We start from the raw sequence: 70,794 nt of genomic DNA on the forward strand, positions 1-70,794 counted from the left end.
GCATCTGGCAGTATACACTATGACCATCCAATTACACAGATGATGTTGTACTGTACAATATCACGATCCAGTAAACAATTTACTTGTGTCAATTCTTCTGTCTCATAGCTATCAGATCAGTTTCAAGGTAGATGTGTGTCATCCTTGCTAACTGTATCTTTTCTTGATCTTGAGTAGATTATCAAATATAATTACTCTTGTAATTATACTGCATGCAGATAATCTAACTCTACCAAGGGGCCCAGTGATGCTATAGCTCGTATAGAGATACGAGGGACAAATAGTATTCTTGGCAGACTATCACTTCCTCAGCTAAGCTATACATATGGAAATGCTACCGTTATGACTGCTTTTTACGGACAGCGTTAGATAACACTCACACATACATATTTCTTAGTGGAAACGATAAATACCTCATACTGTAGAACTTGACACTGAATGAAAACATTAATGACACGAACACAATTCTATTTAATGTTTCATTCGGGGTCTGTCAAATACCATGTTCCTAGAACACGTATCTATATAATTAAAATGACATCTTGTGTCAGGTGGTTTGTAAAACTTAACCATCTTTTAATCCACATACTAACCTTGTAGCGGTAATTAGTGTCCCTGCTAATTACCTTGGTCAGTGACCTTTTAAGAGTATATATCATCTATATTATGGAGTTTCACAATTTCAGTCATGAACTCGAAATGATCCATAAATGCAATAATACTCAAGGCAACAAAATGATATACATTCAATTCATGAATAAAGCTTTATGATAATTTATCGTATTATTGACTTCTAGATTATTACAAACTAACAATTTCAACCTTGGCCGAAAATACAGCTTTTTCTGCAAAGACCAAAAGAGCATGTTTCGGCCAGGAACAGAGGCCGAAACTGCACATTTATATAAAAAATAACCAGACTCAGACCCAGACCCAACCCGACCCGTGCTAATTTTGGACCAAGAGTCTAGCACGGATTTGGTACAACTCCCCCAAACAGGACCCACCGGACCCGACCCCCACTAACCTGTAGATCCGCTGGACCCTCAGACCTTGAGAACCTTGGCCCGGACGGGTTAGACCCAACGGGACCCGACCCATCCCGACCCGACCCGTTTGGTATACACTAACTTCACGTAGATAAGCTAGCTTACTAGCTTATAATATTTCTTTTATTTTTTATTTTTTTTATTTTTTATTTATCAGCAGTAGTGCTTAAATAAGTTTGGAAATTTAATATATATTAAACGGAGGAGATGGGCTACGGTGAGTTGCGAAGTAAAGTGACTATTTTACTTCACGCTCATATTTTGCGATTTGAAAGTTCAAAACGTCGATCCGAACCGTTCATGTTGTTTTCCATATTGAAATGTGCTTGGAGACCAAATTTTACATTTTTTGAAATTTTTTTTACTATTTATTAAGCAATTTTGAAAGTCGCTGATCTGATGGTCCAGAAAATTTTACTGTTTTTTACTGTTCACAGCAAAACATCAATTTTCAAAAATGCTTAATAAATAGTAAACAAATTCCACAAAAATGTGAAATTTGGTCTCCAAGCACATTTCAATATGGATTAAACATCTAACGGTTCGGATCGGTCGTTTGGACTTTCAAAATAAAAATACGGCGTGAAGTAGAAACGCGTTTTACCTCGCAACTCACCGTAGCTCATCTCTTAAACGGAGTATGAAAAGTGTATAGGTAGGCTTAAATGAGCAACATTTTTTTTTATTTTTCCTTCATTTTTCTCTGACTCAACTTAAATATCATGATGTTTTTAAGAATTTATTAAGGTTATTTTTCAGACGTAGTTGAAAATATATTTATTCAAGGAAGCGTTACTTTTTAAAATAAATAAAAAATCATTTCTCGAAAATATTATTTTATAGAAAAATTGGGCAGTAATATATTTTTTTTTTCAAAATTTTAAAAACATTTATATTAGTAATTTAACATGAGGACGCTATTTTTTATTATTATATTATACCTTGTACACATCCAATATATATCTTTTAAGAGGAGGGTTAAAATTGCACCATCTCTTTTGTGCTTCTAATGTTCACTCTCCTCTCATATCTTTAATTTCAAAGTTTAAATAGTCGATTTGAATCTTCCAATGTTTCTTCATATTAAAATGTGCTTGGAGACCAAATGTTACATTTTTTGGAAAAATTTTTTACTATTTTTTCAGAATTTTTGAAAATGCAACCATTTATTTGTGGATATGAACTATGATTTACGAAGCATGTTTTATTTTATTTATTCCTGATGAAGCGTGTTGTTATCTACTGAGTAGGTGGATGTGCACCGTACCAAAAGATTCGGTTTGCCATATACCTCAGCGAAAATCCTAGAAAGAGCCAAATTTTTACTGGTACGTTACGTACGGTCATTGTATGTCATACAAATGCATGGTTGGTCTACATCAGATTAGGAAAACAAAGATGATAAAATGCTCTGCATTAATTTCATTCTTTCTGCGCTTTCATGTTGTATTCTTGTGGCGATATATTATATATATGCTAATGTAAAACGAGGTTGTCTATCAAATATATTTATGACTTGATGTATGAAAAGTTGAAAACTAAGATAAGTTTTAGTTGTTCTCAAGAAATTAAGATGAAAGAAAATGAAAGTGCTAAAATTCTTAAACAATTTATATATCTAGCTGCAACAATAACAATAATAATAATAATAATAAACCATCTTGGGCCTATGAAAACATTTTAATCACGTCTATTTCTCCTATTAATAAACTTTCTATCAATCAAGGAAGCAAGCCTATGCATGCATAGGTCAGATCGCAGTAATGTCAGCGGAGAGTTATTTACAAGTTTCTGAGAAACCATCAAGCCATCGCCTCATCATATATCAATAATTGAATAATGTTTATCAACTTTTTTGTCTTGTGTGGAGTTAGGTGTAAGTAAATATCTTTGAGAAATCCGTTTGTCAGATTTACGGACAGAGACAAACTTTCACACTATGAAAGTTAAACATAAATAAGAGTTAAGAGTATTAAATTTTTATACTGAGAATGTGAATGAATTGACAGTTTCATAACATTTTATGCTAAATTATATATAGAAATTTACCAACAAACACAAAATTATAAAAATAATTGACTCCATTTATAATATATGCCTATGCCTCTGACGTGACTGGATGACTCTAATAGCAATGATTGAATAAATATTTTCCGTAACCAGCCAAAATTAAGTTTGCTAACAATCCATCGACTCAATTTTTTTTTTTTTGCAAAGAAAAATGTCACTTATTTGAAATTCAGTATCTACACTAAAAACAAATTGATGACCCTCGTTGAGAAAACAAGACAATACCTCACTCCAATATATAATTTTTATTTTAAAAGAGCACTTCTGCTTATATAAAATGACTTGCCTGCTATATATATAGATTCATAGATGAGTTCGCTCATGAAAGACCTATACGGCTAGGGGTGTCAATGGGTACGGTACGGGTTGGGTGGGAACATTTTCATACTCATATCCATACCCTACCCATACCCATTAAAAATTAACTTTACCCTTACCCGTTAATATTATAGGATAACGAAACGGTAGCGGGTAATAACGGATATTACTAATATAATAATTAGTTTTATTATATTTTACAAATTAAACATCAAAAACTCATTAATTTCGCATATATGTAATTACATTTTTAATAAAAAAATAAAAATAAATACGCAATCAATTCCAACTAAATTGTTTTTTATAAAATTGAATTAAATATATATATTTAGGTGGGTTGAAAATTGAATTGAATATATATATATATATATTTAGATTTTATAATTACCCTATAGGGTAATGGGTACGAAATAGTTATTACCCATACTCTTACCCATTTGATTAACGAAAAAAATTCTTACCCATACCCATACCCGATAAGCTAACGAAAAAAAAAATCTTACCCATACCTGCCTTATCGAATACGAAACGGGTCGGGTAAACGGCTAAAGAGGTGCTATTGACACCCCTATATACGGCTATACTATATGAGAAACAAATTTAATTCATTAATTTACGGAAATAAATCTGCTGCATGCGATTCCAAAGGAGAGCAGGACCCTGCCTTTTCAAATCCAATCATTAATTTTTTAGAATGCACGAATCTCAAAAGTAGTTGATTTTTATGCATGAATCTCAAAGATGAACAGTTATATTTGGAAAAACAGCATCCCTGCGATTCTTTGGAATCGCAGCATATTTATTTCCGTAAATGAAGACTGACACCAAGTTTTGAATATCACACTTTGATTGATACTACTCATAAAATTCTTAGCATTAGACGATAATTTTGTCTGCGTAGCCGCAATTGTAATGTCACTTTATATAATGATGAATTATATTAATATATGCTCGAAATAAATTACAGAATTACTTGATGATTCAGAAAGTAAAAAAGAAAAACGGTCTTCTGTGTCATCACTAGCTCATCAAGTCTTCCCTGCCAAAAGCTCCCTTCTCTCTTTCTTCTCAGCCTTTGTTCCCATCCGTACCGCCAACCATTAGACTGTCTCTCTCTCTCTCCCCTCCCCCCCTCTCTCTATCATCATATATCAACAATTATATAAGCCCCATATTCACCACCCCTTTAACCCCCACTCACCAAAAAACGTGCCAAAATTCAAAACACAAATTTTAATCAGTTCATTTCAGTGAAAATTCTGGTTTCCACAATGCCATCAGTATCAGTTGAAACCCGGCGTAGACCAGCTGAGGAGTCAAGGATAGAAATTGAGCCCCAACAACAGAGGGAGCGGTGCCCCCGTTGCGACTCGACCGACACCAAGTTTTGTTACTACAACAACTACAACACATCCCAGCCACGCCACTTCTGCAAGTCATGCCGCCGGTACTGGACCCTCGGTGGGTCTCTCCGCAATGTACCGATTGGTGGGTCCACCCGTAAGCGCCTCCGTCCATCCCCAATCCCGTCACAATTTTCAAAATCGACCCGGGCCGGTACTTCCATATTTCCGCCACATGCGTTCGGGTCAAACGGGTTGTTGAGCTCGCCGTTAGCTGCTCTAAGTGTGCCATTCTTTCAGGGCCGAGTTGGGTTCGAACTTGGGCTCGGGCTTGGATCTGGTACATGCCCGGGTTCAGATTGCTTGGATGACATGGGGCTGGGTTTTGGGCTGGGAAATGGGCCTGTCATGTGGCCCGTATCTATGATGAATGAGGCAGGGGGTATGATGGGAAATGGGGACACTTGGAAGATGGAGACTGGTCGGGTTGAGGTGCCGTTGGGTCTACCGCAGCCGATGGGGATATGGCAAGAGTTGGCTGTGTCGACGCCTGTCGGAACTTCAAGTGGGCCCGGAGCGCAGTCAATGTAGTATGATGAATTACTACAAATTGATACCAGTTTGTGATGAAGATGTGTCAGTTGAGTCATCTTTTTTCTATTGTGTATGATTGGTCTTTTTCTTGCTTAGATTAGCTATTGAGTAATGCTTCATGTTTGTATGCTATGACTTGAGAAATATTAGTGCTATATAAAGTTATTCTTCTAATTCATTTGTTTTTTCTTATTCTATATTGCTATCTTCACTTTTTCATATCTTTGAAAACTAAAAAAAGGTTATATTGTTAAAAACAAAACAAAAATGGTCTATACATGAAGACCTGCCATATTCTATCACACTAATAAGAGAGAGAAAACTAAAGACTTACGGTATAATCAGAAGTAACACAAGGAATCCAGATTTAGCCAAGTAGCCATGAAATGACGAAATTACATATAATGACGAAATTAATTCATTAGAAGATTTTTTTTTAATCTCGAATAATACAAAGAAATAAAGTCGGCGGTCAAAATATTTGAAAAGGAAAAGTTGACAAATACAGAACAAATGTTTGCGTGACATAGAATCATTAAAGACAACTCCATCGTAAATCTTTCCTCCTGAATGGTTGTACACAGACAAAAAATTCAAAGGAAGCCTTACTGAAAAAAGAGAGAAGGAAATCAAGCAGTCCAGATGCAATGTATCTGATGATCTGATCCCTATAAAACACAAACTTTCATGGTCACCTTGGTCAGCTAAAGCAATTATATATATCGACAATAATATTATATAACTAGTCATGTGTTGACTTGTTGCCTGGATGGAGGCAGCGAATGTTGAATTGCAAAGATTATGAAAGAAGAACCAGTCATCATAAATTCAATTTACATCTAGTTGGGCTTAGTTCAAGTAAATCTATCTCATCCAGTTGTTCATATTTAATCTTAATAAACCAATTCTCCTTTATGAACTTATTCATAAATGTTTGAGATTAAATGAAAGAACTGTATTTTTTGGCAAAACAGGTATACATCCAATGTTGTTACAAGAAAACATGACACCGTAGAAGTTGTCAAAAGGCAAAGGCATCCATCAGAAAAGGTTGTTCATTCTCCCAAAATGTTCTCCAGCTCCTTTTCAAAATTATCCTCAGTCACCGCGATTTGATCGGTCCAGTTGGTATCTGTTTTCTCATAAAAATCATTTTTTTGTGCACTATCTCCTCCATCACATCCTCTGTCGATTTATTCTTCTCTATAATGTGCTTCATATCACTAATATCCGTCGTCTTACTAGCCTCTTTTTTCAAAAAAATGAAAAACAAAAGAGAACTAATAAATAACTTGAGCTCATTAACTAAATAAAAAAGGAACCAAAGTGCAACCCAACATGATCTGATCAGAAAAACTTGATTGAAACCCAAATTGTTTTATCTAAAACTGCATAAAACATAATCTTGGAAAAAAAAAGTACTTAAAAAAAAAATTAATTTCATCTACATATGCCCCAGCAACTGACCCAAAATCAGTACAAACTACTCTAAAACCAAACAAGCTGAAGCAGTTAATTAAGCTATTTCCAAGTTTTAAAACCCACCCCCATCCCATGCATAAGTATATTTAAGCTTCTGATCATGTTATAAGACTAATGTTAAAAGTAACTCTAAATGGCAAAAAAATGATATGCGCACACCTTGGATGGCTAATTATTTTGCTAGCTCATATTCTGACAAATTTTTCTTAAAATTTTCAACTTCAATATCCGCACCCTGTGAAAATAAAATATATGTTTCAATAAAATATAAACTAGAAAGCACAACAAATTAAGAAAACTTAAACAATGAGAGAAGTTCTGTGCATTTTAAATTTAGATACAGGAGCTTCTTGATTAAATGAAAAAAACTTCTCGTGCATATTCTTTTACATATGCTTTAGCAGGACAGAAAAATCTTACCAGATCTATGTGCATATATTTTTCAATATTACCATCCGCAAATAATCTGTTAGGACAACAACAAAAGTAGAAGATTAAATTGATCAGAAATTGAGTTTTTGTTACTCATGTAAAATTGTAACATCATATGAAAAGAAAAATAACAAAAAAAAATATACAGGTTGTTACAGTATGTCAAGTACTGGCACACATCATAACGAGTACGCCTATCGGGATAAGCATAGCCAATTCTTAGTAATTAAGTACCAAATATTTTCAACAATTTTTTTTGTGTATTTCTTCTCCTTTTGATGTTCCAACCACACCAGGTTACAGAAATCAACCCATTATAGGAAAGACATAAAGATAAAAAGAACTGAAGTGTAAAAAAGTATAAATTGATAAACTAATAAAGAAAATTGAATCAGATACTCATAATTCTTATCTATACCAAAATGTGAATAAAAGAAGTATAAATGATAACAAAAAAGAAAGTTATACTTGTGATATACAGCTTCTAGTTGCCAATTTGGCTGCCCGGTTATGTCATGCCCACTGGACCACTCAGTTGCACCAAGCACATCCACAAATCCAAATAGAAACATGTTTTTCACTAGCATCCTCTTTACAAGAGACGGTACCACTTCTAATTTATATGCTTTTGCCTCCCCAAGCTAATTCCTTAATTTAGTCAACTCACCTGTTTCATAACATCAAAATTGTAGCTGCAATTCTGGCGAAAAATGGTAGATGCAGTGCTGTTCCTCACAAATGGTCAATTGAACCCAACTTAAGCCCTATAAAGCCGGAGGAATGCTTCAGTTTTGCAACCAAGCATTAAGTCAATCAATCTAGCCTCAGCTTGTTTTTAACTGTGCATCACACTCAATAATCAAGCATAACTGTGAACCTTATTACTTTAGAAAATCAAAGACCAGGAAGAAGAATACAGGTAACGAATCCAAAAATAGTACTAGTTGGTGCAATCAAAACCTACAACATACCAAGAGAGAGATAAATTTTGAACCCGGGTTGATATGGTTGGATCTCATGGAGACAGTAGAGGATGTAGAGAGCGCCTAATCTCCTAGGTAAAGACGCTGCAGAAATCATATGACCTGAAAACAAACATCTTGGATTAGTTTAATTTGCAGTGTATTATAACATTTGGTCTTGATGATTTTGGAGAATCAGGAAAAAAAAATTGAGGACTCTTTTTTTTTTGGGCTAAATTGGGGTCAAATTTAATCTTTATTCAGTGACACTTTGAACTGAAGAGGACCTTGTTTGCACTAGTAATGATATTGTATGAAAAATTAGTATCATATTGAACCTATCATTTGAGGGTTCAGAAGAGTCGTCTGGACTTGATTTTGGGAATGTTATTTTGGGCAAGTAATAGATATTTTGAACAATTCCTTAGGTATATTGGAATAAGCTGGCACTTAATTAGTTGCATAATTGGGGAAACAAGAGCAACGTATCGGCCCAGTAGAGGTTGAATTTGAACAGTTGAGACAGCATTGGTTAATTCCTTTCATGCCAATAATGAAATTAAGTCAATATCATACTGATGCAATGTGTGTAGAGGGATTGCATGAAAAATGCAGAGTTCCTAGTAGGTTTGGCTTCAAAATGTAAGCGAATTTTCTCTCCTTCCATATTCTTTTCATATCAGCCAAAGTTAGGAAGTTTCCCTAAAACTCACAAAAAGAAAAATAAACAATAAATTAAAAAATGAATGAACTAAATTGAGGACATAAAAATAGAAAGTAAATTTGACTTAAAGGTGAAAAACTACCCGTACCTCGACAAACTCGCCTAACAATTCATCTATATCCAACTTGAATGGTGTGAGATCCATACAATCTCAAACAAGCAGTACTAGGACGATCCTTATCGGATACTGCACAAGCATTAATGTGATTGAAGAAACTTTTTTTTTTTTAACTATTAAGCAAAGTTGAAGTACTTCAATTAATTCATCGGGCACAAGTCAGTCAAAAGGAGGATAGTTGTAAACCGTGGAGAGGGCACCTATCTGCTTAAACCTCTCATGCTACCAAGCTCGTGAATTGTTATCACCTAAAGCACCATAGATGGCAAATTCCCAAAATTGAGAAACTAATGGGTTTTTAGGAACAAACGTAAAACAAAAGAAGAGTGAAAAAAGTGCCATCAAATTATCATGATCCAACATCCAACGTCTAATGATGAACATACAGTGCCAATGGCAGATCCAGCAAGAGAGAATGATGTCAGTTGACCCATTCATTTTTAAATTTATGTGTTTATACATTATTTTCTATGAGGAGGGTTCCAATGCCTCATTTTTTCATACCTCAATGAGTTGTATCTAGTACATTTATTTTTTTATACATCAAATTTATGTGTTTATTCATTTTTAAAAGTCACTTCTAGGTAATCCAGAAAATATTGTGATCTATCTAGTACATTTAATTAATAAAAAGTTGTATCTATTTTTGAAAGAAAACAAAAATTTTAATTTATTTAATGATTATTTTTCAAAAAGAATTCTCAAAATAGATACAACTTTTTATTAATTAAATGTACTAGATGAATCACAATATTTTCTGGATTACCTAGAAGTGACTTTTGAACCGGATCAATAACTCATAATTTAAGCATTTTTATTTATTTTTCCAATAGCACATAAAGAAATATATTAATTTTTCTTACAGCCGCAAAAAATCCGGCCTGAAAAATATTGATCCGGGTTATTTGTTGCAGTCTTTCTAATAAATTAAATTATATTGTATTTCATCTATTTTCAAAGAAATATATTCAACATTTCTAATATTTTAATACAAAAAATTAAAAATTTCTGTTTTCAAAAAAAAAGAAAGCAAAATGCACAAATCCGGTTAACCAATAACCGGACTCAAATCAAATTTCCGGTTAAGGGTTAACCTGACTATTTCAACGGATCCGGAAAATGGTTAACCGGAAATTTGCTTTGAGTCCGGTTACTGGTTAACCGGTTTGGGTAGTTTTGCAATTTCAATAGCTAGTTGGTTATTTTTTTAATTTTATTTATTTTTTGGATATATATAAAAAAATCGGGAACTAGGGTGTTCCTAAGTTCACCAAATTTCTTTGTTAACTCAACTCTAGAATTTATCGGATTAATTTTAAACAACGAATCAAAACCGTTAAAATCCTTCTATCTTACGAGTGATGCGTATACATGTGAAAATTTTATAATTTCAAATTAATTTTGTATGTAATTAAGTGATCAAAAAGTGTCGTTTAAAATAGGTTTTAAAATTAAGCCTAGGAAATTTGGAGAGCTTAAGAACACCCTAGTTCTACTCTTATAAATGAGTTTGACATATGATTCAATTTTTAAACTTCTTAGTCATGTCACATAATTTATATTCTGAATAGTCTGAACATACTTCTCTTTTTAGATTTTTTTTTTTTATTAGACTTGTCATATTTTTGTATGCTTCTCTTATTTAAAGGAAAACTATTTAATGTGTTTAAATTGCAGTAAAAAAAACTTAAATCAAACAATAAGAAGGGAATTAGCGGGAGCATCACCCTCAACAGTCAGCTACAAAGTTATCGTCATGCTCTTGTTTCATTTCTCTTCTTTTTATTAAATGAAAGACGTTCTGAATTATGCACTAAAAAAAAATGAGAGGACGTGTTTTAGTTAGTTACAACAGTTACTGATAGCATAAACTGTTATGCTGCAAACTTCATTTTTTATTTTACTTTCATAAGGCGCCCAGCCTCTGACTTCAAAGGTGAAACAACCCTGTCTTATTGTGATGCCATTCCTCTTGTTCTTCTCTATTTATATCCCTAACCTCTTGTATAAATTCTAACCTATGTAGGGTTTGTTTCAATTTGCAATTAAAAAATAATAAAAAATAATAATAATACACACCTTACATTAATTAACATCAAAAGAGTTATAGCGTTGTAATTATCTTTCAAAAAGCTTGATCCATACTCCGTAGTCACGCGAATAAAAAATTACCTTTTTTTTTTTTTTGTAAAAGTTAGCATATACATAGAAGAAGAAAAAAAAACGCCTCACAAAAGACGCCACAGAAAATCGCTTCACCGAGATAGGCGAATGAGAGAAAAGACCAACGAAATCAAACCGTCCAGGTGCACTGCATCTCACTCATCTGAATCCTGGAGTTGGCGGCAGTCCGATAGGCATGGGACTAAATTTGGTCCAATGCCTTAACCGTCCGATTCAATAGAGATCAGTGCGAATTTATCGGCGGAATAATATTATTTGAATATACAAATCTTGATGAAGATTGGCCGGCTTATACCGGTTCGGACGGAATTCGGTCCAATTCCTATTGGGCCCCCACGGTCCCCCTATCTCCATCTGACCACTTTTAAATACGAAGTCGCCTACGGGCTTTAAACCAAAAAAAAAAAAAGCTTTTAAATACGAAGAGAGAAACAAAATTGATACTAAAGAGCCCAAGTATCAATTTAAGCAGCTCTCTCCATGGAACAATTAGTTCAAGTGGATCAAGCCTTCATTCAGCCCCAGGAGCACCGGCCCAAAACAGTTGTTTCGGAGGCCGACGGCATCCCTCTCATCGACCTTTCGCCGCTCTCCTCAGACACTGTCAGCACTGCTGTGCCGGAGACACTCGTCGCACAGGTGGAGGCCGCCTGTAGAGATTGGGGCTTCTTTCAGGTATTAGTCAAAACACTGATAGAATATGAAAGGACATGTACCTTTGCTGGGAATCAATCTCATCAAATTGTTCAACATTAATCAATGAAGAGCTTAATTTGTGACGCAATTGTGGATATTATTATTATTATACTCCTTTATAAACTTGAACCAGTAGATTAGGAACGACATATGAGAGAATTGGTTGATCGACCCCAGCTTGATGACCAATTAAGCTCCCAAAACTAACTGTTCCTGCATCAGGTGATCAATCATGGGGTGTCGCCGGAGTTATTGAGGAAGGCAGAGGCAGCACAGAGGGATTTTTTTGCTCTCCCTGAGGAAGAGAAGAGAAAAGTGAGACAGGATGAGCAGAATGCGCTGGGGTATTACGAGTCCGAGCTTACCAAGAATGTGAGGGATTGGAAGGAGGTGTTTGATATTATCGCACATGAGAGGGATGGAATTGATGTGGTCGGACTTGTGCTCAGAAACAAGTGGCCTCAGGTGCCACTAGGTTTCAGGTAAGGAACTTAGAATCTCAAATTTCTGGCAATTGAACTGGCCCCAAACTAAAATTGATTTAAGTTAGATTGTTTTTACTGTTTTTTACATTTGTTGCTGTTTGATCAATTGTATATATTATGTTAGAAAAAATCCATAATATAATATACAAGGTATATCAGGATAAAACGGGCATACTGGTTAAATTTGGCAATGACTCTGTTTGAAACATCACCTTTGTTTCTCTATTTTTTTATTTTATTTAATGGCCACACTACCTTCTTTCCTTTTGGCAAGATTGTCATTTACACTTTTTTTTATCTTTCCAAGGAGTAGTTGGCTATCATAAGCTACATTACATTATTACATTTGATAGGATTAGCTTTTGATGGAGTAGTTGAGTAGTAACTTCATTGACAGGTCAGCATAAAAACTTTTGGTCCGGAAAGCCACATGTCTACAAGTGTATGTCATCTTTATCAACCTTGTATTTTGTTTTGCAAGAAGTTTGGAAATAGAGAAGTAATTACTTAATATTAATATTAGGGAAACAAAAAATCACAAGGGATGTTGAAGAATTGACACATTTTATATATTGATATTATATAAAGGGAAAACCATTCGAACATGAAGCATTTGCATTTGCCTTCCTCTTCTTCTTTGTTTTTAATAATAATTATAGTTTCAATTTATACTTCAAAGTTATTCATTAGAACAAGTAACTTTTATCCATGCTTTTATATGTAAATGCAACATCATCACTTTGATCTGGGAGTAAACTAGATAACTAGACTACTTGTAGGTGAATATATATTGCTTAAAAGAGCAAAGTCTGATTTTGGCCTCAATGACTATTACATTTGTACATGAAGTTCCCGTTGTTTTCCATCAAACCCCTATTATTTTTCTTGGTCTAAATAGCCCCTTAAAAATTTTATGATGATCCAATTAAATGCATCCACTAGTTGATTTATTTAATTAATAACCATAGGATCATTAATGAATACTCAATAACAGTAGTACCTTACATTTTTGCACAAGTCGTCAAATTATAATGTTAATTAAAGGAATGAATTAGCTATTCAAAATTTTACGAGGCTAATTAAACCGAGATAAAATTCGAGGACTAAACTGAGCCTTGTGCAACTGTTAAGGGGCTTGACTTGATTGGAAAAAAAAATTAGGACTTGATTGACAAAAACTGACTTTCCACTTCTCAGAACTCTAAAGAGTATCTCTACTCTGTCCACTAATTAGATAATTTTCATTTAGTCATGCAAAAGATAACAAATGACTCTGGTTTTTTAAATTATAATTAGACCCATAACCCAACTTTGTATATGATTCACTAAAAATGAAAATGCCTACCTTGTATAAAGGTCAATCCTAGAATAACACTTCCTAATTCCGAGAGAAATCACATGAAACTGAAAGAATTATTACCTAATCCTCTCTCACATTGAAATTGTATATAAAAAGAGAAAACAAATGCTTACTTATTTTTCTTTCGCTTAGTTATGTGAAACAATCATAACTACTAAATTTATATCATTTGCAGAGAAACATTTGAAGAATATGCTAAAAGCGTGGAGAAGCTAGCATTCAGGCTACTGGAGCTCATAGCACTGAGCCTTGACCTACCTCCAAAGAAATTCAATATGTTCTTTGAAGAAGCAAATAGCCTTCTCCGCCTAAATCACTACCCGCCATGCCCCAATCCCGACCTTGTGCTTGGTGTGGGCCGCCACAAGGATCCAGGTGCCCTTACTGTCCTTTATCAAGATAGTACTGGTGGTCTTGACGTGAAAAGACGGTCAGATGGTGAGTGGTTTCGGGTCAAGCCAATACCTGATGCTTTCATTGTCAATGTCGGTGACGTCTTTCAGGTAATTTGGTTTTTGTGTTTCTTTTTTTTTTTACAATTATAATTGTCTTAATCAAATTAAGTTGAGTTGGGATTATGTATTTATCATATTGTTAAATAATCATCTAATTTTATATAAATTGGCACGCTCAAATAGTCCCTTCCAGGACCTAACTAACTGAATTAATAATCCTGTTGAAATGGGGTTTGGTCTGGTCAAGTGAATGTTGAATCATTGATCTTGTGTTTTCTTTGGTTTATAATAATCATAGACTATGTGCCCAACTGATGTTTTTATTACTATTTAAGGAAACTGTCAGGTAGGACCCATAAACCCATCCTGACATGCTAAATGGGTCAAACAATGAAAAGGAGCCTAACAGGAAACCCAATAACATGGTGGGCCTGTCCATCCAAATGGCTTTGGATTAGGTGGCATGCAACCCATTAGGCCATCAAGCTAACCATTTTTGGGTAAAGATTTTAACAGAGCAGGTTTGGCTTCATGCAACGCACGAATCATATGCAGCGCTGTTTTGATTCCATAGCATGTGCGCTGCATGAAGCCAAAAGTGCTCTGTTAAAATCTTTACCCTCCTTTTTTTTGAATTATTATTAAATATCATTGGGGTGTCTTGGTTACCAAAACTTGGAAATTCAGTAACCACCAATTCGACCAGGTTTGGAGCAATGACAAGTATGAAAGTGCCGAGCATAGGGTTTCGGTGAACTCAGAAAAAGACAGGTTCTCCATCCCCTTTTTCCTTCAGCCAGCGAGCCGCTCCAAAGTGCAGCCCCTGGAAGAGCTGATCGATGACAAAAATCCTGCGAGATACAATGAATTAAATTACGGAGAGTTTATCAGTGCCAGGAAAGATGGTAATTTAAAGAAGTTGGAGGTGGAGAACATTCAAATTACTCACTTTAGCAGGGCTTGACTGGGTTAATTAGTGGGCTGGTGAGTGAATGGCACTCCTGCTGATGCTATCAAACAGATTGTGGCCTGAAAGGTGCATTGTCAGCTAAATAAAAATGTTTCAGGGTTCGATATCAAAATATTGTAATGTTTTTGGACAACGGAAATAAATGCTAAGTCACACCACTTCTTGTTTCCAAGTTGGAAGTTAAACTTTATTTTGTTTGGACATGTGAGAGTAGGCTAGAACAAATCACTTGTAAATCATAATATAGTATTTATCTCTAGGGGGGACATTTTTTTTATAAAACTCAGAAGTAAACATCTTAATTTTTTTTTTTTTTTTTCATAGTCTAGTTCGTTGGCATTATTTTTACAAAAATATAGAACTTCGTAAATCCTACCGAATTTTTTATTAATATCCAAAATATTTAATTAATTTCAAATTGTACTCACTTTTAGGTAGAATTTCCAGAAATGATCAAACCGGCCGAAATGTTGTCAGTATTGAATCACCTTTACGGTTAAAAACTCACCGTTTTTGACCTTCTACAACTAGTGACCACCGGTTTCAAATATATATTTTTTTTTTACAAATAACAAAAATTTATAGGTTATTTATTTTTTTGTATTGAAATATTAGAAATATTTAATATATTTCTTTAAAAATAGATGCAATACGATATAATTTGATTTATAGAAAGACTGTGACAAATAACTTGGATCAACATTAAAAAATAAAAATTAATATATTTGTTTGTGTTATTGGAAAAAAATAAAGATGCTTGAATTATGAGTTATTAATTCCGGTTCAAAAGTCACTTCTAAGTAAATACAGAAAATATTGTGATCACAATGTTTTCTCAAAGCGTTTTTTTTTTCAATAACACAGAAATATATTAATTTTTCTTACAACTGCGAAAAATTCAGTTTGAAAAATATTGATCCATGTTATTTGTTGCAGTCTTTTTAATAAATCAAATTATATTGTATTTCATCTTCTTTTTTTTAAATATATTAAACATTTTTAATATTCCTTCTCCAAATCTGCTAACTAGCTAGGTATCAAAATACAGAACCGAGCAATTCTTTTTTTTTTTTTCTTCTTTTGTGAATTGAGAGTATTGTTGCGTCAGAATTGAGAACCCCATTATATCTGCAATGATGGTTCGTCTATTTCATCGAGCTTCCCAATCTATCACCTTGCGATTTCAGCAGTACACTCATTTGGTGCAATTTTACTTGTATTCATATCAACTAGGATAACATAATATTTCTGTTTAGATCCGGACCATTTGATTAGAATCGGCAATGATATTTAAAAGAGCCCCGTATATTCCATATCGGACGAATTGACCCAAATTCTGATCGGACGGTCTGAATCTAAACAGAAATATTTTGTTACCTCAGAAAATATAGACTCATTTTACTTGAACTCAAAATCAAAGATGTTGTCATGTAGGCCAACACAAGTTTCAATAATGCAATGTACTTACGCAGGGATCGCTGTCATTACTCATTACCACAACAGCAGCAGATGCGACATGGACTAGTCGACGGTTGAGATTGAACTGGCCATATCAATTAATTACTACTTTTTGGTATATTTTACAAAGAGCCTGATAATTGTATCCCAAACAAAATCTCCGAATGTGTCCCCCAAATAGTTTAACAGAAAAAAAAACTTTCAATGTTATCTAACTTCCATTTCCAGTGCTAATATCCAAACATTTAAAGCTCTGTTTATAACATTTTACAATACTACTCGCAAGCATTAAAATTCTAAATCTGTATAGTTATAACTTCTAACTACTTTTGTTTTCAAGCCAAAAATGAAAAGATTCCTTTCACCCACTTTTTTTTATTTTTTCTCTTATCATTCTCATCAATTTTCTCGACGATCCGTGATGAATTTTGAGAATCTAAAAATATTAACATTTTTTATCCGACTTTCTCTTTCAAATGAGATTTATGAAGAATAACTTTCGAGTTATATTTATGTCGTAATTTTTTTTTACCACTTTAAATCTTTGTGACTTTCAGTTTTTTTTTTATTTTGGTTCAAAATAATTTAAACCTCTGTTTACAAGCATATAAACCTCATTAATAACACTTTAAATCTCTAGAATAAAAAAAATATAAACCTCATGTACAAAGAATTAAAACCTCAACAATAACATTTCAAAGCATATAAACCTCAACAATAACATTGCATTTACAAAGCTCATTCACCACCAGATAGCTACTATCTGATTTTCAAAAAAACAAAGCTCATTCACAAAGCATATAAACCTCATGTACAAAGAATTAAAACCTCAACAATAACATTTCAAAGCATATAAACCTCAACAATAATACTGCATTTACAAAACATATAAACCTTATGTACAAAGCCTTGAAAATTTTAATGGTTGTAGATTGAGATTTAAAAACTTGAAAATTTAAAGAATTCATGAGTTTTACTTTAAAAAAAACAAATGACTTTAAAATTACTCAAAAGTATTTCTTCATGAATCTTATTTGAAAGATAAAATCGAATAAAAAACGTTCGTATTTTTAGATTTGTAAAATTCATCACGGATCATCGAGAAGATAAATTATAATGATCAGAAAAAAAAATAAAAAAGAGTGGGTGAAAAGAATCTTTTCGTTTTTAGCTTGAAGACAAAAATAGTTAGGAGTTAAAATTATGCAGATTTAAAATTGTAATGCTTTTAGACAGAGGTTTACGTGCTTGCGAGTAGCATTGTAAAATGTTATAAACATAGCTTTAAATGTTTTGATATTAGCGCTAGAAATGGAAGTTAGACAACATTGGAAGTTTTTTCTGTTAAACTATTTAGGGGACGCATTCGGGTATGATGGCTCGGGGTACCAGAACATTTCTCATTTTACAAATCTTGGTGTGGCGCATTTATAGCCTTTCTATACAGTAATAGAAGGAGTGGAGATCATAAGAAATGAGAAGACGTGGGGTCCATCAATGATTTATCTTGGAGTTACCCAATATATTCAATAAGTTTGATATGATATTACCAGTTTTTTAGATAGGTAGAGTCGTAGAGAAACACTACTTTTAGATGGTCCAAAATATGAGTTTTTATTCTAACTTTCTCTCTATCTAAAAAGATAATAAAAATATTAAAAAAAAAAAAGTAAAAATTAATTTTCAAATATATTTTTATATAAAAGTTATATTGAACAATTTAAATTGACTATTTAAAATTGAAAATTGAAAATATATATTCATAACATGAACCTATATGCGAATCGCAAATTACCAAATCCTCACTCTTGTCAGTTATGATTTGTCTTTGAAATTCATTAAATCATAACTCACTCATTTATGTGCTTCTTTTGCTGTCTCTAGTTTTCTACTCTCTTTTTTGGGTCTTTATCCTCAAAGAACGAAATATACTAGAACCGTAATTTGCACGTTGGGCGATTTTTATTTTAAATAAATATTTCGTAGAATATATATTTTCAAATATAGTTGATTACCCACATAAAAAAAGCTATTTGTGATGGGGTAGGAGCTGTGTGATTGACATTGTATATGAAAAGTTTTGTAATTTTGTATTTATGAATTGGGCTTCTTATTGCTTAGCGGACTCCCCCCCCCCCCCCCCCCCCCCCCCAACATACCACATGGTCTTACATTTACATAATTGTGAAAATGCTTGAATAATAATCATCAAATTAAGATTTAAAAATTAACCTCTTAAATTTACAAAGTTTTTTCTATATGTGTGAGCAAAGATATTAGATTACACAAAAAGTTCCAATATGAAACCAAAAGATCCATCAGGCGTTTAATTATTAGTCTAAGATCCATTTGTAAATAATTATTTTCTATGAAACCAAAAGAAAATAAAAGTTAATGATTTTCTGTAAAAATGTTCATGAAATAGTTTTAAAATGTTCATTAACCGCTCAATCTGATCTATACAATTTTTTGTAAAAAATGGCTCCAGAATAGCAATCTCTCTATCTTTATATATTTTGAATAGCATTATAATTTTATTATTTTTTAATATACCAAATAAGTTCCTAATTACATTTTGGAAAATATTGAATTATCAGATAGGTAGCCTCAGAAATTTTCCAATTTACTTATTCACTGGAAGCAAGTGGACATAAACATGTCACTAAATGCTGTTATTAAAGGTAAATTTCTCCTGAAGTCATTAAACCATGTTGTCAGTTATGATTTGTCTTTCAAATTCATCAAATTATTCATTTTGGTCTAATTAGATCACCAAGCTTCTCTAGAAATGAAAATCATGAGGCCAGGTATCCACGTGTCTCTAGAAATGAAAATCATATCGGGAATCCGGGCATAGTGACAAATGTATTATTTGAGTTCGGTTTGGCGAAATTAAAAATTCGTGATTCAGAAATAATTCAGATATAATTTGGGAATGATTCGGAATTATCCGGATCAAAAATTTCAATAATGCAAGGGAGCAAAAAAAAAAACTAAAAATATTAATTGTTCTTGGAAAAATTCGGAAAAAATTTGAGAATAATTCATAAAATTCGGTAAAAGTTCGTAAAATTCGCGAAATATTTGGATTTAATTCGGCGTTCGGTTCGGCATCACCCCAAAAAAAAATTATTCGGATATAATTTGAATATAATTCGAGTATCTTGTCACTGTCAATCCGGGCACATGCAGACCTCACACAGTCATGTAAGATGGCGACACAGAAAACCCTTCCTCCGAGGTGGGTAGAGGCATAGAGCGTAGACAGTGACGAAATGTTATCAAAAACCGTCCAGATACACTGAATCTCGTTTTCTATAAAACATGAATACCTTAATTTGAACTTAAAACCAAGATTCCGAGGAGAAAATAAATATTTAACAATAATTAAGGAATATCGATCACTCTTCATGGGTCACCAAGTAGAAGTTGATCAAGCGTTTGTTCAGGCTCCTGAGCACCGGCCAAAGCCGGTTATCTCCGAAGCTGGCGGCATCCCTCTCATCGATCTTTCACCAATATTCTCTGATGGTGCGGGTACGATTGTGCCGGTGACACTTGTTCAGCAAGTGGAGACGGCTAGCAGAGATTGGGGATTCTTTCAGGTGACAAATCTTATAAATTATAATTAATTTTCTCCTTGAATGTAAACTGTTGTAAGACTTATTATATTTGATTTTGGTATCTATTTTGATTACCAAATCAAATATGTTTGATTTCTATAAAATCGGTGATTATATCACTACTTTTAAAAAAAATAATATTCCTCCTTAAATAAAAAGAGAGAAACTACACGGACTATTTTGCTTTGGTTATTTTATTCATCAGAATTTATTTGTGGACTCGAGGCATTCTTAGCTGGTCAGAAACAGGAATCCATATCCTATGATGTAACAGAATATTTCTGTTTGTTCAGATCCGAGCCGTCGTATTAGAATTCCGGCAATTCAGTGAACTGCATGGAATTTCTTTAATTTTCGTGTGATTATGATCGGACGGCTCAAATCTAATAAACAGGAATATTTTACTTCCTTGGGTGATATGATTTTCAGAAACAGGGGGGTAATAAATGAAATTGTTTATATCAAATTCACCAACTTATGTGCATTATTGTTCAGATGATTTCGGATGGGTATTGAAACGAAGGCCAAAGCCCCGATTTTTTTATTTATATCCAAAATAAAATATAAATTTAAAAAACTAACCAACTATCTAATGAAATTGCAAAACTACCCAAACCGGTTAACCATTAACCGGACTCAAATCAAATTTCCGATTATTGGTTTCCCGGATTCATTGAAATAGTCCGGTTAACCATTAACCGGAAATTTGATTTGAGTCCGGTTAATGGTTAACCGGATTTGTTCATACTTTCATTTTCTACTATGGGCCAAATTGAGAACTCGGCACAACTTTCTTTTCTTTTTCTTTTTCTTTTTTTTTTTGAAAACAGAAATTTTTAATTTTTTTTTATTTTTTGTATTAAAATATTAGAAATGTTGAATATATTTCTTTGAAAATAGATGGAATACAATATAATTTGTTTTATTAGAAAGACTGCAACAAATAACCCGGATCAATATTTTTCAGATCGGATTTTTCGCGGCTGTAAGAAAAATTAATATATTTCTTTATGTGCTATTGGAAAAAAATAAAAATGCTTAGATTCCGAGTTATTGATTCCGGTTCAAAAGTCACTTCTATGTAATCTAGAAAATATTGTGATCCTTCTAGGACATTTAATTTATGAAAAGTTGTATCTATTTTTGAAAAAAAACAAAAACTTTAATTTATTTAATGATTGTTTTTAAAAAAGAATTCTCAAAATAGATACAACTTTTTATAAATTAAATATCCTAGAAGGATTATAATATTTTCTAGATTACCTAGAAATGACTTTTGAACCGGGATCAATAACTCGGAATCTAAACATTTTTATTTTTTTCCAATAACACATAAAGAAATATATTAATTTTTCTTATAGTCGCGAAAAATCCGATCTGAAAAATATTGATCCGGGTTATTTGTTGCAGTCTTTCTAATAAAACAAATTATATTGTATTCCATCTATTTTCAAAGAAATATATTCAACATTTCTAATATTTTAATACAAAAAATAAAAAAAAATAAAAAATTTCTGTTTTCAAAAAAAATAAAAAAAAATAAAAAGAAAAGAAAGTTGTGCCGAGTTCTCAATTTGGCCCATAGTAGAAAAAGAAAGTATGAACAAATCCGGTTAACCACTAACCGGACTCAAATTAAATTTCCGGTTAATGGTTAACCGGACTATTTCAATGAATCCGGGAAACCAATAACCGGAAATTTGATTTGAGTCCGGTTAATGGTTAACCGGTTTGGGTAGTTTTGCAATTTCATTAGATAGTTGGTTAGTTTTTTAAATTTATATTTTATTTTGGATATAAATAAAAAAATCGGGCCAAAGCCCGTTTATTTACTAAAAGTCTAAAACAGAATGCATATTTTTTAGAATTATTCTCGAGTACATTAAATTTGATAAGAAAACACAATAGTTAATTTTGATCATGTGATCAAACAATTAATTTCTATTTTTATTAACAAATATTCACTAATGAATATGGATTATAGCATAATAATTTTATATTATTTTCAAATAATTTAAAAGAATCTTAATATCATAACATACCAAACGATATAAATCGTTCAACAAAAACTTGTTGTACTTAATTATTTTTACTTATATTAGAGTAGAAAATCGCTCAATTTTTGCTCATCTTTAGTTTTGCTTAAAAAAAGGTGAACTTGTACATTTAAAAAAAACGAATCATGGATGAATTTTAAAGTAAAAAAAAAAGGATGAATTAAATACTGGACAAGAGATGGGCATAATTTACTAAACGGAATTTAGTACCTATTATATTATTCAAGTTAAGCATATATTATTAATTATGAAATAATTCAAGAGTGAGGCTATGGTACTATGCAAGATCAATATTTTTGTTCAATTCAAGAGCGCGGATTTGTTCATACTACGGATCAATATTTTTGTTTTTAAAATCTTAATGGTCGATCAAAACTGTTCAATATTTGTAAACTAAATTTTATATTTTTGTACTATTTTCTTAGATGGGTCGAAAATCACTGTTTTTGAATGGTCCAGAATTTTCAAATCAAGTAATTTTCTACCCATCTAAAAAAATAGTAAAAAATTTTAAAAAATGTAAAATTTAGTTTGAAAAATATATATTCATACAGAGACCGTGTTGAACGGTTCGGATCGATCGTTAGGACTTTCAAACTAAACATTAGAGACTGTCGAATCCATATTACATATTAAATATGCCCCTTGAGTCGTAATGTTTCCAATTTATGACCTCTAAAAACCATGTTTATCCATAAAAAGTTGATATACTAATTGTTCCTGTATCAGGTGATAAATCATGGAATACCACCAGAACTGTTGAAGGCAGCAGAGACGGCAGAGAGAGAATTCTTTGCTTTGTCAGAGGAAGAAAAGAAAAAGGTTAGAAGGGATGAGGAGAACCCTTTGGGATACTATGAATCAGAGCACACCAAAAATGTAAGGGATTGGAAAGAGGTGTTTGATCTTGTTTTGCATGAGCCAAGTGAAGTGGATGTAAGAGGACTTGAACTCAAGAACAAGTGGCCTCAGGTGCCTCCTGGTTTCAGGTATCTTTGTATAACCTTTACTACTGGTTCTACTCTTTATCAATTGCTGCTGACATGATCCCGATTTTTTTATTTTTATCCAAAATTTAAATTAAATTTTAAAAATTAACCGAACCGGTTGGTAAATTATAAAACTACCCAAACCGCTAAACGGTTAACCGGACCCTAGGTTCGGTTAACGGTTTAGCGGACCAAGGGTTCGGTTAACCGTTTAGCGGACCAAGGGTTTGGGTCCGGTTAATGGTTAACCGGATTCGTTGGTTCGCTGAACCGTTAACCGAACCCAATTTTTTTTTTTTTTTTTTTTTTTTTTTTTTTTTTTTTTTTAAACAGAAAATTTTAAATTTTTTTATTTTTCTATTGAAAATATACATGAAAATTCGTATTTATATTTATTAACCGGAAATATGGTTTTGGTCCGTTTATCCAATAACCGGTTTTTTTTTTTTTTTGTTGTTTTTTTTAAACTCGTTTTTTTATAACCATATTTATATGCATATGTATATGTGTATGTATATTTTTCTATAATTTTAAATTTCAGATTTGATTTACAAATTTTTTTTGTGTAAATTTGATAAATCTAAATACAAATTTTATTTTATATGTATACGTAGATTATATAGAATATATAGTGTTTAGGGTTTAGGGTTAGTGTATATAGATTATATAGAATATTAATAAAATAAATATTCCGACAGAATATATATAGTTTACATTAAAAAAAAAATTATTCACTATACAAGAAACATTGAAACTATATAGACTAGAAAATTTATACAAGTCGTATATATAATAAACAAGAATCAAGATGGTAACAAGAAATTTAATCTAGTATAGCGGTTAGTGTACTTGGCTCCCACCCAAGTGACATGGGTTCAAGCCCCGGTGGGAGCAAAAAAAAAGTTCTCTTTTTTCGCAGTTCATGAGTAAGGTATGGACCAAGTCTATTTAGGTTGAACCGGTTCATAGACCCCTCCATTCCTAAAGTAATGGACATGTCCATTGCCTCCATTTGAACCAGAAATGGATTATGTACAATCCAGAAGTATAAAAATGGTGCACACTGATCATGAACCATCAAATCCGAAAAACACTAATCTGAAATTTGTATTTAGATTTATCAAATTTACACAAAAAAAATTTGTAAATCAAATCTGAAATTTAAAATTATAGAAAAATATACATACACATATACATATGCATATAAATATGGTTATAAAAAAACGAGTTTAAAAAAAACAACAACAAAAAAAAAAAAACCGGTTATTGGATAAACGGACCAAAACCATATTTCCGGTTAATAAATATAAATACGAATTTTCATGTATATTTTCAATAGAAAAATAAAAAAATTTAAAATTTTCTGTTTAAAAAAAAAAAAAAAAAAAAAAAAAAAAAAAAAAAAAAAAAAAAAAAAAAAAAAAAAAAAAATTGGGTTCGGTTAACGGTTCAGCGAACCAACGAATCCGGTTAACCGTTAACCGGACCCAAACCCTTGGTCCGCTAAACAGTTAACCGAACCCTTGGTCCGCTAAACCGTTAACCGAACCTTGGGTCCGGTTAACCGTTTAGCGGTTTGGGTAGTTTTATAATTTACCAACCGGTTCGGTTAATTTTTAAAATTTAATTTAAATTTTGGATAAAAATAAAAAAATCGGGACATGATCTATTATTAATTAATTTCTACCAAGTGCGCTATTTAATTTTATTTCGACTTCCACAAAGTCAATGATGAATATTATCCAAGTATGTTGAGTCTCTTGATTTTTTTTTTTTTAAATAGAATCAATTTTAATTATTTTAATGAAACAAGTACCATTAATTTAGTTTTTATAAAAAGCAAAGGGCAAATTTTAATTTAGTTTTAAAAAATCGAGTCTCTTGATAAGGCTCTTTATAAATTTTTCTGATGATGTTTCTCATTTTTATAGTCATTGATTTTTTATATTTGAAATTTAAAATATTAATTTGATAAGGGGCAAAATAAACCCACAAAAATTAGTACTGTTATTAATACGGATGCTGTAATGTAAACAAAATATTTCTGCCTTTGCCCTACTGACTTGTCGTAGAATTAAATAACGTGAGATAATTGAACCACGGCTTAGCATAGTGGCACGAGTAGAGAGACAGATTCAATTATTTTAAAAGTCTTCTAAAAATAGTGAGTGTACTGGAATCCTTTAATAATAAAAACAAAATGTAAGATAATTTGCTTTCTTCCTCTGCAGGGAAACCTTCGAGGAGTATGGCAAAAGCGTCGAAAAGCTAGCATATAGGCTGCTCGAGCTCATTGCACTGAGCCTGAACCTACCAGAAAAGCGATTGAATGTCTTCTTTGAGGAACAAACGACATTCATTCGGCTGAATCACTACCCTCCATGCCCCTATCCTGATCTTGCACTCGGTGTCGGCCGCCACAAAGATGCTGGTGGCCTTACTGTGCTTTATCAAGACAGCACTGGTGGCCTCGATGTGAAAAGGAAGTCAGACGGAAATTGGGTTCGGGTCAAGCCGATACCCAATTCTTTCATCATCAATGTCGGCGACATCATTCAGGTAATTAAAGATGTTACATTTTTGTTAGAGCATATTGTGTTGTTAGGCATGTTGTGTTATGGATTAAGGGGACTGTCAATCTGAGCAGGTTTGGAGCAATGACAAGTATGAGAGTGCCGAGCACCGGGTTTCGGTCAACTCGGCAAGGGACAGGTTTTCCATCCCTTTCTTTTTCAACCCAGCAAGTCACACCAATGTGAAGCCATTGGAAGAGTTGGTCGACGAAAAAAACCCGGCAAGGTACGACGAGTACAATTGGGGCGAGTTCTTCAAGACGAGGAAAGACAGTAATTACAAGAAGTTGGAAGCAGAGAACATCCAAATTACTCATTTCAAGAGGGTTTGAATGTTTTGATTTGTGGCTTGGTGTCTTGGTTAATAAGTGACAGCTTCTATTGTGAATTAAATAAAATACTGGACTAATTAGTATATGCTTGTTTTGGCTTTCACCTTGATAGGTATTCAGGTATGATACTTGCTATTCGTTATTAAAAAAAATAAAAAAATATATATATATATTTCTATTTTTTATGTTTTTGTAAAATATTATAAAAATATAATTTTTTTTTTTTTTTTTTGAAAAAGTGGGGATACCACCGGTTTCATTACGAAACGCTCAAGTTCGTACAAATGCATAATCCAAAATATACAAACCAAGAACAACTAAACTGAAAATAAAAACAGTTAAGGCAAAATGCAACCAATAACAACTAAGTCAACTAAAGCAATTAAGACGTAGCACTTCGAACCACAGCATTTATAGAACTAGAAAACGCCATTAGGAGAATCATTGAGGCGACCATCAATAACCATACTCGGCCCTATCACGGAAATAGATAGAGAGGGCCGGCCCCTCTAAACCAAAAAAAGCATCCTCATCTGAATCCCTTATAAAAATATAATTAAAACTTCAAAAACTATAAAATATTGTTTACTTCTAAAAATTCTTCTTCAAATATGTTTCTACTTTTATGTATTTTTCGAGAAATTATAAAAATATACTTTATATTTAAAATAATTACAAAATTATATTCACCTAGAATTTTTGTTCCGTCCAGCTAATTACGCTAGCTGTATGTATTTGAACAAAGAGGTTAATGTAAAATAAAAAATTAGGATGCTGAAGCCCAAAAGGTTAGATTGATTATCGAATTATTTCAAGGTTAAAAATTTTTAGTTGGGGGATTGTTTCGCACCTCTCTTTATTTTTTATTTTGAGAAAAAAATATGGGTCTAGTTCATATTTGATTGATAAAACGCACCTCTCTTTATTAAAATAATGTTTTTACAGTTCGGTTGGTGAGGTCAATTTTTTTATTAATCAAAAATAAATAAATAAAATATCGTTAAAGGAAATCGAATTGGTGGGAATTCGATGTCTAAATAAAACCAGTCCCATCGGACGAGACATTTTACTCGGTCCCTATTAGTCCAATTCCGTCACCTTCTGATCAAATCAACTAATAAACGGAAAAATTAAAAAAATCAGGGACGGTAAATTTTTTCCCGTCCGATAAATTCGACCCGGTGAAGATGGTCCCGTCCCGGAAAAAAAAATCTCTGGTACTGTCAGTTGTGCATAAGCTTTGTCCATTTCTTGTGTGTGGTGTATTATGAGTTGCCTGATAGATGCTAGTGCATCATTCTGTCAAGGGGCATTTCAAGATTGTTTTTAGATGTGACAGTTTTGGTTTTTTGCAATTAGCAAATATGAAGTTTCTTTAGTCTATGGAATTTATTATGGAATTTTTTTTTTGCACTCCTAGGACGGAACAGTTTACATCATCTTGTTTTTTTTTTTTTCTTTTTGGGACGGAAAAGAATTTATCGTCTCTGTTTTTTTTTAATTCAGTTAATTTGATTCGATTAGCGGTAGGGCTGTACAAAAAGCTCGCGGCTCGGGAGTCGCTTGAACTCAATTCGATAACAACTTCGCTAACAATTCGTTCGTTAACAACTCTAGTTAGTTTGATTCGAGTTGAGTAGCTCGTTTAACTCATGAGTTAAATCCGAGTTGAACTCAGCTCGCTCATTACAACTCGGACTCGATTGATTACCTGCGCCTCATACCCCGATTTGACTTGACCCGACCCATTTCATTGCACATTCCACTCAAACTGAGCACTATGACTGAGAGGACAGTAAACAGTTACCAAAATAGCAAATTGTTCTCAATTTTTTTTTTCAATAGTTCAACAAATACACATTCTCATAACATATATTTAGTTCAAGTGTTCAACACCTTAAAATTCAAAGTGCTAAACTGCTAGTTGGTAATTACGAGTTGATTCACGAGTCACGAGTCAATTCGAGTTACTCATGAGTTGATTTCGAGTTAGCAAGGCAACTCGACTCAAATATGTCTGAGTTGAATTCAAATTACCAATAACTCGAGCTAACTCGGCTCGTTAGCAGCCCTAATTAGCGGTGATTAGTGGCCAGATGAAGGGACGGGTTAAAATCTCCCATCCCGTGGGACGTGATAAAGCAATCCGGTTTATCTAGAAATCAAATTTCAACTAAATTGATTTCCTTTCGCGATATTTTATTTATTTAATTTTTATTGATAAAAAAATTCGGATAAATGAGACGCGTCACAACCGAAGTTTTATTTGTTCTCCAGATAAAATGTTTGTCATGGAAGCATAACAATAACAAAAATATTGTTGTTTGTTACAGCGGCTTTTACTCTTCGATAGAAGGGGCAAAAAAGAAGAGAAAAAAAAAACTAAAATTGGTAAAGCGGCTTTTACGCTTCGGTCACCTACCTTATCAGCAGCAAATGTTAGAATTAGAATTAGAATTTAGAAGCCTTAAACACAACCGATAATGGAAAATAAAAAAGGAAATAATTGTTCATTTCTTCCGTAGCGCAGCGGCTTTTACAATCCACTGTATAATAGCATCGTAGAAAAGTTATAAATACTGATGAATAATTATAATTTAAGAATGAGGTTATGGTACTATGCATAGTGTGGATTAGTCTGTACCATGGATCAATATATTTGTTTTTAAAATCCTAACTGTCAGTCCGAAATTCTGAACTGTTCAACACGGTTTTCATATAAATATATACTTATAAACTAAATCTTCTAGTTTTTAGATTGTTTTTACTAATTTTTTAGATGGATAAAATCACTACCAGAAAAAAATAATCACAACTACCCATATAAATAAATAGTAAGAAAAATTATAACAAACACAAAATTTAGTTTATAAGTACATATTCATATGAAAACTGTGTTGAACAGTTCAGTTCGATAGTTAGACTTACAAACCAAAGATTTTAGTCCATATTACGGACCAATACGCTATGCATAATTAGCATTTTTTTTAAAGTATCACATCATCATTTGCAATTGTTTCGGCCATTTTTATTAATACCCTAAACAAAAAATATAATTTTAAAAATGCTATAATGTACATTTTTTTTTTAAATGCCCCGACCGCCTAGGCCAGGGGCAGCCCAAAAGTCCCAATGAGGCACCACCTTCACGGGCGCTCCATGCCCCTAGTGAGGCGCCCCCCATCACGGGCGCCCCACTATGGATCCCTATAAATTCTATTTTTTCTCTCTCCTGCCCACTCCAACATCATTCCAAACCATCATAAACCCTTAATTATCTGTCTACACTAAAGAGAGAAAAACAAGGCGATTTTTGACGATTCTCAGGCGATTGCTACAGGTAATTATTAGTCTAATTAATCAATCACTGTTGCAATTACTGTATCCATTACTGTTGCTTACTGTATCAATCACTATTGCAATTACTATATCAATTACTGTTGCAATTAATCTATAAATTACTGTATAAATTACTATACATAGGCTGTAGCAAATGGATTTTTTTACTGTAGCAACTGGATATTTTTTTAGTTATTTTCCAATTAGCCATTTATAATTAATGTAATACTTAAAATTACTTTTTAAATGTAGGTTGTGAAGGAAAAAATGTTAGTTGCACTGCATACAGGCGGCAGTCTAATTAAAGGTGCAGATGGCGTGTATTACACGAAAGAGACAGCATTTGGCTTCCATGTTGATGAAAATACCACATTTCAGGAACTTAAGCAACTAGTATACGAAAAGACTTCTGTAAACCCCAACAGGTATGAAATAGAATTGGCTACACGGATTGACAACTCACAAAGGGGGGTAGACCTTACTTTGTGAGATATCTTATAACAGATGCGAATTTGTGGAGATATGTGTACACTATAGGATCCAAATATCATTCACATTTGCTGCATAAAATTGGAGGGTTAATGCAGCATGATATGCAAGTAGGCCGTTTGATCAACATTACATGGTTTGTACTCAGTACAAACATGGATACGGTATCATGCATGGTATAATACTGCATTGTCATTACCAATTCAATTTTTATTGAAACATTGGGTCAGTGTAGTACTGTATTGTCTGACATGAATATGGTTTTACTCAAGTGTCGTTGCTACATAAATTTTGATCCGGTTCCAATCTGAACTCGGACCAGACCTAACTGATCATGTTCAAAATGTGAAGGCATGGTTCGAAAAATATATTTGATCCAATTGTGAATATGGTTATATTGTATCCAGATTAACTCATGTATAAATCAGAAATGATTATAGTTTATATATCCAATCCGAACTCAAATTGGCCCCAAAACCCTGTATTTCCTCCATTAAAGTGAGTGGGAATTTATTTATGAATTAAAAAAGTTAATAAATTAAACTCAAAAGTATATTATTTTTTTACAAAAAACACATCACCAATATCATTTTTTTTTCAATACTTTTTTGGACGTTTACAGTTCGCTTTGACATTCAAGTAGCAATTATATACGCTTTGAAAGCAATATACCACATGGTTTTATATTTACATAATTGTGAAAATGCATGAATATTATTCATCAAATTAAGATTTAAAAATGTCTGATTTAAAAATTAACTTCTTAAATTTACAAAAAGTTTTTTTTTCTATATGTGTGAGCAAAGATATTAGATTACACAAAAAGATCCAATATGATCGAACGTATCAGGCGTTTATAAGTCTAAGATCCATTTGTACAAAATTATTTTCTATGAAACCAAAGAAAAGAAAAGTTATTGATTTTCTGAAAAAATGTTCATGAAATAGTTTAAAATGTGATCTAAATTATTTTCATTAACCGCTGATTCTGATCTATACAATTTTTCGTTACTTCTATATGATTTACGTAGATGGAAGGAGAAGGCTAGAAGCTTGAGATCGGAATATATTCTCCACTCTATGATTAGACTGTAAAAAATCGCTCCAGAATAGCAATCTGTCTATCTTTATATATTTTGAATAGCATAATAATTTTATTATTTTTTAATATACCAAATAAGTTCCTAATTACGTTTTGGAAAACATTGAATTATCAGATGGGTAGCGTCAGAAATTTCCTTAAACAAATTTAGTTATTCACTGGAAGCAAGTAGACATAAACATGTCACTAAATGCTTTTATTATAGGTAAATTTCTCCTGAAGTCATTAAACCATGTTGTTAGTTATGAATCTATCATTTGTCTTTAAATTCATTAAATTATTCATTTTGGTCTAATTAGATCACCAAGCCTCTCTAGAAATGAAAATCACGAGGCCAGGTATCCACGTGTCTCTAGATATGAAAATCATATTGGGAATCCGGGCACATGCAAGCCTCACACAATCATATAAGATGGCGACACAGAAAACCCTTCCTCAGAGGTAAGTAGTCAGTGACGAAATATTATCAAAAACCATCCAGATACACTGAATCTCGTTTTCTATTAAACTCTTAAAACCAAGATTCCGAGGAGAAAATAAATATTTAACAATAATTAAGGAATATCGATCACTCTTCATGAGTCACCAAGTAGAAGTTGATCAAGCGTTTGTTCAGGCTCCTGAGCACCGGCCAAAGCCGGTTATCTCCGAAGCTGGCGGCATCCCTCTCATCGACCTTTCACCAATATTCTCTGATGGTGCGGGTACGATTGTGCCGGTAACACTTGTTCAGCAAGTAGAGGCGGCTAGCAGAGATTGGGGATTCTTTCAGGTGACAAATCTTATAAATTATAATTCTTTCAGGTGCCGGTAACACTTGTTCACCAATATGGTACTATGCATATCACGAGTTATTACCGTGCTACGGCTCTATATTCGAGTTTTCAAATTCTAACGGTTGATCCGAACCGTTCATCTTGTTCTCTGTATTAATATGTGTTTGGAGACCAAATTTTACATTTTTTGAAAATTTTTTACTATTTTTTTTTAGATATTTAGAAAATCACTTGATCTGAAAATTCTGGACCATCAATCTAAAGTAAAAAAGAAGGATGAATTATATACTGGACAAGAGATGGGCATAATTTACTAAACGGAATTTAGTACCAATTATATTATTCAAGTTAAGCATATATTATTATCAAATAATTCAAGAGTGAGGCTATGGTACTATGCATAGCGGGGATTTGTTCGTATTACGGATCAATATTTTTGTTTTTAAAATTTTAACGGTTGATCAAAATTGTTCAACATGGTCTCCATATGAATATTCATTTGTAAACTAAATTTTATATTTTTTATAATTTTTTACTATTTTCTTAGATGGGTCGAAAATCACTGTTTTTGGATGGTTCAGAATTTTCAAATCAAGTAATTTTCTACCCATCTAAAAAACTAGTAAAAAATTCTAAAAAATGTAAATTTTAGTTTGAAAAGTATATATTCATATAGAGACAATGTTGAACGGCTCGGATCGATTGTTAGGACTTTCAAACTAAACATTAGAGACTGTCGAATCCATATTACATATTAAATATGCCCCTTGAGTCGTAATGTTTCCAATTTATGACCTCTAAAAACCATGTTTATCCATAAAAATTTGATATACTAATTGTTCCTGTATCAGGTGATAAATCATGGAATACCACCAGAACTGTTGAAGGCAGCAGAGACGGCAGAGAGAGAATTCTTTGCTTTGTCAGAGGAAGAAAAGAAAAAGGTTAGAAGGGATGAGAAGAACCCTTTGGGATACTATGAATCAGAGCACACCAAAAATGTAAGGGATTGGAAAGAGGTGTTTGATCTTGTTTTGCATGAGCCAAGTGAAGTGGATGTAAGAGGACTTGAACTCAAGAACAAGTGGCCTCAGCTGCCTCCAGGTTTCAGGTATCTTTTTATAACCTTTACTACTGGTTCTACTGTTTATTAATTGCTACTGACATGATCTATTATTAATTAATTTCTACCAAGTACACTATTTAATGAAATTAAGATCAATTTTATTTCGATTTCCACAAAGTCAATGATGAATATTATCCAAGAGTTGAGTCTCTTGTTTTTTTTTAATAGAATCAATTTTAATTATATTAATGAAACAAGTACCATTAATTTGGTTTTTATAAAAAGCAGAGGGAAAATTATAAATTAGTTTTAAGGAATCTGCGATCGGCAATTTTTACTTATTCCGCCCTCCACCGATCCCTAAGATAGATGGAGCTGTTTTTTTTATAAAAACCAAATTAATAGTACTTGTTGTTATAAAATATATTTATGTGGATGTTCGTTCTATAACTTTCAATATTAATTCTCATTTTATTGCCCACTACCTCCATTACCTCCACTATCTTCACTACCATGGACATTCATTTTCTCCTTTATTATTGTAACATCTCTTTCTAGCCTATAAATAAAGGCTTTGTAAATAAAGAAGGAACACACACATATTATATACAATAGTGGAGAATAAAATTATATTATTGTTATATCTATCTCTCTTGTCATTTACTTTACTTTTATTGCAACTTTATTTTAATTTTACAACACGTTATCAGCACGAATTGCTCGGAAGAAGTTGCAAAGTAATCATGTAAGTAATTTGTGTGATTAATTATTATATCTTTCATTAATTTAAATTTTTTATTATATTTGTTTTAGTTTATAAGAATCATTCTTTGAAGTGAATGATGAAATAATAACCTAAAGTTATTATCGAAATTAAAAGTTTATCAAGAACCCGAAGTTCGTATTACTTGAATAGAATAATAACCTGAAGTTATTATTAGAATTATTTACAATCTGAAGTTTTATTATAAATTTTAGTATAAAATTAATATAATAACTAGCAGTTATTATATGCCACTGGATGTTCTATGGTGGCCAATCTGGATGAATAATAACCTGAAGTTATTTTCAATTAAAAACTTGAAGTTTTATTAGAAATTTTCATATAAAATCAATATAATAACTAGAAGTTATTATAGGTCATTGGATGAAAATATAACCCGAAGTTATTTCAAATTAAATTTTACAATTGCGCAACCAAGCAATTTAATAACCAGAAGTTATTAATACAATTAAATTTATTTATTTATTTATTCATGCAATTTACGTATTCTTTTATTTATATTTATTTATCTCCCTTTTCATAATTTGAAGTTATGATATTAATAACCTGAAAGTTATGACATTGATAACCCGAAGTTATGGCATTCATAATCCGAAGTTATGGCATTCACAAAGTCAATGATGAATATTATCCAAGTATGTTGAGTCTCTCGTTTTTTTTTTAATAGAATCAATATTAATTATTTTAATGAAACAAGGACCATTAATTTGGTGTTTATAAAAAACAGAGGGAAAATTTTAATTTAGTTTTAAGGAATCTGCGATCGGCAATTTTTACTTATTCCCCTCTCCACCGATCCCTAAGATCGGTGGAACTGTTTTTTATAAAAACCAAATTAATAGTACTTGTTTCATTAAAATAATTAAAACGGATTCTATTTAAAAAAAAAATCGAGTCTGTTGATAAGGCGTCCTCTTTATAAATTTTGCTGATGATGTTTCTCATTTTTATAGTCATTGATTTTTTATATTTGAAATTTAAAATATTAATTTGATAAGGAGCAAAATAACCCACAAAAATTAGTACTGTTATTAATTCGGATGCTGCAATATAAACAAAATATTTCTGTCTTTGCCCTGCTGACTTGTCGTAGAATTAAATAATGTGAGATAATTGAACCACGGCTTAGCATAGTGCCATAGTGGCACGAGTACAGAGACAGATTCAATTATTTTATAAATCATCTAAAAAGTATTGAGTGTACACAGAATTCTTTCTTTAATAAGAAAAACAGAATGTAAGGTAATTTGCTTTCTTCCTCTACAGGGAAACCTTCGAGGAGTATGGCAAAAGCGTCGAAAAGCTAACATTCAGGCTGCTCGAGCTCATTGCACTGAGCCTGAACCTACCAGCAAAGCGATTGAATGTCTTCTTTGAGGAACAAACGACATTCATTCGGCTGAATCACTACCCTCCATGCCCCTATCCTGATCTTGTACTCGGTCTCGGCCACCATAAAGATAGTGGTGCCCTTACTGTGCTTTATCAAGACAGCACTGGTGGCCTCGATGTGAAAAGTAAGTCAGACGGCAATTGGGTTCGGGTCAAGCCGATACCCAATTCTTTCATCATCAATGTCGGCGACGTCATTCAGGTAATTAAAGATGTTGCATTTTTTTAGAGCATACTGTGTTGTTAGGCATGTTGTGTTATCGATTAAGGGGACTGTCAATTGGAGCAGGTTTGGAGCAATGATAAGTATGAGAGTGTCGAGCACCGGGTTTCGGTCAACTCGGCAAGGGACAGGTTTTCCATCCCTTTCCAATTGAGGCCAGCAAGTCACACCAATGTGAAGCCATTGGAAGAGTTGGTCGACGAAAAAAACCCGGCAAGGTACGACGAGTACAATTGGGGCAAGTTCTTCAAGGCGAGGAGAGACAGTAATTACAAGAAGTTGGAGGCAGAGAACATCCAAATTACTCATTTCAAGAGGGTTTGAATGTTTTGATTTGTGGCTTGGTGTCTTGGTTAATAAGTGACAGCTTCTATTGTGAATAAAATAAAATACTGGGCTAATTAGTATATGTTTGTTTTGGGTTTCCTCTTGATAGGTATTCAGGTATGAAACTTGCTATTCGTAGTAAAAAAATATATATTTCTATTTTTATGTTTTTGTGAAATATTATAAAAATATAATTAAAACTTCAAAAACTATAAAATATTGTTTACTTCTAAAAACTCTTCTTCAAATATGTTTCTACTTTTATGTATTTTTCGAGAAATTATAAAAATATACGCTTCACCTAGAATTTTTGTTCCCTCCAGCTAATTATGCTAGCTGTAGGAATTTGAACAAAGAAAGAGGTTAATGTAAAGAAAAAAATTATGATGCTGAAACCCAAAAGGTTAGATTGATTATCGAGTTATTTCAAGGTTAAAACTTCCTAGTTGGGCGATTATTTCGCACCTCTCTTTACTAAATAAATGTTTTTACAGTTCGGTTGGTGACTAATGGTGAGCCATAATGAGATCTCGTGTCACAACCAAAGTTTTATTTGTTCTCCAGATAAAATGTTTGTCAGGGAAAAAAAATTGTTGTTTGTTACAGGGGCTTTTACACTTCGATAGAAGGGAAAAAAAAAAACAAACAGAATTGGTAAATCGGCTTTTACGCTTCGGGTCACCTACCTTATCAGCAGAAAAAATAGAAAAAAAAATAAAAAATAAAAATGTTTATTTCTTCCGTAGTGCAGAGGCTTCTACAATTCCGCTGTATATAGCATCGTAGAAAAGTTATAAATACAGATGAATAATTATAATTTAAGAGTCAGGTTATGGTACTATACATAGTGCGGATTAGTTCATACTACAAGTTAATATTTTTGTTTTCAAAATTCTAATTATTGATCTAAATCGTTCAATTATGTACTTATAAACTAAATTTTATAGCTTTTTACATTTTTTTTACTATTTTTTTAGATGAATAAAATCACAGCTACTCATCTAAATAACTAGTAAAAAAAATATAACAAACATAATTTAGTTTATAAATACATATTTGTATTAAATGTTTCAGTTCGATCGTTAGACTTTCAAACTGAAAATTTAGTCCATACCGCGAGCCAATATGCACTATGCATAATTAAATTAAAAATTATCACATCATCATTTTCAATTGTTTTTGTAAATTAGAAGTATCATATTATTGATTTTTTTTTTCAAGTATTTATTGCATAAAATACTCAGGCGTAAGTGGTAACCATGAAAGATAGTTTCCAACTATAAAAAAGATGCAATCCAATCCGTCCACTATTTTCAATACGGATAGAATGAAAACATTTTTCATACATATATTTATTAATAATTGATCTTATTCATACTCTACCTTTGATCATTAAGAATTCACCTTATCCTATTCTATTCTTATATGTTGAAATTAACGGGTAAAGAAACAATAATGAGTGAATAACGAATAATACTAATATAATAATTAATTTTATTATATTTTATAAATAAAACATCAAAACTTGTTCATTTCATACATATCTAATCACATTACTAATAAAAAAAACACATGTGCAATCAATTTCAAATAAATTATTTTTTTAATAAATCAAGTGAAGTAAAAAACACGAATATTTCTTCGAACATATTTAATTATTTAACTAATTAACAAGCCACGCAAATAAAAGTAATGTATTTAATATTTTTCTTATAATAAAAATATACACTAAATAACAAAAGTACATTACTAATTATTGTTTAAGTATTATCATATAAAATATCACACAAACAAATTTCACGATCACTAATTATTATTCAAATATTATTATATAATTGTATTTTGTATAATTATTATATAGGTAATGGGTATGAAATAGTTTTCATCTGTACTTAGCCAATAAATAAAAAATCTTATTCATATCCGTTAAACTAATGAAAGAAAAAACATTAACCATAACCACTTATCAAATACAGTACAAATAAAATAAACGGTTAAAAGGTTTCATTGACACCCCTAAGACTAACCAACCCAAAATATAACCAAAATCTCAACAAAACTTTGTCATTTCAACAAATTTCGCGAGTAGAACTAGGGTGTTCTTAAGTTTATCAAATTTCTTGGTGAATTCAAGTCTTAAATCCATCAAATTGGGTTTAAAAGACAAATTTGAACCGTTGAAACCCGCCTACTTTAGTAGTGATGCATCTACATTTAAAAAAATTAATTTTTTATGAGAAAAGGTAATGTCCCCCGGGCTACAGTCCCCCAAAAATCCCCGTGTATAAAAGTCTTCCCTTTTTAGCTTAGTTCTGACGCGTTTTTAACTGCCACAACTGCCATAATTTCAACTGCTATAATTTCAAGTACACTATGTATGTTTACATAATTATATGTATATGTTTATAGGATAATATGTGTATGTTTACAGGATAATATGTGTATGTTTACAGGATATTATATGTTCACAAAAGGTGGTCCCCAACAGCTGTCACGCGTTTTTAACTGTCATAATTTCAACTGCTATAATTTCAAGTACACTATGTATGTTTACAGAATTATATGTGTACGTTTATAGGATAATATGTGTATGTTTACATGATAATATGTGTATGTTTACATGATATTATGTGTGTGTTCACAGAAGGTGGTCCCCAACAGCTGTCACGCGTTTTCAACAGCTTTTACGCGTTTTTAACAGCTTTCACGCGTTTTTATGTTTACAAGATTTGTTGAATTAGCTTACAAGATTTAGTATTGATGTTTACAGAATTAGTTGAAAATCTCCGGAGATTTTTGGAGGACTGGAGTTAGGGGACTGTTAGCTGCTTCCATTTTTTATAGAGTCAAGTGGTTAAAAAATGTTCAAAAAATAAATATATTAAAATTAATTTTTTAATTTTTTAATTTTGACACTTGATTTTATACTAAGTTAATTACAATATTTAAAATTTTTATATGTAGAAACATCATTTGTAAATCGATTTTAACGATTCAAATTCATTATTTGAAGTCGATTTGAACTTAAACACCCTAGTTCTATTCCAAATTTCGCTGATGAGAGCATTTGACCACCTGTAATTTCGCTGGAACACTCGGCATATCACTCTCCATGGCCCACTCGGCACAAGTGGATCCAGCCTTCGTACAGGCGCCGGAGCACCGGCCGAAAGAGACGATCTCCAGTGCCGATGGCGTTCCTCTCATCGACCTCTCGCCCCTTTTCTCACAAAGAACATGCAATACTTTTCCGGCTACTCTTCTTGCGGAGGTGGAGGCCGCGTGTATAAATTGGGGTTTCTTTCAGGTGAAATTAAATTTAGAATATCGTTGTCTCCGGAAACGATTTAAAATCCTTGTTAACTGCATACAAGTGAAGAATTGATTTGGTTTAGTGGGTACGCCGTAATTTTAGTGCGAATGACTACCTTTTGTTAAATCGAATGATAATTTTTTTTGCTCGAGTGAACTATCTGGAACTCAGGTACTGGGAATTACATCTTATTGCCAGTAAAAAAAAAAAAAAATTCGTAATTACCTGCACAATTCACTGAACTAAAAAATTAATCTTCAGTTCACTGGCAAGGGGGTATAAGATTACAAAACTACTCGATAACATACTCGATAACATGAGGATATAACTACATAAAGAAAACATGCTTCAGACTCAGCATTTAAAGAAATTTTCCGGTGACTGAATTTTTCTATGCCAGGTGACATGGAGATTAGTTTTGTGATATCCAAAATATTTAATACCAGTCATTATTTAATACGGGATCTTCATCAGGTTATTGAGTCTGTTACATAATGAAAGTATTGCTTAATAAAATAATGGGTGGAGAATTTATCCGGAACCTTCTAAAGCAAAACCCCATTGTTTTCTAAAATGAAGTAAGTTAGAAAACGCCTCAAGATTCTTCCTACATCAGGTGATAAATCATGGAATACCGCTGGAGTTGTTGAAGAAGGCTGTGGCAGCAGAAAAAGAATTCTTTGAACAGCCAGAGAAAGATAAGTTGAAAATAAGAAGGGATGAGGCAAACCGCTTTGGATACTATGAATCAGAACATACCAAAAATGTGAGGGATTGGAAGAGAGTATTTGACTTTGCCTTGCAAGAGCGATTTGATGCAACTGGACTTGTGCTCAAGAATAGGTGGCCGGAAGTGCCTCTTGGTTTCAGGTAACACAATTTCTGCGGGTCCAAAATTTTATGGGTTAAATTCCATCTTCTTCAAATTGAGGAATTTTCTACACGAGGGGTATCCAGACTTCTCAAGGAATCTGGTATAAACAACATGAAGGATCTTGTTTATATTGACAATATATACAATCTAATCTTACTCAATCATGAATTCTCGAGACCTTATTCTGGTTTTTATCTTTTAGAGGAAATAAAAAAAAGGAAATTATAAACAATCAGAAGAATCAGAAGTGGTATTTTTTTAATACAGAAAATAAATCAGACATATTTGTAGATGATTTCAAAAAGGAAGTTGCCAACTTTTGTGAAAAGCTTTTAAATGAAATTTTTTAAAAGGAAATTATAAACTATGTTCCAAATGAAGTTTTTGACAACTGCTCCAAATTATTGATTAATTTAATTTAGCAGGGAAACTATTGAAGAATATGCGAGAAGTGTTGAGAAATTAGCCTTCATGCTACTAGAGCTCATTTCACTAACACTGAACCTACCTCCGAAGAGACTGCATGCCTTCTTTGAAGAACAAACAACATTTATTCGGCTCAACCACTACCCTCCTTGTCCTTATCCTGATCTTGCACTTGGTGTGGGCCGCCACAAGGACTCCGGGCCCCTTACAGTTCTCTATCAAGACAGTGTTGGAGGTCTCGATGTGAAAAAACGGTCTGATGGTGAGTGGGTTCGGGTCAAGCCAATACCTGACTCTTTCGTCATTAATATTGGTGACGTCATTCAGGTACTTGATTACCTTTTCATATTTAATTTTTGCAACTATGTCAGTAATTTTTTGCTCAATGTTCAGCTGGCTTCGAGTTGACCATCTAGGGGTCAGGAATTCATGATACAAAGTACTTCATAGGATTTCCAATATGATGTCCATTATATTTCAAGGAACCTTTTTAAGTTGAGAACCTGAGATGCTTGCTCAGTTGCTCCAATAGGATCCATGTTCTTTTATTTTGTCTTTATTTTATTCTTTTGGATAAGTTTCAAAATTATATACAAGCTGAGGCATGTTAATATTAGTGTGTCAATCTGGAATCAACTTGTTAAACTGAGTCAAAATATGTGTACTGCTCTGTTCAAGCTTATGTTTCTGGGTGATCTAACCTCTATTATTTACTTTAATATACAAATGGTTCATCTTATCTCAGATGCAAAACTAATTACTAATATTTGAGCAGGTTTGGAGCAATGACAAGTACACGAGTGCCGAGCATCGAGTGTCAGCAAACTCAGAGAGGGACCGGTTCTCTATTCCTTTCTTCTTCAACCCGGCGAGTCACATTGATGTCCGACCATTGCCTGAGGTGGTTAGTGATAGAAACCCTGGAAAGTACGAAGGGTACAATTGGGGCAAATTTTTTAAGAGAAGGATGGATAGTGATTTTAAGTTGTTGGAAGTCGAGAACATCCAAATTGATCATTTCAAGAGGGCGTAAATTTTGATTTGGGGGTTTTGTGATTGATAATTATTGTTATTGTTGCTGTCAAAGTTTCAGACTTGAGAGGTGCATCTTGCACAATAAATAAATAAAATGCCCTCTATTGCTGTATAATAAAGGCTGGTTCTTCTAGCGGTTCGTCTCTCCCTTAAATCAATGGAAAAAATAGGAAAATAAAACCCTAAATCTGTTTATTAAGTTAAAACTCTCCTGCTCGACATTAATACATTAAATAAACTAGTACTTGCTTACAATTTCAATAGAATGTCCATTGTCACTTGCAACCAATTTTACTGATATAGATATAAGGAATTGTGCTGAGGTGATTTAGAAAGGTTTACCATTACTTGGCGTTAAGTTTCTATGTTTGAAATTCAAACGGTCGATCCAAATATCATTCACATTTGCTGCATAAAATTGGAGGGTTAATGCAGCATGATATGCAAGTAGACCTTTTGATCAACATTACATTGTTTGTACTCAAAATTTAGTGGATGTGTTCGTACCAAAAAGCTCAAATCCGTTGGATTTGCATCTTATCCATAATAATCCATCCCGTTTATCAAAAGCTCAAATCAAATCCCGATTGTGTTGGACTAAAATGTTGATTTCATGTCGGTCATAAATTAACGGCGCCTCAAAAACTCAAAAAGTGTTAGTTAGTATCTGGATAATTAATAATTGTCTATCTAATCTATACTGTGGTCTGTGGGTTTCTCCAATCATAAAAAATTTAATAGACCAAAAAGCTAAGCTTTCATATGAATCTCAGTTGAACCAGGCTTTTCTCTTCTCTGGAGGAGAATCTGCGAGGGTGCCACGTCAGGATAGCAATATATCCACAGATTTCTGTTTTTCTCATTCACCACAAAGTGACCAAGCAAACAAAGAGCTTTTTTCGCTTATGTACATTTTTTTTCCTTTTTTTTTGGGAAGAATATTCTTCGCTTCTATTCCCGGACTTCATTGCTTATAGTAATTACCAATCATGATAATTAGTTTATCAGATGATATGAATGGAAAGAGACCTGTCAAGTTTCTATCCTATACAAAGCAATATTTTCAGCACTGCAACTGGGTCCACCCCAACCAAATAAACAAAGAAGCAATCATTATTAGAAATGGAAATTGCTTCAATCCTTTTACCAGATTACTCAATGCAAGCCTACTTGAAGAAAACTTTCATAATCAACCCATAATAAAGTCTATGTATATTCAATGCAACAAGGATTGTTTTCCATAGTCCAACATTTCAGCACTGCTCTATTATAAACAAACAATACCAGGCTAAGAGCTAGAAGGCTTTCCATCCAATAGGCACGGTCAAACATTTACTGTAAAGAAGAGAAAAATACACCACAACATAATCAAGGAGGCCCAAAAAGAAAGCATTATTTTGTGCTAATAGAAAAAGACAAAGAATACAATTATGCAACAAAGAAGAGGAAAATCATGAGGAAGACCATGAGGACAAAGAAAATCTTGATCATGAGCCACCTGTTCGATGAAATACTATTTAGGTACTTAAGCAGCTGACCTTGTGCTCCTTCCACATTCGCCAATGTGTCTTCCATGTTCTCATCAATTCTGTAATAATTTTATCATCTCAATTAATTCACCATTGCCAGAATTGAAAAATGGTGACGGAAAGTATCAAGATTTACAGTTTAAGAGTGCAAATCACAAGGCTTATGCAAATGTGACAGTACCATTGCTGGTTAAATATTTGAGACAACAGTTAACTTACAATACTACACTACTAAGCAGGGAATTTGAGAACTAGCATGGTTTTAGGCCTCTTCAAGGTCGACATTTTGGACCAAAACTTCTAAAAAGGCAAAAGGAAATTGGTGATATTTTCAGCACTAGTGTTTAGTCATCCTGTCTTAAAACCAATCGAACTAGTGTTTAATCATCCTGTGCTCTAAACACTGATAAAATATCAGGTAAAGTACTATAAACCAAATCATAATGTTATTATCAGGTATCTAATTGAGATGAGTAAAAGGAAATTCGCAAGCACCCTCGACAATAAGCTAAGAACCTGATTTCTCTTTATTTGAGGAAATAGCAAAGGAACACCCAATATTCATCTCAAATTGCCGAGGACACCAACTTTGAGGGTGGAAGGAGAGATGGAGGCATAGAGCAGTTGGAAATTAGGAAATAACAGATTTGCAATTGAGAACCATATGTAATGTCTGATGATGTTGATGCATACTAAGTCAAGTCATGGCAATTCTGTACAGAATCAACTTACACTACATGGCGCCACCCGGAGAAAGCGCTACAAAGGTCTCAGCCTGCTTAGCATGAGGATTTTTTTTAACTTTTGAATTACTAATCTACTATGTTGGAAAGGACAAACATGTGAATACATCCTTAGGAACAGGAAACTTGTCAAAAGTACAAAACCTGTTGTTAATTTCTAGTCAACTGTGGAAGGGTTTCATGAATAGTGGAGCAACTATAGGAGTATGATGCAAATATGATGCGAATAGATGAGAAACTGCATAACAGGAATTTAATCTTAAAAAATCAGTAAACTATTTTCTGCCAACAGCACATGCCATCAAAACTATGAGTCAGATAATACAGACAAAAAAATTCTAAATATCTTAGCAAGGAAAAGCTCAACAGGGTATCAAGAAAACCTGATGGCGATCTCTCCCTGTTGGGAAACCATGGTGGCGAGCTGGGTGAAGATGTTGCTCAGTTCATGAATGGTCGATTCGACATTTTGGAGAGCCTCTGCTCTGCTCTGCATGTAACTGTCTTGCTGCACCGCCAATTGTTGCTGTTGCTGCTGCTGCTGCACCATCAGCGGTTGAGTCGATGATGAAGCCTCCCCATTCCCCTTTTTCCTGTATTAAGCCGAAAGACAAAGGCTGTTCAGAAAATCTATTAATACACACTTCATTTCAAGTCCCAAATGTCCATTAATTTTACTAATTATAAACAATACACACACAAATCCAGGCTGGACATAACATTACCAGAGCAGTACTGGTAGCCATGTCACTATCCGATAGAAAATTTAAATACTACCTGGGAAAACCCAGAATGCAGCTCTACAAATTAAAACATGTCAGTTAGTTCAGATTGCTTTCACATTTATCTTCCTTGTAAGGCTTATTTTGAAGCAAAACCATTATGTTCTGAACAAAAACACAATAAAAAGGATGCAGAGTCCAGTTAATACTCAGCTAAACAGATATTGCATCAGTCAGAGGTAAGAATCAATTGGCAGCATGTACCAGGATGAGTAGATATAGTGGGTAGTAACACATCAAAATTGCCCTGGTAGTCAGACAGTATTCAATAGTATAGGACATAAACTTCGTATGTACTGATACCAAAATATTGAACCTTATGAATATTAAAATAATGTATAAACCTATTAGTCAATGTAGACCTGGGAAACAGAGGAGCAGAGGCAGATGAATCAGTTGCCCATGGGGCAGGAGGGGCAGCAGAGTCAGAAGAATTGCCTCTAGACACAATAGGTCGCTGCCTTATAAAAGGATTCGCCGGTTCCTTTCCAGCTGTGGCAGAGAACAGCTTTCTCCTATCCTCGTGCACTTTCATGTTCTACATATCACCAGTCCGTTATTATTAATTATTCCAAAGGAACTTCAACATAAGCAGCTCAACCTTTTGTCCATTTTATTTCTTCACAAATTACTTTTGGGTTTACTGCAGATAAATCCGACTATTATCAGTTATCCCCAAAGTAACGATAAGTCCATCAAGTTGCTTCTCAGTTTAAGTCAACCAACTAAGTTAGATGCAAATAACTAATCTATAATTGCAGTCATTTGTAATAAAAGCGACGATGTTCAGCATCACTATCCAAACAATAGAATCACCGGTGCCTAATTTTTCAAAAATGGTGAAATATTTGGAGATTTTGCAGAAAATATATAAACTAGCCAAAATAAAAATAACAAAATTCAACCTCTGTCCTCATGGTGAGAACATCCTTGAACTCGTTTGTCGTGCTCATGAGGCGGTTTTTCAGATTATCAATGACAGTACTAGAGTGGCTGGTGGTGTCTCTCGAGATGTTACCACTCTCATTTTGTGAATCACATAAGTGCTGAAGATCGGCAACTGCAGTACTTAGAGCCCCAATATCCTTTTTTATTATAGCCGTCAGGTCTTGAATGTCTTTTGTTGGGTCGTCAAACACTGATGTTCTCTTGGCCACTGTAATAGCAGAGGAAATCAGACAGTGCAATATAGATCAACATATTAGACAGATTTACATTCAAGAATTCAAAGCTCTATCTTTTTGAAACCTTGGCAGTGGCTGCCAAGTATTCTCTCTCTCTCTCTCTCTCCCTCCCTCCCTCCCTCTTTCTTCCTCCCTCTCTCTCCATTCTCTCTCACACACACACGCACCCCATCCACAAACACAGGGCAGAGGAGGTTATAAGAGCCAATCGTACTCTAAAATCGTGCTATTAAGAGTTTTAGTACTTGTCAGCTAATGCACTGAATTAGAACGTACAACAATTCAACAAAAAGCTGATTTTGAGGTAAAATAGATACAGAAACATAATTTTCGATTCTCATGCTTAAATCTACTTGATGGAAAACAAAAGGTTAAAGGTGCGAGAGTCTATCCATGGAAGAATCCCTCCTTACAAAAGATAAAATCAGCTAAAACAAAGCAAGGGGAAGCATAAAAAACCCAGAAACTGACATTTGGCTAGCCTGGCTAATTTCTCAGAGGTCTGGTGAATCCCAAGGCCGATCTTAGAAGCTCGTCTGTTAAACTCAGACTGAATCGACGCCACAGCCTTCGTCCCCTCCAGTATGGATCCGCTGCCGCTGCCGCTGCTGCTAGCTGCGCCAACATTAAACTGCTTTCTGGCGCCCTCAACCGCCGATCTGAACTCGTTGGTGCGATCTCTGTACGAAGAATGTGCCGCTCGAGTGGCCATCCCGAGAACAGGTCGAACTAGATCTAGATTGATTTTTTTGTAGATCTGGGTTAAGAGTTGGCGGAGATCTGAGAACCTTTCTCGATTTGGGGCTGAGCGTCCGTGATTGATTGATCGAAGATCTAATATTCTTGGGAAAATAGAAGTTGGATGGAGAGAGGCATGAAAATTGGGAAGAGAGTGAAGGGAATTAATCCATGCTCATGGTCATGGCGATCGATGGTGAAACGGGAGAGGACGGGAGAGAGGGGGGGGATTTTTTAAGGAGTGCATATCCTCTGAGATATCTCAACTTTTGCGTGACCGACGTGTCGGTGCCTATTCGGGGGTGATGTAGGGGGTCAGTATTATGTGTGCTTTGAGATTCGTGCAGAACGTATTAAAACGGTTGGGATTTTCTATAAAGTCACGCAAAGTTTGAGATATCTCAGAGGATACGAATTAATACTAACAGAGTTTCTTTGACGATAATCTCTCTCCGTTAAAGCAAAAAATGAAACAAAATTCTTTCCTTCTTTCTTTCTGTCTGTCGTAAAATTTATCAATTACTCCTAATACTATCTCTAGTTCTCCTCTCTTCAGTTCTTATAATATTACACTTATGATGTCAAATTAATAAAATCTTGAGACTAGACCCACATTTTTTTTCTTTATAAATAGATTCAGATACATATACATTACACAAATATAATTGTCTCACATTATAAAAAAATATGGATATACACTAAACTAAATTAAGCATTCCAAATAGCATATAGCAAAATTTCTCTCATTTACCAAAAACAATTGTACAATAAGAAATGTGTAAAACAACAAGGGCATTTTGGTCAATTAAGAGAATAGTGTTTAAATTACAGGTTCTATTATCAAGGTATACACTAACATAGTACAATCACATCTAAGTAAATAACAAATTTATATAATCCTTTGCAATCTAAAGTCATCTAGCCACTAGAAAATTTACAGAAGCACCCTCATAATTTTTCTTATCAGTCTGTATGTTAGCCTTCTACCAGTGCTTCCTTCACCTTCAAAATATTTCAATTTCTTCCCTAACAGCCACATCTAAGCAAATAAAAATCACATCATTTAACAAATAACAAATTTAAATAACAATGACATCTAAGCAAATAACAAATTTGTATAATCTTTCTCATAATATAGAGTCATCTTGCACAGTAAAGTAAACAATTACAAATATCATTCATATAATAATATCAATCCTATTTGATACAAACAACATCAATTAACATTCATGCCTAAACAATTAACACCACTCAACAAAAACTATATCGGTCTATGGTACATAAAACCACAAAGGAAATTGACTTCCCAAAGAACCATCTTCTAACAACCTGTTAAATTTTAGACTTCATAACTCTTCGCATCTGTCTGCATCTAGCCAACCTGCACAATATGTATCAAGAGATAAAATTAGTGCTCCTACAGTTCTATTAGATATAGTAACAATTTTATTAGATGTACTAAATCAGAATTAGGTCCAAGTCTCAAAGCAAGAGAAAAAAAATCAGAATTACCTGATTCCCTATCAAAGAAACAATTAATTCAATGAGAGACGAGGAATTGTAAAACAAGGTATTTTAGTTTAGAATTACCTAATTCACATCAGACAAAGATTCCACTGTATTGAGTAATTCAGATACAGATCCAAAAATAGATGATTCTTACATCAATTTTACAGTAAGTAAGTCAATAACATACACTCGATTTAAGAACATTCATTAAAAAAAATGCTATTACCGTAAAATAGAAAGGAGGTGTCGTCAGATTTCTACTCGACTCCGTGTTGAGGCTTTTATTATTTTGAGACTCCAGTAACATACATTGTTTTGAAGTATGTTCAATAACTTTATTTTTCCCTGAAAAAAAAGTAGACAAAAATGTTAAATATTAGATTGATCAATCCTAATATGCAGAATTATATAAACATAAAATATTATAGTTTTGTATACTTACTTTTACCCTTTTTGTTGTTTTCTTCTAATCCACCTTTGAATCTTTTGCGTCCTCGACCTCTATCAGTTTTTATAATACCTTTTGGTACTTTCAATGAAGCCTTTGATTTGGGTAGTGTGAGGCGAAACTTTCTCACATTGTTCTTTATCTTTAGCACCTGTACCATTACTTAAAATCTTCTCAGCACCCTCTTCTAACAAAATTGCTTCAATATTGAGCATAAACTGCTTTGCGACCTTAGAAGCTTTCTTTTTGAGGGAGTGGTTGTAACATGGTTATGCTTGGGCTCAAAAGATTTCACAATATAAACACCCTTTTTAGAGAGATTTATTCTCATGTGTGCATTACAACCCGTACGAACATCTAAGTGTTCCTTCTTTGGTTGTTCCTAATTGGGTCTTTCTCTGTAGTAACCCTCTTTGCTACAAGTAAAAGTTCTCATGGTAAGTACACCAGATGTATTCTTTTGAATAAGATTTCTCCGAATACTAAAACCAACATGATATGCATAGACATTGTAAAACTTGTACACTGCATCCTCAGTTGGAAATTCCACACCAATCTTTGGTTCTTCAAAATTCAGTTTTTGCGTATTCTTTTGATAAACAGCTTTGGTTGATTCATGATCTAAACAAAAGGCCAAAATTCAGTATGAATCAATATGCATAGCAAGAAAAAAAATCAATTTTGTCTGGAAATCCTATCTTAAGCACTATCTGTAATGAAAAGAACTGAAATAAACAATTATTGCTTGATGTTTGTAAAAAGTGGGTATTCTCTTTTTAAAACCAATACTTTTATGGATGTTTCCAGTAAATAAGAATAAAAATTGGGCATTCTTTGAAGAAACTCAAGTAAAAAAGCTAAGCAATATTTTATAAAATGTAACTTGCAAGTAATTTTAAAATATGGGAGGTAGGCTATTTTTATTTTTCTTGATGTCTCAAAGTCATTTGTATAGTGAGCTTCTGTCAGAAAGAGAAGTTATGTGACATGAGAAGAAGTGCTTTGTTTCATATTGTATTAATGATGTTTCTCAAAACCATTTCACTTCTTCGGCATTACTACAAGGACTTAGCTACATTTGTTTCATATTGTATTGATGATGTTTCTTAGAACCATTTCACTTCTTCGGCATTACTACAAGGACATTAGCTACATGATGTGAATGCTTTTTATAATTACTAGAAGTTGAAGAATTCACCTCGTGGATGGAGAATGGTGATTTCGTTTCCTGTGTTAAAGTCAGAAGAAAGTGCCAAGTTTGTTGATTCATTGTCTAAATAAAATGTCAAAATTCAAGTATGAATCAATATGCATAAAAACAAAAGGGTAGTAACTAATGAAACATTTATTATGACCTTTATACGAAGATTTAGAGTTAATTTCAACACTTGATTATCAAAATTTAATTGGTCCGATAATACTCGATAAGAACTAACAATAATGTTATGCAAAAGTGGTTGAGGCATTAGTACAAACACCTTAGCTACATGATGAGAATTATCTTCATAATTACTAAAAATTGAAGAATTCACCTCGTGGGTGAAGAATGGTGATTTCATTTCTCATGTTAGAGTCGAATGATAGTGCCAAGTGTAGTTGCTGAATGGTCGGAGAATGAATTGTTGCTGGAGCCTAAGTAGACACTTCTTCATCATTAGCAACGTCAATAGCATCTGGTTGAGTTTGAGTTTGAGTAGACACTTCTTCATCATTAGCAACGTCAATAGCATGGTCCCGACTTGAGATGGTTCGCCAAATTGTATTTCGAGATTTGAGGAAGGTTGGGTTGAAAGCTTGAGACTCCATAAAAGTATGAGAGGAGAATCTCTTCATGAGAATGACGAACAAGAAATGGCAATAAAGTAGAGAGAGGAAGATGAAATCTGAAATCGGCAATGCAAAGAGGGAGGAGAAACTTTCGCCATGGTTGATTTGTTGGTAATTTGATTCCAAATTAGAATAGGGAGAAAGAAGAAAGGAATGTCCTTTCCTTTTTTGTTTAACGGAGGGAGACTTAACGTCAAATAAACTTCTGTTACTATTAATTTAATCGATCTTGATGAGATTTGATCGTGCGGTTTAAAGAAGATTTGGAGAGGAGTCCTGTCCAAATGACATCGGACAGGCTCCAAACCCCTATTAATGTATTATAAGGGCATGTTAGAATTCGTATACTCTGAGATATCTCAAACTTTGCGTGACTTTATGGAAAAACCCAACCGTTTAAATACGTTCTGCACGGATCTCAAAGCATACATAATACTGACCCTTACATCACCCCCGAATAGGCACCCGACACGTCGGTCACGCAAAAATTGAGATATCTCAGAGGATACACACTCGGCATGTTATAGGGCTAAAGAAATATCAGCAATTGATAAAGAAAACTGGGCTTAATGAAGCCCACTTAAAACAATATAAAGCCCAAATTGGACTATAATTCCCATTGATCCCCTAATCGTTTCTTTCATTTTTTTTGGATCAAGCTCGCAGCCGACAACTATTTAGTGGGCCCATATTATATATATACGAACAAAAAATAGGACTCTTTAAAGCTACTATTCTTGAGGAACAGTTGGATTGAGTTAGATGATTTCCTGTAGTGTAACTTTTAGCATAGTCATAATCATAATGCAATAATAACATATGAACTCCCCCGTTCATTTTTAAAATTTCGTAATCAGATATAATTTTCTTATATAGTTTATAGTAAAATTAGTGGATTGAATTCGGGTAGGGTACGGGTACCTCGGGTACGGGTAGGGCGGGTAGGGCGGGTAGGGCGGGTACGGGTAGGGCGGGTAGTCGGGTAGGCGGGTACGGGTAGGTCGGGTAGGGTTTTAAAAAAGTGTACCCTACCCGTTTCAAACCCGTGCCCGTCCCGGGTAACGGGTACGGGTAGTCGGGTAGGGTACGGGTATTTTTTTTTTTCTTTTTTTTTAATACTGTTTTTTAGTTTTTTTTTCTGTTTTTAATATTATTTTTTTCGGCGGCAAAATAATTTTGAATTTTGAATTTAAAAAAAACGGGTAAACGGGTAAAGGGTAATGGGTAAACGGGTAAAAGTACACGGGTAAAAGGGTAAAGTAGGTCGGGTAAACGGGTGCGGGTACGGGTAAAACGGGTGCGGGTAGACGGGTTTCGGGTACGGGTAAAACGGGTACGGGTTGGGCGGGTTTTTTCCCGAATCATTGAGTCCGGTCCGTCTCAAACCCGTACCCGTTTACCCGCCTATACCCGAGCACGGGTACGGGTACCTCGGGTAAGGGGTACGGGTCGGGTAAAACGGGTCATACCCGTTCGGGTAAAAGCAAACCACTAAGTAAAATGTTACATGTACTATTGTTATAGTTCACCTTCATACTTTTTAGGAAATTTTATATAATTGATTTCTAATATATATTCGACCTCGTACTTTTAAAAAATACTCTTAAAAACATACGAGGTTAAAGAATGATGAAAGTGTATTTCTTCCCGAGTCCTAAAAATTATATAACTGTAACTAATTATTGCTGGAAAAAAAGATGAATCTAATATAATTAAGCTGTTTATTTTCACAAAGAATTTTGGAAAAAAAAAAAAAAAATGAAACATCTGACGATGAGTGCTTCCCCTCTTACCATAGCCATAGGGCAGCAAAAGTGCGATGATTATTTATTTGAGGTGAAATGCTATAAAAGGTAAACCAATTATCTCAATTTGATTCATTTGGTCCGATCTGCACTGCAAGCTTGCTGCAAAGTGCAAAGTATATGAAATATCCGACAATTCTTAAAATTAATCATTGCTCATTTTAATTCATCCGTCACTGGCTCACTGCGCACTAATAATTATTTTTCAAGTAAAATTGGTTTGCTCCATACATAACATACGTAAGCAAAGCTGTTCGCTGCGTAAGAAGCCACCTTCTGAAATTAATTAATTCGGTTGTTGCTTCCTTTTCTTATTGACTTAATTTTCATATGAATAATAATTAAATAGACAAAATAAATTTAGGAAAGAAGTAAAACTTATAAAAATACCGCACATATGACATCCAAAAGATAATTTAATAATGTTAGTAGCTATTGTAAATGACTATCAGAACTATTGTATCAATTCAAATGAAGAAAAGTAAAATACGACTGATCTGTAGCGCATTGGTTAAAACAAAACCCAAGGTTATATGTTCAAATTTGACCGTTGGCGTTGAATCCTCAATAGATATTTTAAACAAGAGGAGGGTTCAAATGTCTTAATTTTTTGTGTCTTCATTGTGTCTTTATTTTTAAAAATTTTAATAGTTCAAAATCTAAAATTTAAAAGTCAAAATAAAAACCATTGAATGTGATCTATGTTATTTTCTATATGTACTCATAAAAAATTATCACATTTCAATTTTGATTTTATATGAATCAATAAGTTAAAAAATTAATGTCTCTAAATTATCCACATTAGTACTTTTTTACAAGCTATTGATGACAATAATATTGTATTTTTTTAGTTTTTATATGACATGAAACTATAAACTTCAATAATCTTATATAAGTGAGACCAAACAAATATGCAACATTATTTTTGACATACTAACTAAATATGTTGAATAATAATTATTGAAAGAAACAAACATGGTCAATTTAAACTTATTTGGTTGTTTAATTCTTAAATCTTCAATTTATGCACAGTGTATGTAATATCTAACGATAATGTTGTATTAATCATGTAATATTAATAATTGATGAATATCCGTATGAATATAATTAAAATAATCAACTGGTAATTAAGTTTGACATGATTATATGATTTTTACAAATAATTTATTAAAAAAATAAACCCGTTGTGAAGCGCAAGACACAACCTGGAGGTGGACGTAATTTGAATTTTTTTTAACTTTTATCTTTCTTTTTTTTTTCAAAAAAAATTTGTTCAGTCAATTTAGTCCATGTTTGCAAAGCTAACGACTTCTTCAGGGAAGAATCACTTTGATGATCTAAAGCAGATTTTGTACAATGATCCTGTACTAGTCAATGTACATGCATCTAAAGTTCTAAACCCTGTCAAATCCAATTAGCCAATTACAATTGTGTCATAATTTCTTCCCAATAAATTTTATCAAATTATTACGCATTTAGATGTGAATTCCCTACGATTTCCTAACACGAATATGATGCGTTCGATATGATTTTAAATTTTATTTATGATCTATAATAATTTTTTGTGATTTTGATGCGTTCGATATGATTCTAATACACGAATATGATGCTTCTCCAACGGAGAAAAAGTTTTTTTGTGATTTCAAAATTTTAAATTATTAATGACTTTAATGTCTCTTTGAGAGGAAGGAATTCATCCCATGCATGCGTGTACGGCTGATAACCACTGCACTTTAAATCTGAAAGCCATTCGCTTACCCACGTGGTATAAAAGAAATAACCGGATATAACCAGTAATGAAAGAAATATGTTTTGAGAAAAAACCGGATATAACCGGTAATGAAGAAAATATGTTTTGAGAAAGAAATCAGTTGACATAATTAGATTTCAAAAAACCCACATGATCATTTAATTTTAATTACCCATGTGATTCCAGTGAATTGTACTTGCCCGATTTGTTTCGAATATAACTGTGGGGGATAATTAGAAGAAATGAGACGGGGAATAAAAATCTTTATTCTATTTATATAGTACTCAGAGTAGTTATTTTAATTTTGCTTTGAAGGAGTGTTATAACTTAACAATATTTATGTACCGGTAAAACTGTTATGTGCGTATGGAATATAAAATTTAGAGGTGGGTTAGTGTACATGCCAAATTGCCAACTAGCTAAAATTTATCCTTTTTAAAAGTTACTTGATCTACTCTTAGAAATGTAAATATACTTGACAAAAATAAACCAAGTAATGACAGAAAGGGGAACTTCGATATGATAAGTTTAGAATGAGTTCGTTTATTTTATACAACTAGAAGTTTAAATCACATCACTAGACGAGTTAAGTTTTCCATTTGAATCTTACAACTACATTTTACGTGGGCATATTTGACACATAAAAACAAGTTTAATTGGAAGAGGATGGTTCACATTTTAAATTTTGTGCCACTTCATTTTATAATTTTTTTAATAACAAAAATTTCTAAAATTCTCAATGAAATTTGGAATGTGACCTGACCTCCACATTTATTTAAATTATTTTTCTAAAACTCATATATCAAAATAAAATTATGAGATGTGAATTTTGATCTATATTTGATCTACATATGTAAATAAATTTCATGCTTTTATATGAATCAATATATTAAAACCACGTCCAAAAATTAATCACATCAATGTTTTTTTATAAAGTTTTTAATACTAATCAAAATAAAATTATAATGTCGTATTAAATGTGTATAGATAAAATTATAAAGATTATATTTAAAGTTTTATAATTAATGAAATACACTAAAAATGAAGATATTTGAATTGTTCTCTATTTGGAAATCATTTTAGTATATTAAAGATTTAATTTTGAAGTAGGAAACATAATAAATTCAAGTCAAATCAAATTAAAGGACCACTAATTACGGATGCGAATATTTACATCATGATTTTACAGTTTTGTTCCTTCCATAAATTGCTATGCATTGTTCATTACTTCATTACCTTCTCTGGTTGCCAGGCAACTTGAAAGATCGTTATTGCCTTATTGGGTCATCTTTTGCCAAATGGACACAGAAATGAACGAAGTTCCCAATCTTATTTTTTTTTCTTTTTCTTTTGAGAGAAACGAAGTTCCAAATATAAAATTAAATTTTAAATTAGTAGTGTTTGCTATCTTGTTATTTACATAATATGATATTTTGTTTATCCGTTTTGATTAATATTATGAAAAGAGTTAGTACTTTTATAGGTTTTTCTGTATGTTTAATTCTTGATGCATCCCCTACTTCACTATTCTAAGTTCAATCATACAAGTTTAATTATAAATGGTTTTAAAGTCGGCACCAAATTTGAGAGACGACACGATTCAAATATATGAAAATTTGATGTAATAATTCATATTTAGAAATCAAATTTAAATTTTGTTTGATCATCCATCAAATAAAAGGGAAGGAGCAGAACTAGCTTAAATTTATGGTAAGATTCATCGTGCAAATGAAATTCAACCTAAAATTGTGTAAATGACCATAGCACCCTTGTGGAATAAGGACTCACATTTGAGATGCACATGCCAGTAAAAGTGGATGTACAGAGATTATTAGTTATATACTAGAATTCCCTTGTTTTGTGCAAGCGGCGAGTACAACTGGTAGTGGAAAATAAAAGCTGGTTTGAAGTGTAATTGAGGGAAAATGCGCACCTACACGGTTAGCAAATTCAAATTGAACATTCGGAATACGTACCAAAATTGCGGCAACATATGCGAACTCGTGGCAACTGGCAACTGATACAAACATTATTAGATAAGAGAAAAGGTTTTCATCCATATACTATTGTTCACTATTTATCCACAAAGTCTTATCTACTCCCGTTTAACTAATTTTAATGGACTCCACCTTCTTTTTATAAATCAGATCTTTTTTTCTCTCAATTCTCTGCCTCTCCCTACTTTTTTTCTCTCAATTCTCTGCCTCTTCCTACTTTTTTTCTCTAGCAGCTTTTTTTTTTTTTTTTTCTTTTTTTAAATCTTAACAGCGGTAGCAGCTTCTCTCTCTCCCCTCTTCTGATCCGGCAGGGACGGTCGCGACGACAGACGTTTCAACACTGCCGTGAGGAACTCAAGCGAGGAGATCGATCAGGCGATGGGAAACTGCACAAGAGGCAACAAGAAAATGAAGAGAGAGGAGCGATACAAAATCCTGTCCGCGACTTTCCACTTCACACTATTCTCCTTCCATCTGAGAAAAGGTCCCCGATTCCAATTATTTCAGTTGTTTTTCGCTTTCGATTCTATTGATCTGATATATGACAAAGTAAATATTTTTAGACCTGAGATCGAATTTCGGAATTATAATCGAATGATTTTGCCATTTAGTTGTGCGATATCTTTGATTATGCACAGAAGCACTTAAGGCATTTCATTGCAAAATGTTAATTTTTGTGGCTTCTCTTTTATTTCAACGCAATCCTTTCTGTTATGCGCAGTCAGATTAGCGGTCATTAGATCATTTTTTTTGCTCGCAGGTCAATCATATCATTCCAGTAGCACATGAGAGTTGCGAATTTGTTCACGGGCTAGGTCAATTTGTTAGTTCGATGTTATTACCGCTTTTGGCAGATTCTGATTCGATCTGGTAATATTTTGAGGTTGATCTGATCTAATCTAACAGATCAGCTGTCGATCTCGTTTGATTTTGTATAATTTTTATCTCAATGTCTGATTTGAATTTTTTATTTTGAATTTGATATTTGAATTCGAAATTACATAGATCGTTTTCGTAATGTCGTCGATTTGAATTTTCTGATTTAAGAACTTACGGGATTTGATATTTTATTTTACAATATTCGATTTCACTTTTGAAAGAAGAACACGACGAATCAATTTTATAGATTAAATATATTTGATTTGATATGTTATTTTTGTAGGATATATTTGTTAATTTCATTGATTATATATGTTATTTTACATGATTGTTCTTGTCATATACATAGAACACATTAGTTAATTTTATTAGATATATGAATTAATTTTACAAGATACATTAGTTATTTTGTTTGAATGATTTTAATCGTTTGATTTTGCAGATATTTTACAGTATTGCTATACTAGTTTTCCTTTCTTGTGACAATTAACTACATGTTTAAGAATTAAAGTTTTTATTAATTGTTGGTATCAAATTACCTTTCAGCCAAACCCGATTGGGTAGATGTTGCTGTGGATTATAAGGACTGCCCAAAACAGGGAGAGAAATCACAGGACTGTGCTATCTTCCTCTTGCGTTTTGTGTACAATATTATCACAGACAGTCCTATGATTTTCACTCAGGTAACTAACTTGTAAGATTATTTTGTAATTCTTATTTGTAATAAATCCAATTTATTTCATTGTTTTTTTTTTTATGTAGGATGATACCTCAAAACAACGTGTGGTTCTTGTGATGAGGCTTCTTACTCATCTCAACAATGAATATAGGAGGTTTTTAATGTAGAAGTTATTTTTCCATATTTTTTTTATGCTATTCTAAATGCTGAATGATATAATTAGGTTTGCTATTTTGTGGTGAATATTATGGTTTGTGTTGAACAGATGATGTGTGTGCAGTGGCGTAGCCAGGATTTTCATCAGGGGTAGGCAAAATTAATTATTATTATTTTATTTTATTTAAATTATTAAATTATAAAATATTATTAAATAATTTTTATTGGAAGCGGAATCGATAATTAACCATGAATTAAAATCGAGAAAAACGGTAGAAATCCACCGAATTAGATCGAAAACTCAATTTTTTTGAAAGTTTACTTTGAAGCATAGTTCACAAGACTCTTCTATTAAAATTCAACTCATTTTGAATAGTTAAACATAATAAAAATAATTTAATGCATTACATTAAATTTCAGTATATTACTTTATAAAACATTTTAGTCTATTCCTTTCACAAAAAAATAACAAATTTATTGTAGTCCCACTATCATATCATTCTTATTAACCTTCTTCTTGTCGGAATATTTGAAAATAGATAGATGAAAGACTACCAAAATTGTAATGACTCGGTCAATTTCACTAATCGAGAACTTTGACTCAATTAGGAATAAACAAAACTCAAATCCAAACCAACTATATACAAACTTGATACCATATTTCAAAATCCAGGGGTAGGCGACTGCCTACCCCGGGATATAGGTGGCTCTGCCACTGTGTGTGTGGTGAATATTATGGTTTTGTTGAACAAATGATGGAAGTATGTTTAGATTTAAAAAATTTACAGTATACATGAAATTGATTTATAGTTTAGATTTAGAAATTTTATAGTATTGATTGTTTGTAGGTTGTATGTTTTGTTTTTGTAGTTTAAGTTGAAATTTTGTATTTTTTATATTTTATTTTATCCTTTTCATATGCTTATTTTACATTATTGGAATTTGATAGTTTTTACGTTTTGTTTTCATGGTTTGAATTCACATTTTTATAGTATTGAAAATTTATATTTTTTAAATTGTATTTAATCGTTTTCATCTGCTAATTTTACATTATTGTAAATTTATAGTTTTTACTTTTTATTTTCACAGTTTAGATTTACAATTTTACAGTATTGAAAATTGACATTTTTTAAATTTTATTTAATCTGCTAATTTTATAATTTTATAATTTTATAATTTTATAGTTTTTATCTTTTGATTTCACAGTTTAAATTGATATTTTTACAGTATTGAAAATTGATATTTTTCAACATTTTATTTTATCATTTTCATCTGTGAATTTTGCATGTCTGTAATTTTATAGTTTGTACATTTTATTTTTATAGTTAAAGTGGTCAATTTTACATTATTCATTATTTTAATAATTTATTTGTGTGTTCATTAAATCGAGAAAAAAGAATAAAAAAATAATAATCGGAAAATTTAATTTTGCCTTTTTATCAAAATAACTGCTAATAACTTCCTATAACTGCAATTTTCGAAAGTACATTTTTTTTGTCCTATTGTGCAAGTTGCAATCTGTTTTTAACTATCATGGGACAACTTCAAATAGTTGCTGGATGTTTTGCGATTAACTGATATATTTTATGTGATATATTGTATAATTATACAACATGTAGAAGTAGTTTTACAGTATTCGTGCAAGTCAAATCTGTAGACAAATGGTGAACAAAAATCTATGGACAATTAAACGCTTCCATTAGATAATATGATACCACAATTTTCATTTGTAGAAACTACACAGATCAACAAGTTTATTTTCATATTATTGCTTGGAAGTTGAATCGTTCAAAAAATTGATTTAACATTGTAGCAAATAAATCCAGTTTATTTCATATTATTGTGCTTGATCAAGTTTAACTTATAGGAGCTATATGGACTACCGATTCTTTAATAAACGATGCCTGGGCCTATGTAATAAATAAATGAGGAGGGTTCAAATGCACCCAAATTTTTGTGCACTCAAATGCACCTTATCTTTCAAATTTTTTTTCTCCGTTTTCAAAGTCCGAATAGTCAATCCGAACCGTTAGATGTGATCTATATATTAAGATGTACTTGGAGACCAAATTTTACATTTTTTTGAATTTTTTTACTATTTATTAAGCCACTTTGAAAATCGCTGATTTTACATTTCTGGACCATTGGATCAGCGATTTTTCAAAGTGGCTTAATAAATAGTAAAAAAATTCCAAAAAATATAAAATCTGGTCTCCAAGCACATCTTAATATATATATCGCATCTAACGGTTCGGATTAACCATTCAGACTTTAAAAATAGAGAAAAAGAATATGATACATTTGGATGCATTTGAACCCTCCTCTGAATAAATAGAGAATAGCAGAAAACTGCTAGGCCTTTTGGTCCCTTTCCAGGCTTATCCAATTCTCCCTTCTAACAATTATCTCCACTGTAATAAATGAAACTTAAAAAGTATCCGTTATGCCGGGACCACACTACTACACGGCCAAATCAAGTAAATAAATATTTTTAGAAGGTAAAGATTGAAAGAATCTTTCCATTCCTTTTTCCCAATTCCCAAATCACCCTTAAAATTTTAAAACCCGACAGCGCCATCTATCAATTTTTTATCTAACGCTGGATCAAGGCCGTCCAATTTTTTCTATTATTTGAATTTCGCAATTCTCAAATTCAAATTCCCAGTCGCAGCCGAGTCTCGGTCTCAGCGTCCCTTTGCTCTCTCCTCCTTTCTTTTTTCAAATCTAAGATAGAAGCGTTTCCTCCTGCAATTTTGATCCATGAACTCGATTTGTATGTAACCTTAGAAATTTGTCTTTGCAAGAGAGGAGCTCACAATTCTTGGCCTCGGGATTTTGTTTCTCGTTTCTTCTGCCAGGTAACGGTTTTTTCACTCTAAAAGCCTTAGGGTTTTGTTGTCCATCAATTTCTGTATATTTTTCCTATGAAACTGGGAGCTGAAATTCAGCTAAAACTAAAATCAGCTACTGGGGCTTGATTGCTTGGTTCTAGGTTCTCATAAACAGCTTCTAAAGCTGAAGCTGCATCTTTTTTATTTGTAATTTAGTTTATAATTTCACGCTTCATCCCAAATTTCATTTAAGTTCACTCTGCCCCCATTTTTTTAATATTATGGATCTAGTTTTTCTGAATTCTGATTTCCGTATATTCACACATTGACTGCAGGATGGTGAAGGATTTCAAATTCTTGCGGCGCAACAACTCCTCTAATGGAAATAATGAAAATATACCTTTAAATCCATCAGAATCCCTGCACCCTACTACTGATTCAGACCCAGTAAGGCCTCCTTTCAACCCAATCCAAGATCCAATACCCACACCGAGGCGTAAACCTGAACCCACAGCCACCCCATCAAAGAACATGCCCTTTCGTACCCCAGAAAAGTCTGCAACATCTAGGAACAGGTTCGGGTGGGCTCCAGCTGACAACTCAGAAGAGACAAGCCACCATATACTCACTAATTTGGCCCCATTAAATCGTTACGGTACCGGGACAGGTACAGTTACACCTCGTACTTTGAAAGTTACGTTTGGGAAGGCATCATCTGTGCACTCAGACAGCAATTCAACACATAGTACGCCATGCAAAAGTGTGACTAAGCCGGGTTATGGACAAAGCGGGTCCCGCCCTCCAGTCAGTGCGGGTATTCGAGTTGGGTTGGTAAAGGGTTTACCGATTTGTGCTAACCCAGTTACAGTGGTGGATACACCAGATGTGCCCCATTTCGAGCTTAAAGAGGATCCATCATTTTGGCTTGACCACAATGTCCAGGTACTCCATTTGTGACTAAAAGAGGTGTTTAGATGTTCATTTGCATTAAAATCTTACTGTTAGAAGCCCAAAGTTAGTTTAATGGCCAAGTGATTATATGCCCCTGATAGTCATGGTAACTAAACCAAAAAACATGGAACCAGTATTTTAAACTGGGAAATGAACAATTACAAATTATGAAAAAAAATTTCCACTCACAATAAAAATTGCCATTTCGTAACAGAAGATGCCCTTATTCATTGCATTAACTTAATAATCAGCTGCTAATATCGTAAAAAATTTGCATTACTTGCAAGTTGCAAGCATGAAGTGCTGCCCTGATGGGTTTCATTGTAAGTGCAATGAAGTGTTGGGCGTAATTTTCAAAAGCAAACTTGTTTTATGTCTGTGTGATTTAAGCAATTTTCAAACTCTTTGGTACATATACAGGTGGTGATCCGAGTGCGACCAGTAAACAGTAATGAGAAAAGCCTTTGTGGGTTTAACCGATGCTTGAAGCAAGAGAGCAGTCAAACAATTACATGGATTGCTCAACCTGAAACCCGTTTCATGTTTGACTATGTGGCGTGTGAAACGATAAACCAGGTTTTACAACTGCATCTAAAAGAACATATTGTTATATTTTTGCCCAGATGCTTAACTGTAGAACTGAAATGCAGGAAATGCTGTTTAGAGTGACCGGCTTACCCATGGTAGAGAATTGTATGTCGGGATATAATAGTTGTATGTTTGCCTACGGTCAGGTATGTCTGAACAATTTATTTTGATTTATTTCAAGTAGAGACATTTTTTATAAAATGTGGATTGAACTAGCCTAAATTATTCGGTTAAATGTAACCAACCATAAAAAAGTGGAAAAAGGCTGAAATACCATCAAGTAAGTATGGGTACTAGTTTACCTGTATTATATGTAAGCACTAAGCACTATTATAACGAATGCACATACCTGTCTTTTAAGTATTTGATATGATTGCAAAGACCTGCTTCATGTACTTTATATAACTTCTGATTTTTTGCGGTACCTGTTTGTTTCTTACATCTCTTGCAATATAGACTGGAAGTGGGAAAACTCATACAATGCTTGGGGAGATAAGTAACCTGGAAGTTCGGCCAAGTCCAGATCGGGGTATGACCCCTCGCATTTTTGAGTTTCTATTCGCAAGAATTCGAGCAGTAAGTTGAATTTTTGAATTTTTGAAAGTTCTCTTCTACTGTTCTGTTTTTTTCACCAAATGAAAAAATAAGTTAATTTTAGGCTATTTTTGCATAGGACCTTCAAAGAAAAATCTAAATAGGAAATCTCCTTTAAAGAAAATAAGAATATAATGAAAAGGGCGCAAACGGCATGAATTGTATTGTCACTAACCATTCTATACTAATGCATTATTAATTTATTAATTTTTTCATTTTTGGATAACAGGAAGAGGAAAGCAGGAGAGATGAGAAGCTGATGTACAGTTGCAAGTGTTCGTTTTTAGAAATCTACAATGAACAAATCACTGACCTTCTGGATCCTTCCTCCACCAATCTACTAGTCAGTGTATTTCTTTCATTCTGTTATTTCTCCAAACTAGTAAGCTTTTCACGCGTGTCCCTGATATGCTACTTTAATTAACAGTTGAGAGAGGATGCTCAAAAGGGTATATATGTCGAGAATCTTACTGAATTCAAAGTGGAGAGTGTGCATGATATTCTTACACTAATTATTCAGGTACTTATTCTGAATTCACTGATTTAAGGGGTAAGAATTGGACTTCTTTTTGTTACCCAAAATTGTGAGTTATCCCAGAAATTAGGTTAGTTCAAATTTTTTTCTAATACCCAGTTTTTACCCCAGTATGCAAATTAAACAATAGTAAAGTCACCTGAATTGAACTTCAAATTCTGAAACAGCTACCTGTACTACAGTGGTTGCAACCCACAGTTCGTGTCAGTGTCTGAATTGCGACAACAGAACTTGAAACCTATGAAATTTGTTTATTTTAAGGAGCATTTTACTGTGAAAAAAGGTATAAAGATGTGAATGTTCATTGTTTTTTTTTTTTTTCACTTCAGGGATCGGCAAACAGGAGAGTGGCAGCAACAAACATGAACAGGGAGAGTAGCCGTTCTCACAGTGTATTTACATGTGTTATTGAGAGCCGTTGGGAGAAGGACAATACTGCCAATTTTCGGTTTGCTAGACTTAATCTAGTTGACCTTGCCGGATCAGAGAGGTACCATAAATTATAAGGAGTGAACTTTTATTTGATCCAAGTGGTAATTAACTGACCTAGCATCTATTAGGATAGTCGTAGAGGGTATAGATGAGAGTTTCTCAACCCTGTATTACAGACTAAATTGTATGTGTTCCAGTTAATGAACAGGAGATAGGTGGTAGCAAGCGTACCACTTTATTTTATAAAAAGGTGCTATAGCTGAAAGAATCACAGAATTATACTCTTAATTCTAGCCTTGTACGTTACTCATTAATAGTCCATATTTTGCTTATAAATTCCATTATACAACATGTGTTTAAATATTTCCATCAGGCAAAAGACCTCTGGTGCTGAAGGAGAGCGGCTCAAGGAAGCAGCAAGTATAAACAAATCTCTGTCTACACTTGGGTATGCCACAATTATTTTTTTAATTTTCATGTGAAGGTTAGGATCCACTGAGAATGCATTAATCTGACAATCTTGACAGCTTTTTTGGACCAAGCCAAAAAAGTTGCAAACTAATTTGGGCATAGAGTTGTCTTACTCATGAGAATGCATGTTGAGTACCCTTTGATAACTCCAAAGATTAAAAAAAAAGCAGCTGCAAATTTCAAATGGTGTACGATGATCATATATGGTAAATTACTTCACTTTGTATGCTTGATGTGGTCCATGTAGTTTGCATTTATAATGTCAGATTTTTAAATTGATATCTATTTATATGTTCATTTTCAAAGTACTTAGATAAAGTCCAATGTCAATAGATCCTTGCCCTCAGTGTACTTTAAGACTAGTGCGATTAATTGATATCTATCTATATGTTCATTTTCAAAATAGTTACATTAAAGTCCAATGTCAATAGTATTGATATTTGTTGAATTTTAAGACTTGTGATGCTGATTTATGCAAGTACAGGCATGTAATAATGGTGCTATCTGATCTGGCCAATGGGAAACAAAAGCACGTCCCATATAGAGACTCCAGGCTCACATTTCTACTTCAAGTAAATACGTATTTCCATGAATGGTTTTCTTTTTAGTCATCTGCATCTTTTTTTTTTGTAATGTAATGCATTCTTATTTTTCATAGGATTCACTTGGTGGAAACTCAAAGACGATGATTATAGCAAACATTAGTCCTTCAATGTGGTATGCAAAATATCAAGGAGTTCCAAAACTTTCTTTATGGACTAGGATTAGATGTTGCTATAATTTTTAATTGCTTATTACTTATTTTGTAGCTCGGCAAGTGAGACATTGAGCACCCTCAAGTTTGCTCAGCGTGCAAGACTAATTCAAAACAATGTAATAATGTTTGCATAACTTTAATAAGATTCCTTTATTATTTTATATGCATGTATGCAATTCATAGAGCCTAATTCATTTTTGCTACTTACTTTTAAAATTGAAGGCTATAATAAATGAGGATATTTCGGGAGATGTGCTGGCTTTACAACGTCAGATTCGTCTATTGAAGGTAAAGTCCATTTTTACTGATTCAAATTTAACTGTTTTGAACGTTAACTTATTTACTGTTACACAAGCATCCAGTGAGGTTGTACCAAGTCACTTCAGACCAACAAAAGATATGACAGTGGACCAGTCCAAACTGGTATGGTTCCAAGTATAGTTACTGTTTTTTGATAAATGTAACAGGAGGAAGTTGCTCAGCTGAAGGGTCAGAATGCTCAAAGGTCCACACTTTTGCATACGGATGATTCCAGTGACTCAGATGAGAAGACATCTGATATCTCTTCCGCTGAGAAATTGGAAAATGGGGTGGACCCCTTAAATGCTGATAAGAGATTGAGCAATGGGTCTTCAAAGAGCATAAGACTGTCAAATAAGCAGGTAACTTGAATGCGCATTGTAAGAAATATTTCCAATGGGACTGAGGGAAATAGGTATTGTGAACATGAGGCTTGCTCGAACTCAGTATAATTCAAACTAATCTGCATCCTATTTTGTCGCCATGAATTTGTACTGTCTTGATAGAAGTAGCATCTTCTTGTTTACTAACTGGACTAACAGTGTCATTGAGTTTTTTTTCCTAATTGTTGTCCATTGTAACTATCGTGCCTTTTCCTCATCCTAGTTCCTTGCTCTTCCCTAATTGACAAAAGATTTGAAAGCTCTCTAATCTTCAGCTCCCAATTCTGTTAGTAGTTTTACAAAATTTAACTACTATTGTACTCCTTGCATCTGTACCTAAATTTTACCAGTTGTTTACCTGTTTGTCCTCCTCTGTGTTATCTGGAAATGCTAGCAACCTAGCAGCATGAAGTGAAGCCAAGTGCTTGTACTTTACCTTCTTTTTGTCAGTTCTAAACAAATCTCACCAATTTTCACCAGCATGATGCACGGTTTTCCTTTAAAGTAGGGTATTTTCTTCGTTGTTGATATTTATAGTTGGAATTCTCCCTGATCTACAAAGGATATCATAATTTTTTTTTTTGTTTCAAGGAAAGTAGGTCATGGCACACCTTAAATATTTTTGTTAACCAAGAAAAAGAGTTGTATGTACAAGGTTTGGAAAATAATTTACAACCTATTTATCATCCCCTTTAATTCCTGAAGTGTGAATCTTTAGGTTGGAATAAGTGAGCCAGCTATTAGTTGTTTCTTTTCTCTTGATTTAATTGAATGTATAACCATGACTCACTTTGTATAATATATCATCTTTTGGTTCAGTGGAAATCACTAGAGGCAACATTAGCTGGTGCATTAAGAAGGGAAAGAACTGCTGAGACAACCATCAGGCAACTAGAAGCTGAAATAGAACAGCTCAATCGACTGGTATATTCGCTAATAATTGTAAAAGAGAAAACATTGAAAATATATATGAAATTAATTATATAATATAAAATGGTGGCAGGTCCGCCAAAGAGAAGATGATACAAGGTGCACCAAAATGACACTCAAGTTCAGGGAAGATAAGATTAATCGGATGGAAGCCCTTGTGAAAGATAAAATCACACCTGATATGTACCTTGTTGAAGATAACAAGGCCTTGACGAAGGAGATCGAATCGCTTCGCTCTAGAGTTGATCGCAACCCAGAAGTAACCCGTTTTGCATTGGAAAATATTAGGCTCTTGGACCAAATTAGGAGGTACCATATTTTTCTGAACTAAAACTATGGATTCCTGTTTCATCAGGCACGGTATATATTAGGCTGTTTGCCTGGTTACTCTTCAATCTTATACAAGAAATGCTTTCTGTTTCCAGATATATTAGATTTTCACTTTGAATTGGAAGATGAAAATTAATCAAGTTTCACCTTTTAATTTTTCAAATGGCCCCCTTGCTAAAAATTCTTGGACTTATTTAAAAAAATATCCTGCAATAAAGAACAACAGAAAATTACCCCTATATTAAGAGCCTTCATATATTTTTTGGACACAGGTACCAGGACTTCTATGAAGAAGGAGAGAGGGACCTGCTAACCAATGAGGTGTCTCAGCTGAGGAATCAGGTAGGATTGCATGACGCTGCAAAATATATTCTTTCTTTTTTTTAATATTTTTCTTTTTCTCAAATTTAAATGTTTTAACTTTGTTTGTCCCTGCTTTGGAATTTGTTCTTTCAGCTCATGCATTTGCTTGATGGGAAGCCTGAACTTGAACAGCAACTTAAGTTGGCAACAGAAAATCAGGTTCCTGTTTTTTCCTCAAAAAAATTAAAATGTATCTAATATATAATTCTATAATAACCAAAGAAAAAACCAGAATTATCCAACAACCAATGTACAAAAGAGAACAGCTATACTAATTCAGAGCTTTACAACTACCTCAGGAAGTAGAGGATCCACGAGCTACTCATTTAAATGGCAATGCAAGATCATTTTCAACTGAGGTATCATTTTGGTTTGTGTATGTGTTTCCCTTAAAAATTGGGATAAGAAAGCTAAAACTATTCTAATTTGCATTAGCCTAATAAAAACAACACAGCACCTAACAATTTGTACTGTTTAAAGGAGATAAGAGTTAGTTAGGCGGTTAGGCAGTTACAAAGTGGTTAAGTTGTTAGTTCAGTTAGGCTGTTAGATTAGCATTTAGCACTGTGATGAGATGAGATGTAATAGGAAGTGTTGTCTATATATACTCAACACCATTGTACATTACAATTCAAGAAAATGAATAAAGATTCAATTCTTCATTTCTCTCTCTCTGTCTTTAATGTTACTACCTGACACATCTCACTACTGTACTCATATGCTCCATCAATTGTTATATATTTGATCTGAATGTAGTTGAAAAAGACATCTGAAGAGCTAGAGAGATGCAGGAGTGATCTACAAGCTTGCATTGATGTAAACGAACAGCTCAGAAGGTCTTAACAGTCTTTCAGTGTGTAAATTTTATAGATTAAGATACTGCCTAGAATGTATACAGTGTCAACTTCCAATTGATGCTTTAATGGCCTGATTGATACAGTGTGAACTTCCAATTATGCTATTTGAGATCCAATCTTTTGTTTTACATTGTTGGCTGAGATCCAGCCATTACCTAATTGGTATGACCTGAGTAAAAGACATTGAGTTATAAAAGTACATATTAGATAAAAGTTTTCATTATCTTTTACATTTTATCTTGACTCGTTTACTACCATGTCTCTAAAACCAGGGAAATTGCCGATCTTAAAATTAAGCTGACTTCCACCAAGTATGGGAATGCCGAGGAATCAAATGAGGTAAAAATAGAATCTGGCATGACAATTTCAGTACTGCATATGTTTTTTAACAATCCAACTAAAGTTGTTTATTTTTTATTTATAAATGCAAGTTTTTTTATTTTTAATTGTCTCTTTGATTATTTCAATACTTAATTCTTTTATTTATACCAGGAGGTTCTTCCTGGACCAGAGAACTTCGAAGAGCAGGTGCTTAATTTACAACTTGAGCTGGATATACACAAAGCGATACTAGAAGAAGAGAAATCAGCTCATTTAGAAACTGGCGAGAAAACCATAGAACTTGAAACTGAACTAACCAATGCCAAGTCCGCCATAGAATCTCTAGAATCACAAATTATTGTTCTCTTAAAGGAGCTTGAGGAAGTAAGGGAGAGAAATCTCTCAAAAAGAACTGAACCTAGGAGGCTTTCTCTGAAGCATTTGGAGAAAGAAGAATCTCCTTTGAAAATAAAGATGAAAAAAATGCAAGCATCTATAGAGATGGCACGGAGTATAAAGCATGTGCCAGAGAGTTCTCTAGAGAGAGAGAGAGATGAGGTGAGAAAACAAGCTGAGGTTGCAACAGCTGAAGTGATTGTTTGTTTACAAGAAGAGTTAGCAGCTAGTGAAGCAAAAGTCGAGGAGCTAGGAGCTGAGCACGATGAGTTGCATGCACAACTAGATGCATTGCAGAGAGAAAAGAAGGAAAGCCAAAGAGAATGGGAGGTTCTTGCACATGAGATTGCTAGTGTTTTGTCAGTTGGAAGTGCAGCACTAGAAGCTGCCTCTGATGAGTTTCAAACAATTTCAGGGGGTTTTTGGCAAAAAGATTGGGTTGGTTCCCAACTTGGGAATTTGGCGAGGGGTATTTGTGAAAGGGATGGGTTGATTGAGGAGCTTAATAATTGCTTGGAGGATGCGCAAAGGGTAAGCTGTGACTTGGAATGGAAATTAAGGTCTCTCAGAGGAGCCACACTGGCCATTACTGAGGCGCACCAACATGAGAATAGAGAGAAAGAAAGAGAGATTGGCATGCTAGAGGAGGAGATATTTCGGATTTATTTGGGGGAAGAGGTTCTTATAGGATGTTTTGCCTCAATGCAATTGGAAATGCAGGAAGCAAAGTTGTTGAATGATGAGGAGTTGTGGGAGAAGGAGAACAAAATTGAGATTGCAATGTTGGACATTGTCAGCGATGTTTCCAAAGCAAAGACTGTGATAGAAGAGATTAAGGGGGGACTTGGTGCGAATCGTGAGTCAGAACCATTGTATACCTCGGACAAAATGGTAAAGTTTGTTACTACTTATTTATCTTGTAAGAATTTGTAGTATGGCACGGTACTTGGGGATTGAAATACATGTTGTGCTGGGTACACATATGAGCACGGTGTGTTGTCAGCACATGCCGTGCTGACATGTCACGGGTCCCTGGCACATGAAGTGCCATGCTTAGGCATGCCAAGTTTTCCTTGGGGGCTGTACAGCACTTTTAAGGGCACTCCATGGTCCACGTTGGTGTGTTGATCATGCTGTACAAGTTTTGTGTGTAGGCATGTTTGGGCGTGCCTAGTGTTGCATCCTGCCAAGTTTTGGCTGGAATTCCTAACACATTTGTGAGGGCCCATGCCATGTCTTGTTGTGCTAGCATGTGTGTATGTTGTGCCATCATGCGAGAACATGTGATTTTTTCCATTCCCTGTTAGTACTGTAAAATTGTGATATAAATAACTCTCACTGTATTATTTTATTATTAGGTGGAAACCTTGCAAAGAGCACCTTTGATTATTCATCTTAGTAGAGAAATCAAGAACCTAATTGAGAGTCTGGGTGAAGTGCGGGCTCTGGTTTTTTGCCAAATGGAGGTGAAGGAAAATACAATGCTTGACCAGATGCAGAGCCTGGCTACCATGCAAAACCTGAAAACTGAAGTGCTTCATCTCGAGACTGATTTCGGAGATAAGGAGAGAGAATTTCAAGTAAGAATGTTAGAAATGGAGAAGAGGATGCTTGAAATAGAGAAAGATGTTGTTGCTGCTAGTTCTTCTTGGAATGATTCAAGAGAGGTAGTTTCATTTGCCATTCAAAGCCAAAAGAGTACTAACAGTAACAATAGTAAAGCAATAATTTTCTCTAAAAAGGAAGCTAAATTGAAACAAACACAATGAGGGATAAATTTTCTTTTTCTTTTTTTGTGTAACTAATGAGACTTTCATATCTGAAGCAAAAGTAAGAGCTGCATAGAGCAGACTAGACAATATAGTAATGGGATAGTCTTGCTTCAATCCTTAGTTTTTGGTTTCCTTAATATGACTCTCCAACATAATCAAGTGTTGTAACCAAGTATCAGTACAGGCATGTTCCTAACAGATAGCCGTCCACTCAACTTTTAGAACTGTATGTATACTATTTCAACCGAAGTTATAGCTCAATCTGAATTTCATTTTAGTTGTGACTCATCAAACACACATAAAATGTTTGACATTATTTTTCTGGTTCAGGCCCTCAAGCTTGAGCTAAGGGAAGCAAGGGCTTTGGCAACCCAAAAGACCCTAGAGGCATCAAATCTTCTTGCAAAAATTGAGGAGACCCAAGAAACCATACAGGAGGCGGATACTACTGTAAATGCCCTTATGCATGCAAATGAGGGATTAAAACTCCAAATTGAGAAGTATGAACAAGCTGAAAGGTTGCTATCAAGTCAGTTA

At 33.3% G+C, this 70,794-nt stretch overlaps 8 protein-coding genes across 11 annotated transcripts in view; 6 read left to right on the top strand and 2 right to left on the bottom strand.

Moving 5' to 3' along the window:
• The first annotated feature begins 4,489 nt into the window (after nt 1-4,489).
• On the top strand, nt 4,490-5,550 carry LOC144572653 (dof zinc finger protein DOF3.2-like). Its single transcript, XM_078322306.1, has one exon. The coding sequence runs from the start codon at nt 4,709-4,711 to the stop codon at nt 5,369-5,371; it is 663 nt and encodes a 220-aa protein (XP_078178432.1). The 5' UTR covers nt 4,490-4,708; the 3' UTR covers nt 5,372-5,550.
• Nucleotides 5,551-6,430: 880 nt separating this feature from the next.
• LOC144572810 (Small nuclear RNA activating complex (SNAPc), subunit SNAP43 protein) lies at nt 6,431-9,119 on the bottom strand. Its single transcript, XM_078322484.1, is given in 9 exon segments — nt 6,431-6,622; nt 7,016-7,091; nt 7,277-7,322; nt 7,757-7,955; nt 8,159-8,172; nt 8,253-8,373; nt 8,827-8,889; nt 8,892-8,952; nt 9,063-9,119. Coding segments are annotated over 8 exon segments (624 nt in total). The 3' UTR covers nt 6,431-6,622; nt 7,016-7,028.
• Nucleotides 9,120-11,690: 2,571 nt separating this feature from the next.
• On the top strand, nt 11,691-15,544 carry LOC144572136 (protein LATERAL BRANCHING OXIDOREDUCTASE 1-like). Its single transcript, XM_078321569.1, has 4 exons — nt 11,691-11,951; nt 12,195-12,454; nt 13,993-14,320; nt 14,979-15,544. The coding sequence occupies exons 1-4, from the start codon at nt 11,757-11,759 to the stop codon at nt 15,234-15,236; spliced, it is 1,041 nt and encodes a 346-aa protein (XP_078177695.1). The 5' UTR covers nt 11,691-11,756; the 3' UTR covers nt 15,237-15,544.
• A 4,475-nt stretch (nt 15,545-20,019) lies between these two features.
• Nucleotides 20,020-26,377, top strand: LOC144572140 (protein LATERAL BRANCHING OXIDOREDUCTASE 1-like). Its single transcript, XM_078321575.1, has 4 exons — nt 20,020-20,305; nt 23,110-23,369; nt 25,601-25,928; nt 26,017-26,377. The coding sequence occupies exons 1-4, from the start codon at nt 20,111-20,113 to the stop codon at nt 26,272-26,274; spliced, it is 1,041 nt and encodes a 346-aa protein (XP_078177701.1). The 5' UTR covers nt 20,020-20,110; the 3' UTR covers nt 26,275-26,377.
• Nucleotides 26,378-31,712: 5,335 nt separating this feature from the next.
• On the top strand, nt 31,713-35,867 carry LOC144572604 (protein LATERAL BRANCHING OXIDOREDUCTASE 1-like). Its single transcript, XM_078322247.1, has 4 exons — nt 31,713-31,976; nt 32,832-33,091; nt 35,097-35,424; nt 35,512-35,867. The coding sequence occupies exons 1-4, from the start codon at nt 31,782-31,784 to the stop codon at nt 35,767-35,769; spliced, it is 1,041 nt and encodes a 346-aa protein (XP_078178373.1). The 5' UTR covers nt 31,713-31,781; the 3' UTR covers nt 35,770-35,867.
• A 2,968-nt stretch (nt 35,868-38,835) lies between these two features.
• LOC144572605 (protein DMR6-LIKE OXYGENASE 2-like) lies at nt 38,836-41,565 on the top strand. The gene is made up of 4 exons (XM_078322248.1): nt 38,836-39,079; nt 39,702-39,955; nt 40,385-40,712; nt 41,161-41,565. Exons 1-4 carry the CDS (start codon nt 38,885-38,887, stop codon nt 41,416-41,418), a joined length of 1,035 nt encoding a protein of 344 aa, XP_078178374.1. The 5' UTR covers nt 38,836-38,884; the 3' UTR covers nt 41,419-41,565.
• A 1,025-nt stretch (nt 41,566-42,590) lies between these two features.
• Nucleotides 42,591-46,599, bottom strand: SYP32 (syntaxin of plants 32). Of its 2 annotated transcripts, none has more exons than XM_078321676.1 (5): nt 46,130-46,599; nt 45,380-45,630; nt 44,819-45,012; nt 44,076-44,285; nt 42,591-43,008 (listed from the first exon to the last, which is right to left on the bottom strand). In XM_078321676.1, exons 1-5 carry the CDS (start codon nt 46,368-46,370, stop codon nt 42,849-42,851), a joined length of 1,056 nt encoding a protein of 351 aa, XP_078177802.1. In that variant the 5' UTR covers nt 46,371-46,599; the 3' UTR covers nt 42,591-42,848. The 2 variants fall into 2 exon arrangements, with proteins under 2 accessions (XP_078177802.1, XP_078177803.1); XM_078321677.1 differs by having other exon boundaries at nt 44,837-45,012; nt 46,130-46,582.
• Nucleotides 46,600-60,089: 13,490 nt separating this feature from the next.
• POK2 (phragmoplast orienting kinesin 2) overlaps nt 60,090-70,794 on the top strand; it is a 17,472-nt gene continuing 6,767 nt past the window's right edge. The window contains exons 1-24 of one of the 3 annotated variants that reach the window (XM_078321572.1): nt 60,090-60,304; nt 60,613-61,219; nt 61,649-61,804; nt 61,879-61,962; nt 62,273-62,392; nt 62,640-62,753; nt 62,838-62,930; nt 63,275-63,435; nt 63,751-63,825; nt 64,333-64,420; nt 64,507-64,565; nt 64,658-64,721; nt 64,828-64,893; nt 65,073-65,267; nt 66,108-66,212; nt 66,292-66,527; nt 66,821-66,890; nt 67,005-67,070; nt 67,211-67,270; nt 67,668-67,747; nt 68,041-68,107; nt 68,261-69,376; nt 69,844-70,152; nt 70,588-70,794. The exon at nt 70,588-70,794 is cut by the window's right edge and continues 1,788 nt beyond it. In XM_078321572.1, the coding sequence (XP_078177698.1) occupies nt 60,614-61,219; nt 61,649-61,804; nt 61,879-61,962; nt 62,273-62,392; nt 62,640-62,753; nt 62,838-62,930; nt 63,275-63,435; nt 63,751-63,825; nt 64,333-64,420; nt 64,507-64,565; nt 64,658-64,721; nt 64,828-64,893; nt 65,073-65,267; nt 66,108-66,212; nt 66,292-66,527; nt 66,821-66,890; nt 67,005-67,070; nt 67,211-67,270; nt 67,668-67,747; nt 68,041-68,107; nt 68,261-69,376; nt 69,844-70,152; nt 70,588-70,794 (4,197 nt within the window). In that variant the 5' untranslated portion in view covers nt 60,090-60,304; nt 60,613. The remainder of the gene's footprint in view (nt 60,305-60,612; nt 61,220-61,648; nt 61,805-61,878; nt 61,963-62,272; nt 62,393-62,639; nt 62,754-62,837; nt 62,931-63,274; nt 63,436-63,750; nt 63,826-64,332; nt 64,421-64,506; nt 64,566-64,657; nt 64,722-64,827; nt 64,894-65,072; nt 65,268-66,107; nt 66,213-66,291; nt 66,528-66,820; nt 66,891-67,004; nt 67,071-67,210; nt 67,271-67,667; nt 67,748-68,040; nt 68,108-68,260; nt 69,377-69,843; nt 70,153-70,587) is intronic. The other 2 variants (XM_078321570.1, XM_078321571.1) reach the window with 2 other exon arrangements.

This window comes from Carex rostrata, chromosome 20 (genome assembly GCF_964058835.1).
Source record: "Carex rostrata chromosome 20, lpCarRost1.2, whole genome shotgun sequence".
NCBI classification, from domain to species: domain Eukaryota; kingdom Viridiplantae; phylum Streptophyta; class Magnoliopsida; order Poales; family Cyperaceae; genus Carex; species Carex rostrata.

Coding starts and splice junctions, on each gene's coding strand:
- LOC144572653 (XM_078322306.1), top strand. CDS start 4,709: ATGCCATCAGTATCAGTTGAAACCCGGCGTAGACCAGCTGAGGAGTCA.
- LOC144572136 (XM_078321569.1), top strand. CDS start 11,757: ATGGAACAATTAGTTCAAGTGGATCAAGCCTTCATTCAGCCCCAGGAG. Junction 11,952..12,194: donor GAGATTGGGGCTTCTTTCAG/GTATTAGTCAAA, acceptor TTCCTGCATCAG/GTGATCAATCATGGGGTGTC. Junction 14,321..14,978: donor ATGTCGGTGACGTCTTTCAG/GTAATTTGGTTT, acceptor CAATTCGACCAG/GTTTGGAGCAATGACAAGTA.
- LOC144572140 (XM_078321575.1), top strand. CDS start 20,111: ATGGGTCACCAAGTAGAAGTTGATCAAGCGTTTGTTCAGGCTCCTGAG. Junction 20,306..23,109: donor GAGATTGGGGATTCTTTCAG/GTGACAAATCTT, acceptor TTCCTGTATCAG/GTGATAAATCATGGAATACC. Junction 23,370..25,600: donor CAGGTGCCTCCTGGTTTCAG/GTATCTTTGTAT, acceptor CTTCCTCTGCAG/GGAAACCTTCGAGGAGTATG.
- LOC144572604 (XM_078322247.1), top strand. CDS start 31,782: ATGAGTCACCAAGTAGAAGTTGATCAAGCGTTTGTTCAGGCTCCTGAG. Junction 31,977..32,831: donor GAGATTGGGGATTCTTTCAG/GTGACAAATCTT, acceptor TTCCTGTATCAG/GTGATAAATCATGGAATACC. Junction 35,425..35,511: donor ATGTCGGCGACGTCATTCAG/GTAATTAAAGAT, acceptor CAATTGGAGCAG/GTTTGGAGCAATGATAAGTA.
- LOC144572605 (XM_078322248.1), top strand. CDS start 38,885: ATGGCCCACTCGGCACAAGTGGATCCAGCCTTCGTACAGGCGCCGGAG. Junction 39,956..40,384: donor GAAGTGCCTCTTGGTTTCAG/GTAACACAATTT, acceptor TTAATTTAGCAG/GGAAACTATTGAAGAATATG. Junction 40,713..41,160: donor ATATTGGTGACGTCATTCAG/GTACTTGATTAC, acceptor ATATTTGAGCAG/GTTTGGAGCAATGACAAGTA.
- SYP32 (XM_078321676.1), bottom strand. CDS start 46,370: ATGGCCACTCGAGCGGCACATTCTTCGTACAGAGATCGCACCAACGAG. Junction 45,631..46,129: donor ATTAGCCAGGCTAGCCAAAT/GTCAGTTTCTGG, acceptor CTGCTATTACAG/TGGCCAAGAGAACATCAGTG. Junction 44,286..44,818: donor AGGTCTACATTGACTAATAG/GTTTATACATTA, acceptor GGCTTAATACAG/GAAAAAGGGGAATGGGGAGG.